The sequence below is a fragment of the Nicotiana tabacum genome, chromosome 23 (genome assembly GCF_000715075.1).
Source record: "Nicotiana tabacum cultivar K326 chromosome 23, ASM71507v2, whole genome shotgun sequence".
Lineage (NCBI taxonomy): Eukaryota > Viridiplantae > Streptophyta > Magnoliopsida > Solanales > Solanaceae > Nicotiana > Nicotiana tabacum.
Window position 1 is genome coordinate 5,822,559 of NC_134102.1, and position 72,089 is coordinate 5,894,647.

Genomic DNA, 72,089 nt, shown 5'->3' on the forward strand with positions numbered 1-72,089 from the left:
TTGTAAGAAAACTCGCCCAAGGGAAAGAACCGATCCCACTGCCCTCCGAAGTCAATCACACATGCTCTGAACATGTCTCCAATATCTGAACGGTCCGCTCCGACTGCCCATCAGTCTGTCGATGAAATATGGTGCTCAGCTCTACACGGGTCCCCAATTCACTCTGTACTGCTCTCGAGAAATATGAAGTAAACTGAAGACCTCTGTCTGAAATGATGGTAGCAGGCACACCATGCAGATGAACTATCTCTTGGATATAAATCTGAGCCAATCTCTCTGAAGTATACGTAGTTATCACATGAAGGAAGTGTGCCGACTTGGTCAATCTGTCTACAATGACCCAAACTACATCAAACTTCCGCAAAGTCCGCGACAACCCAACTACGAAGTCCATAGTGATGCGCTCCCACTTCCACTCAGGTATAGTCATCTACTGGAGTAGGCCTCCTAGCCTCTGGTGCTCATACTTAACCTATTGGCAATTTAGGCACCTAGCTACATACTCAACTATGTCTTTCTTCATCCGCCGCCACCAATAATGCTGCCTCAGGTCACGATACATCTTCGTAGTGCCTGAATAAATGGAATATCGAGAGTTATGCACCTTTTCTAGAATCCTCTCCCTAAGGCCATTAACATTAGGAACACACAGACGACCCTGAAGTCGCAGAACACCATCCTCACCAATAGAAACCTCCTTGGCACTACCCTGTAGTACCGTCTCCCTGAGAACCATCAAGTGTGGATCATCAAACTGTCGAGCCTTGATCTGCTCCAATAGTGAGGACTGGTCAACGACGCAAGCAAGAACTCGGCTGGACTCTGAAATATCCAACCTCAAAAATATGTTAGCCAAGGACTGAATGTCCAAGGCTAGTGGTCACTCCTCTGCTAAAATGAATGCCAAACTACCCATACTCTCTGCCTTCCCGTTCAAGGCATCCGCGACTACATTCGCCTTGCTAGGATGATAAAGAATGGTGATGTCATAATCCTTCAGTAACTCAAGCCACCTAAGCTGCCTAAAATTGAGATCCCTTTGCTTGAACAAATGCTGCAAACTGCGATGATCGGTGTAAACCTCACAACACACCCTGTATAGATAATGCCTCCAGATCTTAAGAACATGAACAATCACGGCCAACTCCAAATCGTGAACCGGATAATTCATCTCATGGGGCTTCAGCTAACGTTAAGCATATGCAATAAATCGCCCCTCCTGCATTAATACACAACCCATGACAACACGTGAAGCGTCGCAATACACAGTATACATCCTCAAACTGGAACGCAATACACAACACACCCCAGGACTGGTGTTGTGGTCAAAGCCGTCTTGAGCTTCTGGAAGCTCACCTCACAATCATCGGGCCAATGAAACTGAGCCCCCTTCTGGTTCAATCTAGTTAAAGGTGCTGCAATATATGAGAATCCCTCCACGAACTGACGGTAATAACTTGCTAACCCCAAGAAACTCCTAATCTCAGTCACTGAAGTAGGACGAGGCCAATTCTGAACTGTCTCAATCTTCTTGGGATCCACCTTAATGCCCTCTCCTGATACCACATGTCCCAAGAATTCCACAAAATCTAACCAAAACTCACACTTGCAGAAATTAGCATATAGCTTCTGTTCCCGCAAGGTCTGAAGCACCACTCTCAAATGTTGCTCGTCCTCCTCCTTGCTATGCGAGTAAATCAAAATGTCATCAATGAAGACAATGAAAAATAAATCGACATAAGGCCTGAATACCCTGTTTATCAAGTCCATAAATGCCGTCGGGGCATTAGTCAAACCGAAGGACATCACTAGAAACTCATAATGGCAATATCTAGCACGGAAAGCAGTATTCGGAACATGTGAGTCCCTAATCTTCAACTGATGGTACCCCGATCTCAAGTCGATCTTAGAGAACACTCTAGCACCCTGAAACTGGTCAAAAATATCATCAGTATGTGGCAACGGGTACTTGTTCTTAATGGTGACTTTGTTCAACTGGCGATAATCAATGCACATCCGTATAGTCCCATCTTTCTTCTTCACAAATAATACTGGTGCACCCCAAGGTGATACACTCGGCTTGATGAACCCCTTTGTAGAAACTCCTAAAGCTATTCCTTCAACTCCTTCAATTCTTTCGGAACCATACGATACAGTGGAATAGACATAGGCTGAGTACCTGGAGCTAAGTCAATACAGAAATTGATATCACGGTCTGGTGGTATTCCTGGAAGTTCAGCAGGAAATACATCGGAGAACTCCCGGACTACTAGCACTGAATTAATCATCGGAGACTCTGTGGTGGTATCCCGAACATAGGCTCGATAAGCCAAGCAACCCTTATCGACTATATGTCGAGCCTTCAGAAAAGGGATGACCCGACTAGATGTGCTAACAGATGAACCCCTCCACTCCAACCTCGGCAACACTGGCATCGCTAAGGTATAGTATTGGCATGGCAATCAAGGATGACGTGATATGGAGATAGCCAGTCCATGCCCAGGATGACCTCAAAGTTGGTCATGTCAAGCAACATAAGATCCGCTCTAGTCTCGTTACCACAGAATATGATCACACAGGACCGATAGATCCGGTCCACAACAACAGAATTGCCCACAAGAGTGGATACATAGACAGGAGTACCCAAGGACTCACGAGGAATATTCAGAAAGTGAGTAAACAGAGATGACACATACGAATAGGTAGATCCTGGATCAAATAAAACTGAAGCATCCCTACCGCAGACAGTGATGATACCTGTAATCACAGCATCTAAGGCCATTGAATCTGGTCTAGCCAAAAAAGCATAAAATCTGGCTAGAGCGCTACCTGACTGTCCTCCGCCCGCCTGACCTCCACCTCTAGGACGAACCCTACCCACAAGCCCTCCGCCTTTGGGCGGCCGGACGGACGGTACGGCTACTAGAGCTGAAATCATGGGTTGATGACCCTGCTTCACTGCTTTGCCCCGAAGCCTGGGGCAATGCCTCTTCATGTGACTGAGATCCCCGCACTCATAACAACCTCTTAGACTGGTGGACTACTGCCCTGAAGTCTGACCCTGATGGTCTAAATACCCACCAGAAGAACCCTAGATAGTTGGTGGGCGATATGAACTATCTGGCATGGCACTGAAGTAGGCACTAGAAGAACCTTGATGACCGGAATACCCACTAGAAGAACCCTAAATAGCCGGCGGCCGGTAAGAACTCTCCGGCATAACACTGAAATAGGGTCGCGCTGGAACACCTCGAGGAGGTGGTGGTGCTAAATATGGGGGCCTGCTGGGTTGACCCCTACCAAAATGACCTCTTCCCCTAGTTGGGGCACCTCTGAACTCTCCAGAAAAATGAGACCTCTTGCCCCGCTGCATATGCTCTCTCCCCCTCTGATGGTAACCCTCAATCCTGTATGTCATCTCCACTACTAACTGTTAGGGAGTCTCCATATCAACCTCCCAGGCCATGCTAGCCTGAATACTAGAGTGCAGCCTCGCAACGAACCACCGTACTTACTCCGCCTCAGTAGGAAGTATCATAAGTGCATGGCATGACAACTTAGAAAATCTCGCCTGATACTCGGTCACTGACATCTGAACCTGCTGGAGCCGCTCAAACTGACACCGCAACTCTTCCCTCTGGGAGGGTGGAATATACCTGTCCAAGAATAGGCGTGTGAACTGATCCAAAGTCGTAGGAGGAGAATCTGCTGGTATGCCAAGAAGATAAGCCTTCCACCACCTACGTGCGCTGCCCTCCAACTGAAAGGTAATGAAATCCACCCCGTGAGACTCCAATAAGCTCATGTTATGTAGTTTGTCCCTACATCTATCAATAAAGTTTTGGGATCCTTATGTCGCTCACCCCCAAAGACCGGAGGGTGAAGCCTAGTCCATCTGTCCAACAGCTTCTGCGGCTAGCCAGCCGCAGCTGGTCTAGGCTCAGGTACGGGCGCTGCAACTAGTTGGGCCCTGCCCACGGGTAGTGTACCCGGGGTCTGATATACGGAAGCTGCATGCCCAGGTGCTTGAGCAGTAGGGGTCTGTGCTCCCCCTCCTACCTGAGATGTGGATGGGTCTGCTAGAAATAAACCAGCCTGGGTCATAGAATCCATGAACCGCAACATATGGCCCATGACCTCCTGAAAGCCCGATACTGACGTGAAATCTACCGAGGCTGGCTCTATTGTGGGCACCTCGCCCTGCTCCTCCATAATGGGATCCTCCACTGTCTCCATTGGAGGTGCAACTGGGGCAACTCTGGGACATCCTCGCTCCCTACCTCGGGCCGGTGCCCTCCCCCGACCTCTCCTCGGCCTCTAGCCACAGGGGGAGCAGCCCCTCCCGGGTCTGGAATGTCTGTTGCGCGCGTTCTCACCATATGTAAGCGAATAAGAGGAAGAAACTTAGTACACCATCAACTGCACGATAGGAGATGAATATAGAGTAGTTTCCTAGCACCCTATAGCCCCTCGAAGATAAATACGGACGTCTCCGCACCGATTCGCAAAACTCTATTAGGCCTGCCCATAACTTGTGAGACCTACGTGAACCTAGTGCTCTAATACCATGCTGTCACGGCCCAATTTCATCATAGGCCGTGATGGCACCCAATACTGTTGTTAGGCAAGCCAACACTGATAAATCTAGTGGGTTCCACGTTTAATATGTTTGCAAAGTGAATAACTTTCCTCATTGATAAAATTTTTAGAAATTTACTGTTAGAAAGTAATTAAACAAAAGCAACTGAGAGAAAATCGAAGTCATGACAATAAATCTAAAATCATAAGTCTACTAGTGTGTGCCAAAATCTGGTGTCACAAGTGTGTGGGCTACTAGCAGAATATACAAAAGAATACTAGTCTACTGTCTCAAAGAAATAGATAGAAATATAAATCCAAAATAGAGACTCTCGCTGCTGCTGAACGGCTCGGAAGGGCATCTCACCGTGTAGTCTCGAGCTAGAAGTCAAGTGTGTTCGCCGGACTGGTAACCAGATGCACCTGCCTCAGATCCTACACATGAAGTGCAGAAGTGTAGCATGAGTACATAAACAACATGTCCCCAGTAAGTATCTAGCCTAACTTTGAAGAAGCAGTGATGAGGGGTCGACTTCGACACTTACTAAGGGCCAAAAATATAATAATGTGAAGTTCTAATTAAGCATGTAATATACAATGATAATAGCGCTCAAAACAAGAAGTAAGTAAGCAAATACTTCTTTCAAGTAAGAATCAAACCATTTTCTCATCTATTCCTTTCACTTTTCAAGTCCGTGAAACATTATTAAATATAAAAAGGGATTTCGGTATCACTACGCACGAGTTATGCCGAGGACGTACGATCCGATCCTAATATACTATGCACTGCCGAGGGACGAACGACCTGAACCATATAATATATCAATAAATCATGTCGAGGAGAACAACCCGCTCCCATGAGAGTAGTGGAAGTTCACCCCACTCGCGGAATATATTTGCGAAGCGGTTGAATATATAATTTCTCAATTCATCATAGTATTTCTCAATACCTTTCTAAAAATAAGAAATTCAACTTGGAGCTTTAAATATTGAAACCCTCAACTTCCACTTTAATCCAACAACTAGTAAGCATAAACAAGCAACGGTCTCAACAAAGCATGGTGTAAACCTAAATCTACCCGGACATAAGCATGAATAGTAGCTACGTACGAACTCTCGTCACATCATGCGTACATAGCCCCCACAACTCGAAGTACATATTGATTAAGTTCATATATGGGGTTAATTCCCTCTTAAAAGGTTAGAAAAGAGACTTACCTCATCTCAAAGCCTACTTCCTGGTTCAAGAATGCACTCACATCCTCAAGTCGGTGCCGAATCACTCCAAACTAATCAAAGAATATACAAACTAATCAATACGTGCTTAAGAGTTCGTATTCCAACTATTATAGATGTTACCCAACCCTAAATGCAAGATTCTAAAAATTCATCCCCGGGCACACGTGCCCGGATTCCTGAAATATTTGTAGAAGGGTGTTACCCACAACCTTAGAAATATAAATATATGATTTTCACCAAGTTCCATAACCATTTTCGTGGTAAAATCCCATTTTTATCAAAACCTGGGTTTTTCATCTAAACTCATGATTTCCACAATTTGTCATGTTAAAATCTACCCATAATCTATGTATTAGACTCACATTAGGTAGAAATTACTTACCTTCAAAAGCTAGGTAGAAATCCCCTCCTTAAAAGCTCTCAAATCGCCCAATAGTGAGAGAAAATGTGCTAGAAATGGTCTAAGTCCCATATTAAATGAACCCTTCTGCCGAACGAATTTTTCGCACATGCGGTGCCTTGGCCATATTTGCAGCCCCGCACCTGCGGAAAAATCCTCGAAGATGCGCATTTCCCTTACCTGGCCAAGCTCCGCTTCTGCAGACAAAAGGGGTCGCTTCAAACATCCAACTTGGTCCAAGCATCGTCCGATTGACACTCGGGGCCCCTGAGGTCCCGCCCGAACATACCCACGAGTTTGGAATCATAAAACAGACTCGCTCAAACTCTCTAAATGCCTGCAACAACATTAAAACTAAGAATCACACCCTAAAACCAATCGAATCAAACTTATGAACTTCAAGTTCTTCAATTTACTCCCTATGCGCCGAAACGTACTTAAACTACTCGGAATGACGCCAAATCTTTCGCACAAGTCTCAAATAACATTACGGAACTATTCCCGATCTCAAAATTCTATTTGGGCCTCGATATCACCAAAACCCGCTCCAAACCAATTTTAAAGAACTTCTAAACCTTCAAAGAACCTACCCTTATTATTAAGCGCCGAAACGGTCCCAGGTCATCCAAAACCCGGTCCAAGCATATGCCCAAGTCCAAAATCATCATACGAACCTATTGGGACCATCAAATCCCGATTCCAAGACCGTTTGCCCAAAATATTGACCGAAGTCAAACTTAGCCTTTTAAGGCTAACTTAAGGAACCAGTTGTCCCGATTTCAACCCGTACCCTTCCGAATCTCAAACTAACTACCCTCGTAAAACATAAAATAGTAAAAGCACATATGGGGAGTCTTATTTAGGGGAACAGGGTTCTAGAAAACAAAATGACTGGTCGGGTCATTACAGCCTCACCCTCAATTATGAAAACATATTCACACGTGGATTTAACTTCAGATGATCCGGTGATCCAATTTGAATCACTATATCCCTCAATCACGGAGGTATTTGTTATAATGCAAAGCATAATCTTGCGTATATTGCAGATATCCAAAAACTCGATTCATTGGCATCCAATGTATTTGATTGGGATTACTTGTAAACTGACTCAGTTTGCTAATAGCACATGCTATATCTGGTCGCGTACAATTCATGATATACATCAAACGCCCCAATACTCTTGCATAGTCCTGTTGTGAGTCACTTTCACCTACATTCTTTTGAAGTGCATAACACACGTCAATTGGAGTTTTGGAAATCTTGCAATCCAAATACTTGAACTTGTCAAGTACGTTTTCAATGTAGTGAGACTGTGATAATGCTAGACCTTGTGGAGTCTTGTGAATTCTAATTCTCAAGATCACATCAGCAACTCCTAAGTCTTTCATGTCGAATTTTCTAGCCAACATGCACTTAGTAGCATTTATATCTACCATATTTTTGCTCATTAACAACATGTCATCAATATATAAACAAACTATGACTTCATTTTCAATATGTTAGGGGTATTATTTTCCCTTATGTTATATATAGGGGTAAGTTTGAGCCCAAAAACAAACGTTAGGGGCATTTGCTGACCAAAAGGTTAACGGATGATATTTTTGAACTATTTTCAATATGTTAGGGGTATTATTGGCCCTTTCCATTAAAAACTATCTTTTGTTGATCTGCCACCACAAATGAGAAGCATAATTTTTTAAGAAATAAATCTTTTATTGATCCACATACCATTTTGATTCTTTTCATCATTTCTCTTGATTTATTAGCTAGATTTGAATTTATTAAATCATAGTGTGTAATGGAAACTTGGCGGTTTTATATTATTGTAGTTATTCCATTTTTTGGAGTATTTTGTTATTTTATCACCTCTCTACAAGTATAAATATAAGTATACATAATTACCAAATTCCATTCGTTATTCAATTTCTACACTACAAAACAAAGAACGAAATTTTAACTTGTCCCTCCCAACTATTTGTTAATCAATCTGTATTACTATAATAAATAATAAAAAACAGTAAACTTTCTGAAATAGAAACAGAAATAGAAGGTTAGTAGCAACAAAATATCGAAATAATATCTGAAAATAATTTCAGAATAAATCGAGACCACTGAATGCACAGTGTGTCCTCAAAATGGAATATTGTGAAGTGCTGGAATATTGTGATGACCCAAAATATCATCATTGAATTTATTACGTAATTCTGTATTCTAAGACCTCGAAAATTGTCATTTATTATTCCTCGACTTGTGTGCGCAGTCCGTACAATTTTCCAGAAAGTTATTATGTGAAAAATAGATTAAAATGTGAAATAGAGCTTTAAAACTCAATTGAGTTGACTTTGGTCAATATTTTGAGCAAACGGACCTGGATCGTATCGTGATTTGGGACTTGGGCGTATGCTCGAAATCGAATTCTGAGGTCCCTAGCCCGAGATATTGAATTTTGATGAAACATTAAAAGCTTGAAAGCTTAATGTATTTTAAGAAATTACTGATGTTGGATTTATTAACTTCGGGTCCGTATTTTGGTTTCGGAGCCCAGTATAGGTCCACTATAATATTTATGACTTGTCTACCAAATTTGGTGAAAATCGGAGTTGATTTGACGTGATTCGGACGTCCGTTGTAAAAATATAAGTTTTAAAGTTTTCTTGGAAATTACCTTTGATTTGGTGTTCGATTCATAGTTCTAGGTGTTATTTTGGCGATTTGATCGCGCGACCAAGTTTGTATGATGTTTTAGGACTTTTGTGCATGTTTGGTTTGGATCCCCAAGGGCTCGGGTGAGTTTCGGATAGGCTAGGGGATGATTTTGAACTTAGAAAATATGGTTTTTGAGCTTCTGCTATCATCTGGTGCATCGTGCTACGCGATCGCGAAGAGGAAATTTTAAGTAGTGAGTTTTACCCTTCGCGTTCATGAAGATAGGCACGCGATAGCGGAAGGTAAGCTCTCAGTGCACTGCGAACACAAGGGACCAGCTGCGATCGCGTATAAGGAAGGAAGGCAGAAGCTAGGCACGTCAATTGTGTTGCGCGATCGCACAAGTAAGTACGCGATCGCGTAAAGCTGGAAAAATGTACTCCGCGATCGCATAGAGTTAAAAGTCTGGGCGGCCAAAATGTGCTTTGTGATCGTGAAGCCATTCCCGCGATCACGAAGAGTAAAATGAACCTGGGCAAAAGTTGTTGTACGCGATCGCGAACGAATTTCTGCGATCGTGATGAGTAAAAATCTCAGAAACAATACTTAAGTTCTGGAATTGGGGTTTCGACCCATTTTCAACCATTTCCAATTTTTGAGCTCGGATAAGGCAATTCTTGGGCGATTTTCACGGGAAAACATTGGGTTAAGTGTTCCATATTCTATATTGATTATATTTCATGATTTCATACTCGTTTATATCATGAATCCATGAATTTAAGGAAGAAAAATCATATTTTTCTACAATCTTCCAAAAACAAAATTTTTAGATTTGAAGGTCCATTTGACATCGGAATTGGATAATTTATATATGGTTGAACTAGTAGCGGAATGGGTGTTCCGATTTCGTGAGTTTTTCCGGGATTTGAGGCGTGGTTCCCACTATCGAATATTTTAATGAATTTCGGATTTTATCCGAAAAATTCATAAATTCATATAGAATTAATTCCTATGATTCGTATTGAGTATATCGAATTGTTTGTGAATAGATTTGAAGCTTTTGGAGACAAATTTAAAAGAAAAAGTTTTGGTTGAGTAATTGATTGGAATTTTCAAAGCGAGGTAAGTGTCGTGGTTAACCTTGACTTGAGGGAATAGAACCCTTAAATTATTTGTTATGTGAATTGCATGTGAACGACGTATAGGCGAGGTGACGAGTGTCTATACATCGTCAAATCAATTGTTTGTCTGCTTACTTGAAAAATCATAAATTGTTTTAAATCATAAATTAATTATTATAATAATTGTTTCTCTCCTATTCTTTGTCAAATATTAATTCTTGAATTCATGCATTAATTGTTACATGCTATTTGAATTATGTGTCTTAATTGTTATTTGACATTTAGCATATTAAATATTAAACTGCATATTTTCTCTCTGATTTTCATAATAATTTGCTATTTGCCTTTGTTTGTTTCATAATTAAATCATAATTATTGTATGCTTGTTGTCTTATAATTTTATATTAATTATTGCATTTATTAGGGAAATTTCTTCTATCAGAATTGGTAAATGAATATGTTGGAGGAGCGGGTTGCACGCCGCAACATAATTGATTATAATGAATATATTGGAGGATTGGGTTGCACGCCGCAACAGAATTAATTAAAATATATATTTGAGGATCGGGTTGCACGCCGCAACAAACTTATTAAAAAGTCAATATTGGAGGATCGGGTTGCACGTCACAACAGACTTATTAAAAGTCCATATTGGAGGATCGGGTTGCATGCCGCAACAGACTTATTTAAAAGTCGACATACATATATATATATATATATATATATATATATATATATATATATATATATATATATATATATATATATATATATATATATATATATATATATATTGGGGGATCGGGTTGCACGCCGCAACAGACTTGATTAAAATGAATATATTGGAGGAGCGGTTTGCACGTCGCAACAGAACTGAATGTGAATATATTGTGAGAGTGGGTTGCACCCTGCAACAAAATTGAATGTGAATTTATTGTGAGAGCGGGTTGCACGCTGCAACAGAATTAATGGAAATGATAATTGGTTATGACTGCTGAGTTGGCTTCAATTATTATAAATAAGTTACCTAATTTATTTCTATTATTGTTGTTGTTACCATTATTGCGTACACGTAATGTAAGTGACCTGCCTTAGCCTCGTCACTACTTCGTGCTCAGCACTTACCAGTACATGGGGTCGGTTGTACTAATACGACACTCTGCACTTCTTGTGCAGATTTTGGAGTTAGTCCCAGCAGCGTACCATAGACTTGCTCGGATTTTAGCTACTCAGAGGAGACTTGAGGTATAACTGCGCGGAGTTCACAGTTCTGAAGTCCCCGTATACTTTACTTTAGCTGTGTGTTTGTTTCCAGACAGCTTTATTCTATTCAGACTTTTATTTGTATTATTCTAGAAGCTCGTGCACTTGTGACACCAAATTCTGGGATGGTATTTAGACACCGTTGTTTTTTGATAGATTATTCACAATATTTCAGACTTTACTTCCGCAATCGTTCTTTGATTATTAATAAATTTAAAAATTATTTTAAAAATGGATAATATTATTCTAACATTGGCTTGCCTAGCAAATGAAATGTTAGGCGCCATCATGGTCCGAAGGTGGGAATTTCGGGCCGTGACAGTTGGTATCCGAGCACTAGGTTACATAGGTCTCACGAGTCACGAGTAAGCTTAGTAGAATCTGAATGATCGGTATAGAGACGTCTATACTTATCTCAGAGGCTCTAAAATTTAGGAACAATATCACTTCTTTCTAATTCTGTCGTGCGATTTTATTCTATCATTGATGATTGAACCATTCTACTATTATTCTCTCGCAGATGGTGAGAACACATAATACCTCTACCGATAGACAAGGACTAGAACCCCTGGTGGCAACTATGGCCAGGGGTAGAGGTCGAGGCAGAGGTCGTGATAGAGGCCGAGGTAGAGCTTAGTCTAGAGCTCGAGCAGTTGCACCTGTTGTAGAACCACAGGTGGACCTTCAGGAGGAGGTTCCAGTTCAGAATGTACTAGCTAGACCAGTTCAGGTCCCGGAAGGATTCATAGCTACTCCAGTGCTTCAGGACGCTCTAGTCCGTTTGGTGAGTCTTATGGAGGGCGTGGCCCATAATGGTACCTTTCCAATGGCACTAGCCCTTTCACAGGCTAGGAGAGGAGAACAAACTCCCATTACTCCCGCTCCGGAGCAGATGGATCCCCGAAATCAGGCTCTAGCAGCCCCGCCAGTTAGGGTAGTTCAGCCAGTTGTTATAGCATAGACCGGTGATAGGCCCGCCATGTCTTTTGAGGCCTTATTAAGATTGGATAAGTTTACTAAGCTCTTTCCAATTCACTTCAGTGGTACACCTTCTGAGGACCCATAGGATTATCTTGAATGCTACCACGAGGTGTTGCGGAACATGGGTATAGTTGAGACCAATGGGGTTGATTTTGCTGTATTTCAGATGACGGGTTCCGCCAAGAGGTGGTGGAGAGATTATATATTGACCCGACCAGTCGAATCACCTGCACTTACCTGGGAGCAGTTCTCTCATCTATTTCTGGAGAAGTTCCTCCCTATCACACTAGGAAAGGAATTCTGCAAGCAATTTGAGCGTCTACAGCAGGGCAGTATGACTGTTACTCAGTATGAGTCCCGTTTTATGTATTTGTCCCGGCATGCTCTCCTTTTACTACCTACGGAGGGAGAGAGAGTGAGGAGGTTTATTGAGGGACTCACTCACCCTATCAGACTTCAGATAGCCAAGGAGACCGAAAGTGAGATTTCTTTTCAGGCAGTTGCTAATGTCGCAAGGAGGATCGAGATGGTTCTTGCACAGGAAATAAGGCTGAGGTCTGATAAGAGGACTCGTTAGTTTGGTGGTTTTAGTGGTTCCTCATCTGGAGGCAGGGGTAATTTTGGTAGGGGTCATCCTCCCAGACCATTTCATTCAGCACTTCATGCATCTCCCGGTGCTTTAGTGAGCCACGGACCTATTATGCCTTACTCTGGGCAGCTAGCATTTAGTGCACATTCAGCTCCTCTCAGTGCATCACTACTCCAGAGTTACCACAGCAGTTATCCGGCCCATTTGGGTCAGCTTCAGCTTCAGCGGCCACGACATCAGAATGGGTGTTATGAGTGTGGGAACATTGGTCACATCAGAAGATATTGCCCTAGATTGGAGAGTAACAGATCTCGGCAAGATTCTCGTTCCATCATACCCGCACCGGTTGCTTCATCGCCTACTCAGTCAGCTAGAGGTAGGGTCAGGTAGCTAGAGGTGGAGGTCAGGCCATTAGAGGTAGCAGTCAGACCGTTAGAGGTGGAGGCCAGCCAGTTAGAGGGCCTCTCGGGGACGCAGTTCAGAGTGGTGGGGCCCAGCCTTGATTTTATGCTTTTCCAGCTAGGCCTGAGGCCGAGTCATCTGATGTTGTGATCACAGGTATTATTACATTTTGCCATAGAGATGCTTCAGTTCTATTTGATCCAGGATCTACTTATTCCTATGTGTCCTCCTATTTTGCTTCATATTTGGTTGTGCCTTGTGATATTCTGATTGCTTCTATCTGTGTATCTACACCGGTGGGAGAATCTGTTGTAGTAGATCATGTCTATCGTTAGTGTGTGGTTACTATTGGTAATCTTCATACTAGTGTGGATCTTCTACTTCATGATATGGTAGATTTTGATGTCATCTTGGGTATGGATTGTCTGTCCCCTTATCATGCTATATTGGATTGTCATGCCAAGACAGTGACCCTAGCTAAGCCGGGGTTACCTCGGTTAGAGTGGAAAGGAACTTCTGGTCATTCTGCCAGGAGGGTTATTTCTTATATGAAAGCTCGGCGTATGGTAGAGAAAGGGTGTCTAGCCTATTTGGCTTATATTCGCGATTCCAGTGCGGATGTTCTTTCAATGGACTCAGAACCAGTTGTTCATGAATTTCCAGAAGTATTTCCTACAGATTTGCCGGGGATGCCACCCGACATAGATATTGACTTCTGTAGTGATTTGGTTCTGGGAACTCAGCCCATTTGTATTCCACCATACTGTATGGACCCGCCAGAGTTGAAAGAATTGAAAGAGCAGTTACAAGACTTGCTTGATCAAGGATTCATTAGACCCAGTGTCTCGCCCTGGGGTGCACCAGTATTATTTTTAAAGAAGAAAGATGGATCTATGCGGATGTATATAGATTATCGATAGTTGAACAAGTCCACTATCAAAAACAAATATATGTTTCCAAGAATTGATGACTTATTTGATCATCTTCAGGGTGCCAAGGTATTTGCAAAGATCGATTTGAGGTCTGGTTACCATCAGTTGAAGATTAGGGCATTTGATGTCCTTAAAACAGCTTTTCGAACTCGGTATGGGCATTACAAATTCCTAGTGATGTCATTTGGGTTGACAAATGCCCCAGCAGCATTTATGGATTTGATGAATTGGGTTTTAAGTACGCGATCACGTAAAACTGGAAAAATGTACCCCCCGCGATCGCATGACCATTTACGCGATCGCGTAGAGTTAAAAGTCTGGGCAACCAAAATGTGCTTCGCAATCGCGAAGCCATTCCCGCGATCGTGAAGAGTAAAATGAACTTGGGAAAAAGTTTTTCTACGCTATCGCGGACAAATTTCCGCGATCGCGATGAGTAAAAATCCCAGAAACAGAACTTAAGTTCTGGAAATGGGGTTTCGACCCATTTTCAACCATTTCCAATTTTTGAGCTCGGGTAAGGCGATTTACACGTGAAAACATTGGGGTAAGTGTTCCTTATCCTATATCGATTATATTTCATGATTTCATACTCGTTTATATCATGAATCCGTGAATTTATGGAAGAAAAATCAGATTTTTCTAAAATCTTCCAAAAACGAAAACATTTAGATTTGAAGGTCCATTTGACATCGGAATTGGATAATTTTTGTACGGTTGAACTCGTAGCGGAACGGGTGTTCGTATTTCATGAGTTTTTCTGGGATTTGAGATGTGGGTCTCACTGTCGAATATTTTAATGAATTTCTAATTTTATCCCAAAAATTTGTAAATCCATATGGAATTAATTGTGAGAGCGGGTTGCACGCTGTAACAGAATTGATGGAAATGATAATTGGTTATGACCGCTAAGTTGGCTTGAATTATTATAAATGAGTTACCTGATTTATTTCTATTATTGTTGTTGTTACTAATATTCCGTTTGAAACATTTCGAGAAAACAGATTTAAAATAATCCAAGAAAGAAAACAGATCGTATCGGGTCGCGTCGCGGGTCCTGGGTTATTCCGGGTTGGATAAAATGAAATATCTTCTAAGAAATTCAGGATCCATTCAGCCTCTGAATTCAGATTCCATTGTAGAACGGGAGATGCACGTTTGTTTGGATAATTTTCAAGACACTGCTCTATCACCATTTGTGAAAACACATCCACTCGTGGACTTAACTTCAGATGATCCCTTGATCCAATTTTCATCACTATATCCCTCGATCACAGAGGGATATTTGTTATAATGCATAGTATAATCTTGGATATGTTTCAGAAACTCCAAAACTCATTTCATTGCCATCCAATGTATTTGATTGGGATTACTTGTAAACCGACTCAGTTTGCTAATAGCACAAGCTATATTTGGTCGCGTACAATTCATGATATACATCAAACTTCCCAATACTCTTGCGTAGTCCAATTGTGAGTCACTTTCACCTCCATTCTTTTGAAGTGCATAACTCACGTGAATTGGAGTCTTGGAAATCTTGAAATCCAAATACATGAACTTGTCAAGAACTTTTTCAATGTAGTGAGACTGTGATAGTGCTAGACCTTCTAGAGTCTTGTGAATTCTGATTCCTAAGATCACATCAGCAACTCCTAAGTCTTTCATGTCGAATTTTCTAGCTAACATGCTCTTAGTAGCATTTATATCTGCCATACTTTTGCTCATTATCAACATGTCATCAACATATAAACAAACTATGACTTCGTTTTCAATACGTTAGGGATATTGTTGGCCCTTCTATTAGATATAGGGGTAAGTTTGAGTCCAAAAACAAACGTTAGGGGTATTTGCGGACCAAATGGTTAACAAAGGATATTTTTGAATAATTTTCAATACGTAAGGGGTATTGTTGACCCTTTTCCGTTAAAAATATATCTTTTGCTGATCCGCCACCATAAATGAGATGCATAATATTTTAAGAAATAAATCTTTTATTGATCCACATACAATTTTGATTCTTGTCATCATTTCTCTTGATTTATTACCTATATTTGAATTTATTAAATCATAGCGTGTAATAGAAACTTGGCAGTTTTATATTATTGTAGTTATTCCAATTTTTGGATTATTTCTTTCCTTTACCACCTCTCTACAAATATAAATATAAGTATACATAACTACCAAATTCCATTCGTTATTCAATTTCTACACTACAAAATAAAGGACAAAATTTTAACTTGTCCCTCCCAACTATTTGTTAGTCAATCTGTATTACTGTAATAAATAATAAAAAATAATAAACTTTTTGAAATAGAAACAGAAATAGAAACAAAAGGTTAGTAGCAACAGAATATCGAAATAATATCTTAAAATAATTTCGGAATAAATCGAGAACACTGAATGCACAGTGTGTCCTTAAGGAAATTATTCTCCTTAAGTACCCGAGGTGCTGAAATATTATCCTCCTAGGATAGAACAATTTTTACTCACCAGTGTATTAGTACCCAAAACTCTGAAAAATTTTGTGCAGAAGAAGAAGAAAAAAAAGAAAATCAGAAAATTTCGTAAAGAAAGATTCTGGGATTCAAAGCATATTTATAGACTTTCTGGCACTATTTTTGAAATTGTTTGCGACCTTTAACAAACAACCATGGCTGTTGGAACATGTGAAAATATTTCTGTTTGAAATATTGCGGGAAAACAGGTTTACAAAAATTCGGGAAAGAAAACGGACCAGACCGGGTTGCGTCGCGGGTCCTGTGTTATTCCGGGTTGGGCCAAAATGGAATATCTTTCAAGAAATTCTGGATCTATTCAACTTCTTCTCCGGCCTTGTCTAAAACTATGAATTCAAATTCCATTGTAGAACGGGTAATGCACATTTGTTTGGATGATTTCCAATACACTACTCCACCCCCAATTGTGAAAACATATCCACTCTTGGATTTAACTTCAGATGATCCGGTGATCCAATTTACATCACTATATCCCTCGATCACTGAGGGATATTTGTTATAATGCAAAGCATAATCTTGGGTATGTTTCAGATACTCCAAAACTCGTTTCATTGCCATCCAATGTATTTGATTGGGATTACTTGTAAACCGACTTAGTTTGCTAATAGCACATGCTATATCTGGTCGTGTACAATTCATGATATACATCAAACTTCTCAATATTCTTGCATAGTCCAGTTGTAAGTCACTTTCATCTCAATTCTTTTGAAGTGCATAACTCACGTGAATTGGAGTCTTGGCAATCTTGAAATCCAAATACATGAACTTGCCAAGTACTTTTTCAATGTAGTGAGACTCTAATAATGCTAGACCTTATTAAGACTTATGAATTATGATTCCTAAGATCACATCTGTAACAAACCGACCGGTCGCTTTGATTTCTAGAACCCCGTTCCTCTAAATATGACTTCTCGTACATGCTTTTACGGTTTTATGACTTGCGGAAATAGTTAGTTCGGAATTTGGAAGGGTTCGGGTTGAAATCGGAACACTTGGTTCCTTAAGGTTGGCTTAAAAGGCCAAGTTTGACTTTGGTCAACATTTTGAGTAAACAACCTCTGAATCGAGATTTGACGGTTCCAATAGGTTCGTGTGATGATATCGGACATGGACGTATGTTCGGATCGGATTTTGGATAACCCGAGAACATTTTGGCACCTAATAGTGAAAGTTGATTCTTTGAAGGATTTAGAAGTTCTTTAAATATGGTTTGGAGAGGGTTTTGGTGTTATCGAGGTCCTAATAGAATTTCGAGATCGGTAATTATTCTATAATGTCATTTAAGACTTGCACGCAAAATTTGGTATTATTCCGAGTAGTTTAAGTATGTTTCGCGCATTGGAAGTGAATTGAAGAACCTGAAGTTCTTAAGTTTGGTTCAATTGGTTTTGGGGTGCGATCAATGTTATTTCGGGCGTTCCGAGAGTTCGAGCCAGTGTATTTTATGATTTCAAACTCGTGGGTATGTTCGGGTGAGGACCCGGGGGCCCCGAGTGTCAACCGGACGAGGCTCAGACCAAGATTAGAATTTGGAGCAACAGTTGAAGCATCAGGTCTGTCATAATCACACCTGCATTTGGCCAGCCGCAGGTTCGAGCCATGCCTCGCAGAAGCGGCCAAGGAAGGGCAGCCCAGATTCCGCAGGTGTAGCCCATCCACCGCAAACCCGTCCGCAGAAGCGACTCCAGCCGACCCAGGGGAGTTTCGCAGAAGCAAACTCTTGTCCGCAGAAGCGAGGGCACATGTGTGGCCCTAGGCACCACAGGTGCGGAAATAGCTGGAGGCAGTGAACTTCATTTAATACGGCACTTAGGCATTTTTCTCCAATTCATCACACATTTGGGCGATTTTAGAGCTTCAAAAAGGGAGACTTCAACCTAGCTATTGAGGGTAAGTAATTCCTACCTTAATGTGAGTTTAATACATAGATTATGGGTAGATTTCAACATGAAAATTGGTAAAAATCATGGGTTTAGATTAAAAAAACCTAGGGTTTAATAAAAATGAGATTTTACCACGAAAATGATTATGAAACTTAGTGAAAACCATATGTTTATGTTCCTAAGGATATGGGTAACAACTTTCTTCAAAAATTCCGAAATCCGGGTATGTGGGCCCGGCGGTGAATTTTAGGAATCTTGCAATTTGAGTTGGGTAATCACTCTAATAGTGGAGATATGAACTTTTGAGCACAAATTGATTGATTTATGTAATGTTTGACTAGTTCCGGGTCGTTTGGCATCAAATTTGGAGGTTTGAGCGCATTCTTGAATTGGGAAGTAGGCTTTTAGACAAGGTAAGTCTCTTTTCTAACCTTATAAGAGGGAATTTACCCAATAGGTGAACTTAATTAATATGTTTTATTTTTTGTGGGGGAGGGGCTACGTACGCACGAAGTGACGAGAGTCCGTACGTATTTACCATTCCTGTTTCTGTCCGGGTAGTTTTAGGTTTACACCATGCTTTGTGGATACCGTTATTTAATTATATTTATTAATTATATCAAATGGAACTATGTCGAGGATTTTAAGGATTTAAAAGCTTCAAGTTGAATTGTCTTTATTTTGAAAAGCATCAAGAAAGAATTATGATTTATTGATAATTTATACTTGACTGTGTCGCAAGTATGATCCGTTCGACCCTCGGCAGTGCACAATTTACATTTATGTTGGATCAGGCCGAATGTCCTCGGTGGAATTTTGTGCGTGATAATAGAGCTGAAAGTCTTTTTTTTATAATTAGTATAAATTCATTATTTGAAAGATTATTTGTTTAAATGAAGGAAGTGATTTGGGTTCTTAAATATGGTAATGAAATGTTCGATTATTTCTTGTTCTGAGTTTTATTGTTATATATATCATGCTTAATTAGAATTTCATATTATCATATTGTTGGCCCTTAGTAAGTGTCGGAGTCGACCCCTTGTCAGTATTTCTTCGAGGTTAGACTAGATACTTACTGGGTACATATTGTTTATGTATTCACGCTACACTTCTGTACTTAATTGTGCAGGATTTGAGGCAGGTGCATCTGGTTACCAGTGTGGTGCGCATATTTGATCCCTATATCGAGACATCACGGTGAGCTGCCTTCCGAGCCGTTCTGCAGCAGCTAGTGTCTCCCTTATGTTTTATTTTTTTCTGTCTATTTCCTTTCAGACAATAGGCTAGTGTTCTTCTTTATATTCTACTAGATTTCCCACATACTTGTGACACCGGGTCTTGGAACACACACTAGTAGACTTGTGATTTTGGGTTGTATTTATACGTTTATGATTTCATTTTGCTCACTTTAAATTCCGTTATTTGTTAAATTCTCTAAATCTTAAAGAAAGTTAGTTGTTCGACTTATTAAAAATGGAAATCACTAGATTGTTCATGCTCGGCTTGCCTAGCAACGGTGCTGGGCGGCATCATGGCCCAAACCAGAATTGGTTTGTGACAACATGATATTAGAGCACTAGGTTTATGTAGGTCTCACAAGTTATGGGCAGACCTAGTAGATTATTGTGAATCGGTGCGGAGACGTCCTTACTTATCTTCGAGAGGCTACAGGGTGTTAGGAAAACTACTCTTTATTCATCTCCTATCGTGTAGTTGATGGTATACTAAAATCCTTTCTCTCATTCTCTCACAGATGGTGAGGACGCGTACGAAGGACGTTCCAGACCCGGGAGGAGCTGCTCCCCCCGTTGCTAGAGGCCGAGGAAGAGGCCAGGGAGGGCACCGGCACGAGGGAATCCCAGAGCTTCCATAGTAGCACCACCAACGTATCCAGTGGAGGATCCCATCATTGAGGAGCAGGGCGAGGTGCCCGCCGCAGAGCCAGCCCTGGAAGATTTCATGTCAGCATCGGGTTTTCAGGAGGTCATGGGTCGTATGCTGCGGTTCATGGACACTATAACTCAGGCTAGTTTATTTCCAGCAGACCCAGCCACATCTCAGGCGGGAGGGGGAGCATAGACCCCTACTGCCCAGGCTCAGGGGCTTACAAGTGCAGTATATCAGACTCCGGTTACACAGCCCGTGGGCGGAGCCTATCCTGTTGTAGTGGTTGCACCTGAGCCTAGATCAGCTGCGGACGGCGATCCATAGAAGCTATTGGACAGATGGACTACGCTACACCCTCCTATCTTCGGGGGTGAGCGGAATGAGGATCCCCAGGACTTCATTGATCGGTGCAGGGACATACTGTACAACATGAGGATATTAGTGTCCCATGGGGTGGATTTCACTATCTTCCAGCTGGAGGGTAGGGCCCGTAGATGGTGGCAGTCTTATCTTCTTAGTAGACCAGCGGGTTCTCCTCCCATGACTTGGGACCAGTTTACACAACCTTTCTTGGACAGGTATATTCCACCCTCTTAGAGGGAAGAGTTGCGATGTCAGTTTGTGCAGCTCGAGTAGGGTAAGATGTTAGTGACCGATTATGAGGCGAGATTCTCTTAGTTATCTCTCCACGCACTCATGATACTTCCTACCGACACAGAGAGAGTGCGGAGATTTGTTGCGGGGTTGCACCCCGCAAGAGGACCCGTTTATCTGGAGAGTTTAGAGGTGCCCTGGCTAGGGGAAGAGGTTAGTTTGGGAGTGGTCAGCCTAGCAGGCCAACATATCCAGCACCCCCACCTCCTCGGGGTGCTCCAGCGTGACCCTATTTTAGTGCTATGCCAGAGAGTTCTTATCGCCCACCAGCTCATCAGGGTTCTTCCAGTGCCTATTTCAGTGCCATGCCGGAGAGTTCATACCGCCCACCAGCCATCCAGGGTTCTTCTAGTGGGTATTCAGACAATCAGGGTCAAACGTCGGGGCATCAGTCTATGTACCGAGAGGTTGTTACGAGTGTGGAAATCCATGTCGCATAAAGAGATGTTGTCCCATAGTTCGGGGCAAGGTAGTACAACAGGGTCATCAGCCCATGATTGCAGCACCAGCCGTCCGACCGCCCATAGGTGGGGGAAAGATAGGTAGGGGCCGTCCTAGCGGTGGAGGCCAGGCAAGGGGAGGTCAGCTAGCTATTATTCTGTCCGGTGAAGGCCAGTCAGCCGGCGCTCCAGCTAGATTCTATACTTTTTCGGCCAGACCATATGTAGTCGCCTCAGATGCAGTGATCACAATTATTATTTCTATCTGCGGTAGGGATGATTCAGTGTTATTTCATCCAGGATCTACCTATTCATATGTATCATCCTTGTTTGCTCATTTCCTGGATATTCCTCGTGAGTCCTTGGGTACTCCTATTTCTGTGTCCACTCTTGTGGGCAATTTTGTGGTTGTGGATCAGATCTATCGGTCCTGTGCGGTCATATTCCGTGGTTACGAGACTAGAGCGGACCTTCGGTTACTCAATATGAGCGACTTTGAGTCCATACTGGGCATGGATTGGTTATCCCCATATCACGCCATCCTTGATTGCCATGCCAAGACTGTCACCTTAGCAATGCTAGAGTTGCCTAGATTGGAGTGGAAGGGTTCGTCTGTCAGTACATCTAGTCAGGTTATATCTTTTTTGAAGGCTCGACATATTGTCGAGAAGGGTTGTTTGGCTTATCTAGCCTATGTTCGGGATACCACCGCAGAGCCTCCGACAATTGATTCAGTGCCAGTAGTCCGAGAGTTCGCCGATGTGTTTCCTTCTGACATTCCAGGCATGCCACCAGATCGTGATATTGATTTCTGTATTGACTTGGCTTTAGGCACTCATCCTATATCTATCCCACCATACCGTATGGCTCCGAAAGAATTGAAGGAGTTGAAGGAACAACTTGATGAGTTTTTAGCAAAGAGGTTCATCAGGCCGAGTGTATCACCTTGGGGTGCACCAGTATTATTTGTGAAGAAGAATGTTGGGACCATGCGGATGTGCATTGATTACCGCCAGTTGAACAAAGTCACTATTAAGAACAAGTACCCGTTGCCGTGTATTGATGATTTGTTTAACCAGTTGCAGGGTGCTAGGGTGTTTTCTAAGATTGACTTAAGATCGGGGTACCATCAGTTGAAGATTCGGGACTCAGATGTTCCGAAGACTGCCTTCCGTACTAGATACGACCATTATGAGTTTCTAGTGATGTCCTTCGGCTTGACCAATGCCCCAACGACGTTTATGGATTTGATGAACAGGGTGTTCAGGCCTTATATAGATTCCTTTGTTATTGTCTTCATTGATAACATCTTGATTTACTCACGTAGCATGGAGGAGCACGAGCAACATTTGAGAGTAGTGCTTCAGATCTTGCGGGAACAGAAGCTATATGCTAAGTTCTCCAAGTGTGAGTGTTGGTTAGATTCCGTGGAATTCTTGGGGCATGTGGTATCAGGCGAGGGTAACAAGGTGGATCCCAAGAAGATTGAGGCAGTTCAGAGTTTTCTAGGGTTACCAGGTTATTATCGCCTGTTTGTGGAGGGTTTTTCATCCATTGCAGCACCTTTGACTAGATTGACCCAGAAGGGTGCTCCGTTCTGTTGGTCCGAGGATTGTGAGGCGAGCTTTCAGAAGCTCAAGATAGCTTTGACTACAACACCGGTTCTAGTGTTGTTTTCCGGTTCGAAGATGTATACAGTTTATTGCGACGCCTCACGCGTTAGTTTGGGTTGTGTACTCATGCAGGAGAGGCGAGTTATTGCATATGCTTCATGTCAGCTGAAGCCCCATGAGAAAAATTATCCTATGCACGATTTGGAGTTGGCCACGATTGTTCATGCTCTTAAGATCTGGAGGCATTATCTATATAGGGTGCCTTATGAAGTTTACATTGATCGCCGCAATTTGCAGTACTTGTTCAAGCAAACGGATCTCAATTTGAGGCTGCGCAAATGGCTTGAGTTGCTGAAGGACTATGACATCACCATTCTTTATCATCCCGGGTTGATTATTCGTTAATTAATTAAATAATTGAAAGAAATTTTGTCTAAAAAAATTAATCAATCAATCTTTGCCCGAAGCCGAGGCCGAAGCCGAGCGAGCGATGATGACGACGACGACAGCGTGAGACTTACTTTCTTTCCAACCCATTTAACACCAAGAGAAGTGATTTCTCAATATAAGAACATTTATTTTTCTTTCCACCACCACTAAGGGACACTTTGCTCTTTTTAAAGAAAAAGGGAGGTCACTTTCCTTCCACTTTCTTCCATCTATTTCCCATTCACCAATCTTTAATCACATCACTATTCTCACACAAACACATTTGTCTAATGAAGAACATCACAAAGATTTTCCTAGTGCTTTCTATAATTTATCTCCTCCTAACTTTAGCAGTTGCGGGCAGAGGTGGAGGAGGTGGCAGAGGAGGCGGCACAGGCGACAGTGTCAGAGGCGGTGGAGGAAGAGGTGGCGACGGTGGAGCCAGGTCTAGTGGAGGCGATGACTATGGTGGAAGAGATATTGGAGGAAATAATTTGTATTGGATTGGTTATTCGGCAAGCACCAGTGCATCTAGTTCATTAGGGGTGTATTGTATTACCATGTCTAATTTTTTATTATTTTTTTACTTTTCATTTTTTAACTTTTAAAAATTGAATAAATATTTACGTGTGAAAACAGAGTACATAGACGAAGTAAATGCCATTGTGTCCGTGATTATTAATTTGTATTAATTAGTATATTATTAATTGTGTGAAGATATTTTTACATTGTATATTTTACATCATCATTGTATATAAAAAATTAAACTGATATAATTGAACCGCAAGAACTGTCTTGAAGTTTGAAGCACTGTTTTAAAAGGCATTTTCGGGGCGAGCCCCAGGGCGAAGCGTACCAAAAACGCCCTGGGCGATGATGTGGGGCGAAAGTCTCAAGAGGCGTACGCCCGGGCGTTCGAGGCGCGCTTCTTTAGTGAGCAGTAAGCCCTAGAGACTTTTTCAAATTAAAACAAAATTTGTTGAATAAGTCCTTCATATAATACCCAAATTCTCAAAAGTGAGTTTGATAATTACTCAAAATGTTTAAAAAGGAACTCAAAAGTATTAAATTTAAAAGTCAAGACCTTTTTTATTGATTGAAGCCCTAATTCATGGTATTTCCCAAATTTTTTATCTTGTCCGCTAGTCTGCTAATATCTCCCAAATGCAACGAATATTTAGTTTTTTACAAATACAAAGAGAACTACATTCTCCTTCATAGCAGCAGGTTCAAAGTTTAAATTACAGGTTAATCATCCTTTTTGTTCCTCCATATAGAAAACTTTATTTTTTTAGACTCAAATTACTTGTTCTTGTAAGTAGCGTATAATAGATTGTTTTGATTAATTTTTTGTGGGGATATCTTTCACATATTTATAATTTTCTTCAATTTCTATGCAATTTTACCTGTTTATAAATATTTACCGTTATTATATTATTTTATAAAATATTAAAAATTAAATACCTATGGGGCTTACGCCCTATGCCTCGGGCTTACGCCTCGCTGAGGCATATGTAAAACGTCTCGCCTTACGCCCACGCCTTTTAAAACACTGGGTTTGAAGAACCGATCTTTTTCTCTTTTAAGGTTATGGTTATCTTTTAAATATATTGCAAATGCTGATTATATATTAAAGAGAAACCCTTAGGTGGCTATTGGTGCACTTTTGTTAAGCCTAACTGAAATATTTTTGGGCAAATATCACTTTTAGCCCGTGACCGAAACTATTTATATTTGGTAGTCGCGAGAGTGTATTATATATATATATAAGAAAAATCGTTCGTTGATCCACTATAGATCTTCCCTGCCAGCAAAGGGAAAACAAAAGTGTAAACATGAAATCTAGAGAGCCTACCAAGTGGACGGGAGAGAAAGCAACATGGATATTACTATCATTTAACGGAACAATCAAGATCAGAACGACAAAGACCACGTAGATTAATAAATAAAAGGTAGAAAAAGACAAGCTAATTTTATAAAAAAAATATTAAGTGTATTTTATAGAAGCATGCAGAAAAAGAATATGATCTAAATTTGGAACTAATTGAAATAACTTTGCAAATCATTAAGCAGCCTGTAACGACCCGACCGGTCGTTTTGAGGTCTAGCGCATCGTTCGGCAGTTTGAGGCCATGAGCAGCTTCACTTCAGGTATTATGACTTGTGCGTATGGTCGGAATTGAATTTTGGGAAGTTCAGAGTTGATTTGGAGAGACAATTCTAAGTTCGAAAGCCTTAAGTTGGAGGAATTGGCTAAGGTTGGATTTTTAAGTAAACGATGTCGGAATCGAAATTTGAAGGTTTCAACCGGTTCGTATGATGGATTCGGACTTGGGCGTATGTCCGGATCGGGTTTTGGATGACCCGGGAGAGTTTCGACGCCTATTGTGAAAGTTGTCATTTTGGAAATTTTTTATAAATTTGGGTTGAAGTGTATTTCAATGTTATCAATATCCGTTTGGGATCCCGAGTTTGGGAATAGCTCTGTATAGTGATTCTAGTATTAGGAGCGCGCCTGGAAGTGGATTCGGAGGTCCGTAGATCATTTTGGAACATTTGGCTAAAGCTAGAAATTTGAAGGTTTTTGAGCAGTTTGGCCGGAAGTGAACTTTTTGATATCGAGGTCGGGATCCGATTCCGGAAGTTGGAGTAGGTCTGTAATGTCAAATGTGACTTGTGTGCAAAATTTGAGGACAATCGGACGTGATTTGATAGGTTTCGGTATCGATTGTAGAAATTGAAGTTTCAAAGTTCATTAAGTTTCAATTGGGGTGCGATTCATGGTTTTGATATTGTTTAAAGCGATTTGAAGCCTTGAGCAAGTTAATATTGTGTTTTGGGACAGGTTGTTATGATTGGACGGGGTTCCGGGTGCCTCGGGTGTGTTTCGGGTTGGTTTCAGGTCAATTTTCCCATGTGTTTCTGCTGCTGATGCTGGTTCTAGTATCTTTCATTGTGAACGCGGGGAGGAGATCGCGTTCGCGAATAAGGATTTGTGGGTTGGAGGAAATTACTCATCACGAATGCGAAGGGGCAATCGCGAACACGTAGAAGAAATGATGAGCTGTGCCTAAGGCCATTTGGCCTACACGAATGCGTAGAGGGTAACGTGAACGCGAGGGGTCTGGGCAGCTGGCCTTCGCAAACGCGACCGGTATGACGTGAACGCGAAGAGGAAATTTGTGTCTAGAACCTTTGGCCTTCGCGAACGCGATCCTTTGGTCGCGAACGCGAAGAAGGGTGGACCTGGGCTGGGCAGAATGTTTATAAGCGGGGTTTGAGTTCATTTCACCCATTTTTCACACGGCTTGGGGAGATATTTGGAGCTTTTGAAGAGGGGATTTCATCATCAAGCATGAGGTAAGTAATTTCTACTAGTTGTGAGTTACATACAAGGATTTAGACATGAAAATTTGTAGAAATTGGAGATTTTGAAGAAAAACCTAAAATTTGGTATTTTGGATTTTGACCACGAATTTGAGCATGAAATTGGAAATAAATCATATAATTGAGTTTATAAGGTTATGAGTAATGATTATCTTCAAAAACATTTGGAATTCGGGCACGTGGGCCCGAGGGTGATTTTATCGACTTTTCGAACGGAGTTGGGAATGGTTGTAAATTGAATTGTTATGAGTATTAGAGTATATTTTCCTTAGTTTGCACATTGTTTGGCTAGTTTTGGAGCGTTGGCCATCAGTTTGAGTTGTTTGAAGGGCTCGAAAACCGGTTATGGAACTTCGGAGCAAGGTAAGTCTCTTTTCTAACCTTGTAAGAGGGAATTAAACCCATATGTGAATTAAATAAATTTTTGTACCTAATTGTGAGGGGCTACATACGTACAAGGTGACGAGAGTCCGTACGTAGCTACTATTATGCTATTTTTCGGGTAGTTTAGAACCTGTATCAAGTTATACTTGGAATGTTTGTGCCCTTACTTGCTAATATAATCACTTAGCCATGATAGAAATTGATAAAAGAATTGTATAAAGGTTAAATCCACTTATTTAAAGGTTTGTATGAGATATTTGACTGTTTATGAGAAACTGGTATTTTGTTGACAATAGTTGTTATTTGTGGATCGGGCTTCGGTAGTAAATAGATGCATCTATGGTTCGCGTCATTCGACCCTCTGGCAGTGAACAATTTAAATATTTGTTGGATCGGGCCGTACGACCTCGGCATGATTTGCGCATGCTTGTTTTTCTTGCCTTGAAATTTATAAATAACGATATTGCCTCCCTGGTTTGAGATAAATTGATAATTTGATATGGCCTCATTGGCCGGAGATATAGATTGTCAAAAGATGAAAATAAATTTGGAAATCCCCTATTGCCAAGAGAATTGTTTATCTATCTCATGTTATTGTGTTTACCGTTGCCTCATTAAATTTCATAATTTATCATATCATTGGTATATTGATTATAGCCCATAGTAAGTGTCCGAGTCGACCCCTCGTCACTACTTCTCTGAGGTTAGGTAGGATACTTACTGGATACGCGTTGATTTACGTACTCATGCTACACTTGCTGCACATTTTTGTGCAGGTACACATATATTTAGCGGCCTTGTGGGCGCAGAGGCACGATTATGGAAGGGACTTAGGTGAGCTGCATTCTTTATGACGATTCGCAGCCAACGGAGTCTCCCTCAAAGTATTGTATTTCCTTTTCCTGTCCGATTTTTATTCCGGACAGCGGTTGTATTTTATTTTACATTCTTAGTTAATGCTCATGTACTTGCGACACCTGGTTCTGGGATAAGTATGGGATGTTCAGTATTGAAATTGGAAAATAATGTATTTATTCTGTAAATTCATCTTTTACTAGATAAATTGAAGTAAATTTACGATTTTAAAAATATTAAAATGAGAATTTAATTAAATATTTATTGTTGGCTTGCCTGACAGTGGTGTCCGGTGCCATCACGACCTTTAGGAATTTTGGGTCGTGACAATATGGTATCAGAGCACTAGGTTCACTTTGGTCTCACGAGTCATGAGCGAGTCTAGTAGAGTCTTGCGGATCGGTACGGAGACGTCTCTCCTTATCTTCGAGAGGCTACAGGGCTGTTAGGAGCACTCCCCTTCTTGATTCATCATCGTGCAGTTCGATTCCTTTGAGGCTTATGCCTTCATTTCCTTCCTATTCAATCTTACCTGACGCGAAGTGCTTATTATAAATTTGAATCGAGGAATTTTAATGGCACTAATGATGTAGAGTAAGATGTTTCTCCCTGCGTATTCGATTGGGGGCTAACGCTGTCACCTTGTGGAAGGATGTTCTGTCATCTCAGCTTAGTAGCTGTATTTCTAATAGTTTTTGGGCTATGCGCCAATTGGTATGACGATTCGTGCGTTGCTATCGCACCGTGTTTGTGTAATGGAAAGATGCTTGTCTATGCGTTGAAGCAGTGAATGACTTGGAAGGAGGTTTAATCAGTGCATGATTCAGAGATCCAGTATTCTATTTCCAATGAAGGAAAGGCAATCGGACTAGGAATGTTTAGATTTGGGTTGATGGAATAATGAGGCTTGGTATTTTCAATCATAGTAGAGTTATCAAACCGTGATATGGTGTCATCGTCCTTGTTGAACGCGTTAAGGTTTGTCGATGTTATGGCCTTCTTCAATTTCCTTTGAGGTAGAGTACTGTGAAATGGTTCTTGAGATGCGGTTGTCAGAGATAACGGACTGTAGCGGTTTCGGAATCGAATTGGTACTTCTAGTATTGATGGCTCGAGAAACATGATTTTCGGACGAGTTTAAAGTTGGTAGCAATCTATCGGTTCAAGTGCTACAGAGGTATATTTTAATTTAAGGCAACAACTGGGCAGCGAAGGATGAGGAAGGACATGTGGGAGGTGTCTTACAGTGGTTAAGTTTCTACAAGGCCAAGTGTGAGAAACAAAAGTTGAGTAGTTACTTAAATGAGTGAGTTTGACCAAAGTGGGAGAGTGGCAGAGTAGCATGTGAGTTCTGTGATAGGATAGCTACATGCCTTGAGGAAAGTTTGGAGTGATTGGGATTCATGGTGGACAGTGACTAGGTCTACAGGCGTAATTTTGAATATCGGCTGCTATATTGAGGAAAATTAGGTGTGACAGGAGGAGGTAGCTTAATATGAAAAAAGATACAATATGACTTTAGATTGGAATGTATTGTCGCAAGTTTAGTTGATGCCAATGGGGAGTGAACAGGCTTGTATAGCTGGTGAATGGGCACGGGCTCAGGATGGTTTGTTGGCTTCGTAGTAATTGTACTCGGTGTAGCATTGTGGGAATATGTCGGCATGTAATTTCCACAGGTGGGTTATCTCTTGTGAGCAGGTTAGCAGTCGCGTGATGTTGGTGAAGCTTTTGCGCAGAATTCTACTGGCTACCCGGTAAGAGATTGAATGAGTAAATATGGCTAGTGGCTTAGAGTGTTCATTAAAGGTTAATAGAAGGATTTCGAGGATTTTGGCGGGTTGATTGTGCTAGATCATGTGGATGAAGGAAGAATCTTGGTAGGTTCCAGGTTTATGCAATAGTAGCTTCAATCTAAGTGGGAGAGTCACATCGCCTACAGTTGGATTGCATGGTCGTCTATTTGTAAGATTTCTGGTTATCGACATATTGATGGGTTATTACAACTGAGGAAAAGGGAACATCAGTGGTAATTGGAGCAAGCTATTTGAGGAATGTGTGCTATAGTTGGCCTTATCGGTTCATGCTCAGGCTTTAGGAAGACTCAGGATTTATGCTTTGTGTAGAGGCGAGTTACAAGGAAGATGATTCAACCATGTGCTTCTTCGAGAGGGTGCTCATATTCTAGAAGAACCTTGGAGTAGAATATATTCGGGACCAAGTAAGAGTGGGTGACTCTCAATAACGGTCCTACTGGATTCAAAAGTTATGGTGTGGTGCCTAAGGATTTCGAGTCCATAGTATGGTTGAATATCGAGCTTCTGTAGCGGATTATAATAAAGGATCTTGGAGTGTTCCGTGTTATCTTTGGTCTACGGGGTATCATGAGAGGAAGGGGAGCATGTAACTTTGGATTTATAGAAGAATCATCAGAATGGGTGTATCAGTTGAAGATGAGATTATCCGTTCAAGGAGGGTATGAAATAGTTTGTAGGATTCGAGACAGCATGGTCTCGTGATTCAAGTCCACTCAGGATAAGTGCGGATTAAGTTCGTTATATTGATAAAGGAGTTGCTGTTATTTCTAAGGAAGATCCATAGTAAATTGGGAGAAGTCAGGTTTGGTTAGCAATGGTTGAATTGGCATAATGATGGCAATTATCAGCTCCTTCAGTGTGTTGGGTTATTCATGTGATTTGTGATGGTACGTGTGAGGTTTGATGGTCGCCGTAACTGGTCGTATTTGGAGGTTTTCGAGTATTATAGCCTATTATGTGCAGATGGATCCCGGAGGGGTTATGGTGGTTTAGACCACTACTTAAGGATTTGTGTGTTCTATGGTTGTGAGAATTCAGTCATGTGTTGCAATGATTCTCCTGAAACGAGTAAAGTGAAAGGTTTCTACAAAGTGAAGTGTGTATCCTATTAGTGGTTTAGGAGCTAATATGCGATTCGTGATCCCTCGCGTATTGGTAAGATAGGTGCGGTGAACGGCATGAAATTTGAAAGATTAGGGATAGAGATTGCAGTTCGGTATTGTCAAAGATGTCACGAGCTCGGATGAGCAGGAAAAGAAATTTAGATATTTAGAATAAGCTGGTATTGTCTTCAGCGTCACCTGAGATCAGTGTCCTGTGTAAGAGGCTTTGCGTAGTGATTGCGAATTCTTGATATGCTTTACAACATTAGTGTGACCGGTGGTATGGATGTGCAGACTTGTTACCTGGTTCGTAATGTCGTGGGAGTGTGTCTCACGGAAAGATTGTGTAAGAGTGGCATGTATTCACTTGATTGGGTGAAGATTGAAACCAAGTATGAAGATTGTGGTAATATCGTTGATTCGAGAATTTATGCATGGAGGGCTCTCTGTTCATTTGGTTGTGGACTGTGGAAGTTTGTTCTGGTTATGATGGTTATTCTTGTGTGTCGTGGGAAAAAGTTTACCTCGGATCCTTGAAAGGTTATTAGCCCAGTGCGGTACGGTTAGAATCTGCTTGAGATCCGTCGATGGATCTAGATATGAATGTGGGCACTATATCGGGTCAGATGTGTTCATTTCAGCTTAGCGCTCCTTGTGGAGGAGCATTCGGACGTTGGATGTTATTTCATCGTCAGCTATTTCATGTAATACTATATTGTGCCATTGGAGTTATGAAACGGCTTGATAAATGTTCTACGTGTTGAGGTTCCGCGTAGCGATGGTGTTATATGAGCGGGATGGCTCTCGAGAATTTAGATCATATATCGCACCTTAGTTGTGCTTGAGTTTTGTAGCGTATGGCGCTGTTTGTCCTCCCAGGGATGGTATTATGCACTTAGCGTGCTTGTGGCCGATGTTCGGGTATTTTGTAATAGTGAGCATTCTAACTCGATAAGTATCTCCTTATATAGATTTTATGTTCGGATAGGGTTACACGCCGCAACAGTGGGGTGGGATGTTGATTACAGTCCCATATATCTATTCTTGTGTGTTTTGTTTCTCATTTTCTAAGGAAGGTTCATAACGCCTTTTAGGTTGTTTAATTAAGTTACGTGGGTTGAGTAGCTCTTTCCAGAGTTTGTTTTCCTAATGTATCACATTCAAGTTTGTAGTTTGTCGGCACATTGTGGCATCATATGAGATTTTTGGCAGAGTCAGAGGTGGCTTATTGCCTGGGCAGCTTATACTGGGAGAGACGGGATTATTGGACCTGGGGTCAATGTGATCAGATCGGTATGAGGCATAGTTAAAGAGTAAATATCGGTATTCAGTCCAGAGTGAGGTAATAGTTCTTGTCAAAGGGAGAAACTCAATGAATGGTTGACTCGGCAGTTGGTTGTAAATTTCTATGCATATTTTCCGTTGCGGCAGCATTTCAAGAGTTGGAGCAGGACATGTATGTGGTATGAGGTGTGTTGTGGACATCAGGTTCGTGGAATTTCGGCTATAGTTATCAGAGAATGTTATTATGGTCATGTAAATTATGCGGTGCATGGTGTGAATTTAGCAAAGGTATGCAGTCATGTTTTGGTACATCGTGTGGTGATTGATACAGTAATCGTATGTTGGAAACAGGCCTAGCAGGAGATTCCGGATGTTGGAATTTGGCTCTGAGGCTAGTTTGACTAAATAAAAAGGGGAATCTTCATATCTACTCGATCCAGTGTTCTCAACTGAGTTGTGGTAGCACGGGTAGGTGCACGAGGTGCTAAGTAGTGATTTCGGAAAACTCCAGCGTAGTTCTTAGCACGAACGTATGTTTAAGTGGGAGAGAATGTAACGACCCGACCGGTCATTTTAATCTCTAGCACGTCGTTCAGCAGTTTGCGTCCATGAGCAGCTTCACTTCAGGTATTATGACTTGTGTGTTTGGTCAGAATTGAATTTTGGGAAGTTCGGAGTTGATTTGGAGAGAAAATTCTAAGTTCGGAAGCCTTGAGTTGGAGGAATTGGCTAAGGTTAGATCTTTGAGTAAACGATCTAGGAATCGGGATTTGAAGGTTCCAACCGGTTTGTATGATGAATTCGGACTTGGGCGTATGTCCGCATCGGGTTTTGGATGACCCGGGAGCATTTCGACGCATATTGTGGAAATTGACATTTTGGAAGAATTTCATAAATTTGGGTTGAAGTGCATTTCAATGTTATCAATGTCTGTTTGGGATCCCGAGTCTGTGAATAGCTTTGTATGATGATTCTGGTATTGGGAGCGCATCCGGAAGTGGATTCGGAGGTCTGTAGGTTATTTTAGATTCATTTGGCTAAAGCTAGAAATTTGAAGATTTTTGAGAAGTTTGACTATAAGTGAATTTTTTGATATCGAGGTCGGGATCCGATTCCGGAAGTTGGAGCAGGTCTGTAATGTCAAATGTGACTTGTGTGTATAAATTTGAGGACAATCGGACGTGATTTGATAGGTTTCGGCATCGATAGTAGAAGTTGAAGTTTTCAAAGTTCATTAAGTTTGAATTGGGGTGCGATTCATGGTTTCGATGTTGTTTGATACGATTTGAGGCGAGCAAGTTTGTGTCGTGTTTTGGGACAAGTTGGTATGATTGGACGGGGTCCCGGGGGCCTCGGGTGTGTTTCAAGTTGGTTTCGGATCAATTTTTCCATGTTTTTCTACTGCTGATGCTGGTTCTGGTATCCTTCATCGCGAACGCGGAGAGGAGATCGCGTTCGCGAATAAGGATTTGTGGGCTGGAGGAAATTACTCATCGCGAACGCGAAGGGGAAATCGCGAACGCGTAGAAGAAAAGATGAGTTGGGCCTAAGGCCATTTGGCCTACGTGAACACGTAGAGGGTAACGCGAACGCGAGGGGTCTGGACAGCTAGCCTTCGCGAACGCGACCGGTATGACATGAGCGCGAAGAAGAAATTTGGGTCTAGAATCTTTGGCCTTCGCGTATACGATCCTTTGGTCACGAACACGAAGAAGGGCAGACCTTGGCTGGGCAGAATGTTTTTAAGCGGGGTTTGAGTTCATTTCACCCATCTTTCACACGGCTTGGGGCGACTTTTGGAGCTTTTGAAGAGGGGATTTAATCATCAAGCATGAGGTAAGTGATTTCTACTAGTTTTGAGTTACATACAAGGATTATACACGGATTTAGACATGAAAAGTTGTAGAAATTTGGAATTTTGAAGAAAAACCAAGAATTTGGTATTTTGGATTTTGACCCCGAATTTGGGCATGGAATTGGGAATAAATCATATAATTGGGTTTATAAGGTTATGGGTAATGATTATCTTCAAATAGTTTCTGAATCCATCATATAATTATATAAATGGTAATAAATCATATAATTGAGTTGTTTGAAGGGCTCGGAAGACGGTTATGGAACTTCGGAGCGACGTAAGTTTCCTTTCTAACCTTGTAAGAGGGAATTAATCCCATAGGTGAATTAAATAAATATGTGTACCTAATTATGGGGGGGCTACGTACGTACAAGATGACGAGAGTCTGTACGTAGCTACTATTATGCTATTGTACGGGTACTTTAGGACCTGTATCATGCTATACTTGGAATGTCTGTGCCCTTACTTCCTAATATAATCACTTAGCCAGGATAGAAATTGATAAATGAATTGTATAAAGGTTAAATCCACTTACTTGAAGGTTTGTATGAGATATTTGAATGTAAATGAGAAACTTGTGTTTTCTTGAAAATAGTTATTATTTGTGGATCGGGCCGAACGCCTCGGTAGTAAATAGATGCATCTATAGTTCGCGCCATTCGACCCTCTGGTAGTGCACGGTTTAAATATTTATTGCATCAGGCCGTACGACCTCGACATGAATTGTGCATGCTTGTATTGCTTGCCTTGAAATTTATAAATAACGACATTGTCTCCCTAGTCTGAGATAAATTGGTAATTTGATATGGCCTCATTGGCCGGAAATATAGATTGTTAAAAGATGAGAATAAATTTGGAAATCCCCTATTTCCAAGAGAATTGTTTATCTGTCTCATGTTATTGTATTTACTATTGCCTCATTAAAATCCATAATTTATCATATCATTGGTATATTGATTATAGCCCATAGTAAGTGTCCGAGTCGACCCATCGTCACTACTTCTCCGAGGTTAGGCGGGATACTTACTGGGTACGCGTTGATTTACGTACTCATGCAACACTTGCTGCACATTTTTATGCAGGTACACATATGATTAGCGGCCTTGTGGGCGCAGAGGCGCGATTATGACAAGGACTTAGGTGAGCTGCATTCTCCCTCAGAGTATTGTATTTCCTTTTACTGTCCGATTTGTATTCCAGACAGCGGTTGTATTTTATTTTACATTCCTAGTTAATGCTCATGCACTTGTGATACCGGATTTTGGGATAAGTATGGGATGTTCATTATTGAAATTGGAAAACATTGTATTTATTCTGTAAATTTATCTCTTACTAGATAAATTGAAGTAAATTTACGATTTCAAAAATATTAAAATGAGAATTTAATTAAGTATTTATTGTTGGCTTGCCTGACAGTGGTGTCCGGCGCCATCACGACCTTTATGGATTTTGGATCGTGACACCGCCACCTGTCATAGCATAATTATAATTATAGGATATTTCATTTTAATGATTTACAACACATCTGGATCGTGATTATTGGTTACTTTTGCGATTTGACAATAGTTGTAATGTTATTTTAGGGGATGAATATTTTCTTATCAAATATGTATAGACTTAAATTTTTTATATATATATATATATAGACTTAAATGTTTTATATATATATATATATATATATATATATATATATATATATATATATATATATATATATATATAGTTATAGTTATGGATCTTTAATATTCAAATGATAGAGAATAGAAAATGAAGAAAAAACTATTAGACATTTTCACACATCTCTACACTTCTCTTCACACTTTTACACATAAATTAGCAATACTCCTATTTCTGATTGTACAAAACTTATTTTAATTAAAAATAAGAAAAACAATATCTATTTTAAGTTAATCTTAATTAAACATGAATTAGATAAATTTACAAATACTAAATAATCCTATTCTGTCTCTTGGAGTAAGTTGTTTTTTCTTTTAGCACCTGTCTACAAATAAATATACATACTTAGAAAAATTCTTATTTCTTTTTCAATTAGCTTACAAATTCATTACTGTTATGAAAATAATTATATTGTGGATGTCCATTTATTACTTCGCTATAGATAATCTTCCTGAAGAAGATTATTCATTTAGTATTCTGTTGAAGTTTATCTACAAGCAGCTGATGCAGGCAGGTTGCAAGCAGCTCAATGAAATAATTTGCAGCATCTTCTTATTAAATAGGTAGGTTGCAAGCAGCTCATGCAGACAACTTACAAGCAGCTAAAGAAAAGCCTTGCAGCTGCTTCCTGAAAAGCTTCGTAGCTGCTTCATTTCTTCTATAAATAGAGGAGCTTTCAGTTCATTATGTACATAAGTTTGAAAGTTGAATAAAATATCAATCTCCTTCTATACTTGTCTTCAGTTTATTTCTTTTATAGTCTTTATTTTATAACAATTACTCCGCACGAGACTCTGCCATTTTGAACACTTACATCGAATTTAATTTCTATTTCAGTTTTCATCTCCGATGTAAGGCGACACTCTTATGTCCGTGGTCAGATCTTGTTCATTCCGAGCATCATAAGGCAGATTATATCCTTGAGGTGGTGAGTTTTTTTTCTTGGCAGTAGTGATGTAGATATCACTTACAAATGGAGTGGCCAAATTTGTGTAATTTAATTTGAGCCTTTTGCTTATATTTTATTATTTTTATCATCGCTTGCTTGGTTATATGTTACGTATACAGTACCTATTTTGGTATTTGTTTTCATCCTTATTATCTTAATAAAAGATTACAAAGTAGATAACATTGTTAGATCCACTTAAACTCCAGCAGAGTTTGCAATAAATATACAACCACCAGAAGTGGTTATATTTCGTATATCTCATTGTAACTAAATTTTGTTAACCACCAGAAGTGGTATATGCTTATGCCCACCATAAGTGATAATTTAAGCTTTCTATGGTTACAATTAAATATAAGCTAAAGAAATATTTTCTATATTTCATGCACGCCTCGATTTGCTCCTGAAGTAGTAAATATTTTAAAAGAGGTTGAAGCATCACAATTTGATATGATTAATGCGCGTTCAGATAATTATGTTCGATTTCCTGAAGGATGAGAATTTTTGATAAATATTAATCTATTCCCTGAAGTGAATGTGATAATATTAATAAAGTCGTAAATATGAACGCGCTCTTGTTGTAAATATATTACAATTCACCTCCAGAAGAGTTAATATGATTGAGAGAATATATACTCAATATTTCGTATTTTAAATTTGCTCCTGAAGAAGTAACACAATTCAAATTTCCTTCTGAAGTAGGAAAATATTTTGAAGCAGTGTCTTTCTGTGCTTAAACAAAATAATTAGCTATTCAAAGTTATTTTTGAAGCACATTTTCATTCCCTGGAGTGAATGAAGAAATACCACAACTCACCTCCTGGAGAGGTAGAATAATAGAGGATATAAATATTATTTTTGTGGCATAAAGATCATTGCCGCACGTACCTGTTGTACGTAAAACATCTTGGATAGTTTTATTAAGTATCATTCTAAGGCAAAAGCATTCTTGTAAAATGATTTCTACTATAACCACATTAATATATTATGGTTAGTTATTGAGTTCCCCGAAGGAAATAACAACTCGTGTATCTTTCCTTAAAAGATGCAATGTCTATGTGGTTGCCGTATTGATACAAAATATTCAGATGATAATGATATTTCTCCTTGAAGGAGATATTTGTCACAAAGTTAGTGGTAGAAATATTAAAATTCTTAATTTTCGTCATTTATAAATTTAAAATTATCTTTATATTGTTAATTTGATTATGCTTTTCTCTCATGACACCAGAAGTGTGTGAGCAATATTTGGTAGTACAACAAAAGCTCCTGAAGAGCTAACAGTTTGTCTATAAGACACATGACACAAGTAGTGTCTGAATAATATTTGATTATGGACAATAAATGGAAGGCTTCCGGAGAGCTTATTTATCATTATTGTGGTCAAAACATATGTTATGATAAACCGGAGTTTACTAATACAAATGACTATCATACTGAGACTACAAATGATTGAAAGATTGAAAATCTTCATGTTTTCACATTCATATGGGGTAAATATGTATGTGAGAAGTTACTCGCCTTATTCTTCAAATTTGTACTATATCATGTATCACAGTATACCAGAAGTTTATTAATGCAAAAGCAGTCACAGTAAATCAAAAATTTACTGATATAAAAGTAGCCCCAGTAAATCAGAAGTTTATTGATGTAAAAGTTTATGTCATAGTAAACCAGAAGTTTACTTAGAGACAGCACATGCCATGACAAACTTGAAGTTTTTATCTGCCATTTTTAAATGAGCTATTTGAGAATTCAGATAAGTATATACTGAAGAACTAGAAGATTCTTCAAGAATTCTCTTGTGTTGCTTGTTCTCATAATAACTTGGTTATACCAGCTAAAGTTGGGACTAAAATCCCCGAATTCTGGAATATATAAAAGGTGAATATGGGCCTATTCACCTATCATGTGAACCACTTATAGATGCATATATAAGATGGTTACATGTATGTTTATTGTCAACCTGCAGTTTGGAATTTGAAATTGTCTTTCTCAATTAAGAGCATAATTTTCAGATTATGAAATCAAGATAGTTCATCTTGATGATACTGGTTTATATCCAAGCTAGTTTAGCATTGAATACCTCCTATTAATGGCTAAACTATTTCTTATGAGAACAAAGCCTCATGTATTGGTCTAAGATTTTTTAAATTGCATACAACATCACTTGTATGCATCAGACCAACAAAATATGATAAGTCATCCCCTCACAATTGGTTTAGGATTATAAATCAAATATTTTTACTATCTAATAACTTTTGATGTGTGGTATATGATTAATTTCTCTACCACAATGCACAAAGATATGTTTTCCAAAGAAGATTGGGATATGAGTTAGTTTTCCTAACATTTGGGGGATGGAATAAAACAGCTGGAAAATATGCTATATGAATCGAATTATCATTAATATGATCCTCGCTTAGAAGATAATTCAAGTCAAATGTCAGAAGCATTTGCTGATCCAAAATTAAATATCATATTTCAACTGCAAATGCTCCTATTAAAATTAAAGTCCCTGAAGGATAAAGTTTACTGTACGCATGAAGCGTGGTAGACCAATCGGTTCCAAAGGTAACAATCCTTGAAAAGAATAGGAGCAAATGATCAAAATGATCATAATAAGGAGGAAATGAGCTCTGGAAGAGCGCACGACATAACATTTCATGAAACTCCAGAAGATGTTCAGGTACCTGAAAATAAAGAAAGTGATGAGATGTCAACAAGTTATGTCGCTTCCGAACCAATACAAAATGATCGTCGACGATATATTTGATATAATATAGTTCACAATATTGTAAAAGATTGTGAGGATCGGACTTGTAGTCCAGATACCTGAAGATTTCATGCCATCTAAATGTAAGTCATAACCTATATGACTCATTTGATTAAGTATATATGGAGATCCCTGAAGGATTTAAAATGTGTGAAGCATATAGTTCAAAGTATCGTGAATGGTTTAAAGCAATCTGGTGTATGTGGTATAATCACCTTAGTGAATATTTGTTGAAAGAGGGTTACATAAATGATGTTATTTGTCCATATATTTTTATAAAGAAAATGACATCAGAATTTGTTATACTTGTTGTTTATGTTAATGACATAAATCTTGTTGAAACTCTAGAAGAACTCCAAAAGGCAATTGAATATCTCAAGAAAGTATTTGAGAAGAAAGATCTTGGAAAGACAAAACTTTGTCTTGATCTGCAAATTGAACATTTAGCAGACGAGATCTTTATCCATCAATCTGCCTATACAGAAAGGGTCTTAAAACGCTTTTACATGGACAAAGCGCACCCATTAAGTACACCAATGATTGTTCGATCACTTGAAGTGAATAAGAACCCGTTCCGACCTCCAGAAGAGGATGAGGAACTCCTTGGTCCTGAAACACCCTATCTCAGTGCAATTAGTGCACTCGTGTATCTTGCTAATGCTACAAGGCCTGACATAATATTTTCTGTTAATTTACTAACAAGATATAGCTCTTCTCCTACACGGAGACATTAGAATGGGATTAAACATATATTGGGATATTTAAAGGGAACTCTTGATATGGGTTTGTTTTATGCTAACAAAGGTAGTGCAAATCTTGTTGGTTATGCAGATGCAGGTCATTTATCTGATCCTTATAAAGCTCGATCTCAAACCGAGTACGTGTTTACATGTGGAGGTACTATCATATCATGGCACTCCACAAAGCAATCTATTGTTGCTTCTTCTTCAAATCATGCTGAGATAATAGCTATTCATGAAGCAAGTAGGGAATGCGTATGGTTGAGATCAGTGATTCATTTCATTCGAGAAAAATGTGGTTTGGAATGTGATAAAAGATCCACAATTTTATACGAAGACAATGTTGCATGCATAGCCCAATGAAAGGGAGGATTTATAAAAGGAGATAGAACGAATCACATTTCACCAAAAGTATTCTACACACATGATCTTCAGAAAAATGGTGACATTGATGTGCAACAAATCCGTTCAAGTGACAATCCGGCAGATTTATTCACTAAGTTTTTGCCAACTTCAACTTTTGAGAAGATGGTATACAAGATTGAAATACGGGGACTCAAATATTTGAAACAAGGTTTTCATCAGGGGGAGTGAAATACGCACTGTACTCTTTTTTCCTTAATAAGTTTTTTTCCCATGGGGTTTTTCTTGTAAGGTTTTTAATGAGGCAGCTAGAAATGCGTATTACTAAATATGTGTACTCTTTTTCCTTCATTAGGATTTTTCCCACTGGATTTTTTCTAGTAAGGTTTTAACGAGGCACAATACCTTTTAATGAACATCTAAGGGGGAATGTTATGAAAATAATTATATTGTGGATGTTTATTTATTACTTCGCTATAGATAATCTTCCTGAAGAAGATTATCCATTTAGTACTCTGTTAAAGTTTATCTACAAGCAGCTGATGCAGGCAGGTTGCAAGCAGCTCAATGAAATAATTTGCAGCAGCTTCTTATTAAACAGGTAGGTTGCAAGCAGCTCATGCAGACAACTTACAAGCAGCTAAAGAAAAGCCTTGCAGCTGCTTCCTGAAAAGCTTCGTAGCTGCTTCATTTCTTCTATAAATAGAGGAGCTTTCAGTTCATTATGTACATAAGTTTGAAAGTTGAATAAAATATCAATCTCCTTCTATACTTGTCTTCAGTTTATTTCTTTTATAGTCTTTATTTTATAACAATTACTCCGTATTTGCCTAATGAAGAACCTCGTTAAAATTGTTCTACTCCTTTCTATCAATTTGTCTCCTCTTAACAACAGCAGTTGCTTCTTCAAGCGGAGGCGGAGCAAGAGGTGGCGATGGTATCCGTGGCGGTAGTGGAGCAAGAGGTGGCGGTGGTAACCTTGGCGGCAGGGGCGTACCTACGCTAAGAGTAGGGGGTCACTGGAACACATTGACTCGGCAAAATCGCCATATATATATATATATTCTGTGTATATAGGGATAAACATGCTGGAGCCTTAAATATTTTACTGGTAAAGTTAGTTGAGTGTATTGCTGAAGCCTTCTACCGTGTGCTTTTGCTGTCTTGGGATCAAATCCAAAGTCCAGCGTTTTAGATATTCCATGTACTTTATTGATTTCAATTATTGTTTTACGCAGTAGTATTCATTTGTTTTATTTTATCTTTTTAAATTCAATTATCATTTACTAATTCTTGATCATAAAATTAACCTAATTAATGTTAATCTTTTTCAAGTTTCTCCCTCAAAATTAAAAGCTCCAAACCGTAGCTTCTATCTCTGCAAATAGAAAATTACAAACCCTTCTTCCTCACTTCGATAAAATAGCAACGATTACAGCGCCGGTAATTGAGAATCTATTCTATTGATAAGTTATCATAATCATAAAGTTTTTAAAGGGTTGCTGTATAGGGTAAAATATGTTATGACAGGTGGTTGCTTAAAAGAATGACACGTGGAATCAAATGCAATTATCCTATTTGGTATCGGAAGGAATGACACTCATAAAGAAGCAATAAATATCCTCCGCACAGTGGCATTAATGAAGAATATTCCACATCATTAAGTGCACTGTCCGTTACAAAGAATTTATTATTTATGCTCACCATTACACCTCCATCAATTGACACGATCCTAGGACCTTGTTCCCTAGACATAGCTATAAATAGTGAACTCTGTTATCATTGTAAAAGGGGACGCATTCTCTCACAAACTAATATTATAATCTATTCAAAGCTCTATACAATTTTATCTTCTTACTTTGTGTTCTTATCATTGTTGCGCCCGTAATCATTATTTCTACTAAATCATCATCACATCAAGGCTAAGTGTTATATATTTTTTTAATTATTTCATTATTTCAAGATCAAATTAATTCACTTGTCTAGAAACTACGTATAAATTTAACTGTACCGTATTACGGGTAAATAATTTGGCGCCCACTGTGGGGCATAGAAAACCGTGTAATTAAGTTGATCCTTCCTTTTTTAATAAAGTATTTATATTATTTGTCTTAGAAAGAATCACAAGAAATGAAAGATAACGGTGTTAACAACACACACAATCCTCAGGTTCGAGTAGACTAGCCTCATTTCGAGGATTCAATCAGTGACACACAAAATCCTGAGGTTCGAGGAGACTAGCCTAATTTCGAGGATTCAATCAGTGACACCCACAATGAGGGGAACAATACCACGCCGGTCCACGACAGGCGATACCTGCGACATGTTCGGGAGGCAACTCCAGATGAAGCTGAAGAGGAACATGTTGTTGATGCGGTAAGGGTCCTACAAGAGAAACAAGCAATCATTTTAGGCCATCTCACACGGCAGGATAAGGTTATGATGTAGTTGAAGCAAGCGTTATCGGGGGCTTCCAATAACGTGAATAGACGAGATCCAGTTCCTCCCGGTGTTCCCGCAAATCAAACAACTCAAATGGATGACAATAACACCCCGAAGGGCGAGGTTGGCTTAGATGGAGCTAGGGGAAGCGGATACGACCCCAATAACGAAAATGATCCCTTCAAGAATGAACTTTTACGCTTTATGAGAGAAGTGAACGGCCGCATGGACCAAATCCTAGGCGTACCACCGGTGCTGAAAGGACCAGACTCGAAGAAGTATACTCAGTTTTCGTACAAACCGAGCACGGCACCGGAGTTAATCCCGAAGTGGTTTAAAACGACCGACGTGCCAAAGTATGATGGAACTTCAGACCCTGAGGATCATATTACCACATATACAATGACGGTAAAAGGGAATGATTTAGATCCTCACGAGATTGAATCTGTTTAGCTGAAGAAATTTGGAGAGACTCTCATGAGGGGAGCCTTGACATGGTATTCACTGTTACCCAGGCATTCCATAAATTCCTTTGAGATACTCGCAGACTCTTTTATTAAGGCTCATGCCAGGGCCAAAAATGTGCAGGCCCGAAAGGCCGACATTTTCAGATTGCACAAGGAGAATCTGAGTTGCTGCGAGAGTTCGTTACCCGGTTCCAAAATGAGAGGATGTTGCTCCCCGCTGTTTCGGATGAATGGGCGGCTGAAGCACTTACCAAGGGTCTGAATTCGAGAAGTTCAGACGCTTTCCAATAATTGAAGGAAAGTTTTCTTGAGAGCCAAGAAATGACTTGGGCGGATGTCCATAACCGATACGACTCAAAGATAAGGATCGAAGATGATCAGGTTGGTTTCCCGTCGTCGGCAAAGGGACAGGAGAAGAATAAAGAAAAATAAAAAAATGACGTCGACACAGACAGGCGGTCTTCGAGGGGCTGGTTTTTCACCCTAGGAACGGACCGAAGGCAACGATAGAGGTTTCTGGTCAGGAGATAGATTCAACACCGACAGAAGGTCTAATCGCGGACTGAACAATAGATCATTGCAAGACAAGAAAGCACCAGGTACGCGGGATCATTCCTCCCACAGGCTATCAGAATACAATTTCAATGTGAACGTAGTTGAGTTGGTATCAGCCATGAGAAACATCAAGGATGCACGGTTTCCGAGGCCAATAAGATCTGATCCTAGCCAGAGGGACCCCAACTTGTGGTGGGAATACCACGGGATGAATGGATACCGACATCTCCAAGAAGAAGTGGCGACACTGTTGAAGAATAGTCATCTCAGATAATTCTTGAGTGACCGGGCTAAAAACAACTATGGTCACAACCGGGACAATGCGGAACCCTCGAAAGTAGGGGAAGATCCCCCGCGCTAGACAATCAACATGATCTTCGGGGGGAACGAGATCAACGAGGTTACCTTCTCGGCAGCAAAAAAGATGAAAGTATCAATAACTCATAGCAAGAGACTCTGGGAAGTTGCCGAAGATGACATCACTTTCACGAAGGAGGACACAGATGGATTGCTGCTACCACACAACGACGCACTGGTAATTTCTTTAAATATGTTAGATTTTAAAATTAAATGTGTTCTAGTAAATCCAAGATGTTCGGCCAATATCATATAATAGAGAGTATTGGAGCAAGCTAAATTCACCGAAAACATCATTCCAGCCACAAAACTCCTCGCCGGATTCAACCTCGCGAGCGTGACAACCCGAGAAGAGATTTTGTTTCCCACGAACACTGAAGGAGTGATGAAAACAAATCATTTTGAAGTGGTAGATGGAGATATGTGATATAATAATATTCCGGGAAGACCATGGTTACACAAGATGAGAGTTGTGCCATCAGTTGCTGATATTCCCAACACCTTAAGGAATTAAACAGATAAGGGGCGAGCAACCGGCGACAAGGGAGATGAATGCGATTTCGGTCTCTAGTAGCAAAGGGAAAGAACACGTGGCATAGCAACTACAGGAACCGATGCCCTTTCTCGAATTAAATGAAGTTAGCCCAGAGGAAGAAGCGTCGGAATCCTATCAGGTGCCAAGGTATTTCCAGGTACCAGAAGAAACGGATTCAACAAAATTCATGGCGGAAGAACTCGAGCAAGTTGCATTGTTCGATGAATTCTTAGAAAGGAAATTCCACTTGGGGACATGAGTGCACCCCGAGCTCAGGTCTGGCTTTATTAAATTTCTTATATCTATTGCCAATTGGTTTGCCTGGTCGCATGCGGATATGACAGGTATCTCGACGGAGGTATCCGTACTCAGGTTAAGCTTGGATCCCAACATACCTCCAGTTAGACAAAATAAATGCCCTATTGCGGAGGCCAGAAATAAATTCGTCAAAGAGGAGGTAACTAGATTACTTGATATCGGTTCGATCCGAGATGTAAAGTATCCAGATTGGCTAGCTAATGTAGTCGTAGTTACTAAGAAGAACAATAAATTTTGCATGTGTGTAGATTATAAGGACTTGAATAAGACATCCCCGAAAGACTCGTTCCCACTGCCAAACATCGATCAAATGGTTGATGCGATGTTCGGGCATGAGTTAATGAGTTTCTCGATGATTATTCCGGGTACAAACAAATTAAGATAAATGTAGAGGATTAGGAAAAGAATATGTTCATAATGAATTTTGGCACACATTGCTATAATGTGATGCCCTTCGGGTTGAAGAACGTCGGAGTCACTTATCAGCAGCTCGTAAAATAAATACTTGAAAAACAAATAGGGAAAATTATGGAAGTTTATATAGGCGATATGCTCGTTAAGACTTTGAATGCAGGTGATCACCTTAAGTATCTGCAAGAGATATTTGATATCCTAAGAAAGCATAACATGAAGCTTAACCCCGAGAAATGCGCGTTCAGGGTCAGCTCGGGCAAGTTCCTAGGATATTTGGTATCACAAAGGGGGATTGAGGTAAACCCCAATAAGATCAAAGTTATAGAAGACATCATGGACCTGTTGTCTAGCATGAGAGAAGTCCAAAGGCTCACTTGGAGATTGATAGCTTTGAGCAAGCTTATTTTCCGGTCGTCGAAAAAATATCACCGTTTATTAGCACTGCTCAAAAAGAAAAATAACTTCGAATGGACTTCGGAGTGTCAGCAAACTTTAAGAGACTTGAAAATAAACTTGTCAAGCCCTCCGTTACTTTCAAAACCAAAGGAAAGTGAAATAGTGTTGGTCTACCTCACAGTCTCAGAAGTAGCAGCAAGTGCAGTTTTAGTCCGTGAGGACAAAGGTACTCAATCTCACATTTATTATGTTAGTAAAATTTTAACGGGAGAAGAAACTCGCTACCCACATTTGGACAAGTTGCCTGTAGCTCTCATATTCGCCGCTCGAAAGCTGAGGCCCTACTTCCAATGTCGCCCAATATCTATGGTGACCACATTTCCCCTGCGGAACATCCTTCATAAACTCAAACTCTCGGGTAGGTTGGCCAAATGGGCCGTCGAAATGAGTGAGTTCGACATAGAATATAAACCAAGGACTGTGATTAAGTAACAAGTCTTGACTAACTCTGTGGCTGATTTCAGTCTGGGATTGTTGCCTCTAGCAACTAAAGAGGTAGTAATGGTGTCAGAATCAACATAGGGAATTTGGACCTTATTTACGGACGGAGCCTCCAATGTAAAAGGGTCCGAGCTTGGCATAGTATTAACCACGCCTTCGGTAGAAACCCTAAGGAAAGCCATTAGAACGGTTCCTTTATCTAACATTAAAGTAGAGTATGAGGCTTTGATTGCAGGACTTGAACTGGCTCGAGGACTAGATTTCGAGGTCATAGAAATTAAATGCGACTCACAGATGGTGATAAATCATGTCTATGGGATATTTGAAACCAAAGAGGAGCACATTCAACAATATGTGATAAAAGTTCAGGCTCTACTAGCTCGATTTCGGGAGTGGTTTATTACTCATATACTGAGCGAGGAAAATATAGAAGCAGATGCACTAGCTAACCTCGGTTCATCAACGGAAATGAAGGGATCAAAGTCCGGGATGGTAGTACAACTGATGCACTAAATCCTAGATGCAGATAACAACTATGAGGTAAATACAACTAATTTGATCTGGGGCTTGAGGAACTAAATCATCGATTATCTCGAGCACGGGAAGTTGCCCGAAGACTCCAAGGCGTACTGGGCACTGCGCGCAAATGTAGCGTGATATAGCTTCAAATGAGGCCAACTGTAGAGAAAAGATTTCCAAGACCCGCTGGCCCAATGCTTGGGGGCATCCGAAGCTAATTATGTTATGCGAGAAGTCTACGAAGGGATATGCTGAAACTATTCAGGCGTAGACTCATTAATACTAAATATGGTAAGGGAAGGATATTATTTGCCCCGCATGGAACAAGACGCCAAAGCCTTAATGTGATAAGTCCCAATGCTATGCACCGCTAGTACATCAACCGGCATAACCATTACATTCGGTTCTATCTCCGTGGCCGTTCATGAAATTGGGGATGGACATCATCGGACCACTACCGCCGGCTCCCGGTAAGGAAAAATTTCTTTTGATTTTGACTGACTATTTGTCTAAGTGGGTGGAAACAGGTCCTTATCAGAAGATCGACGAACGCGAGATGGTGGATTGTTTGTGGGAAAACATAATTTGCAGGTTTGGAATACCCAGAGAGATATCATGTGATAATGGGCCACAATTTATCGGCGCAAAAATTAAAAAGTTCCTCGAAGAATTGAAATTAAAAAGGATCACATATTCACCCTACCATCAGAGTGAAAATGGTCAGGCGGAGTCAATGAACAAAGCAATTATACAAAACCTCAAGCAGTTGAAAGAAATTGCCCAAGGAACTACCCGGAGTTTTATAGGCATACCGAACAACGGCCAAATCAATCATAGGAGAAACTCCTTTTTCACTTGTGTACGGGGCAGAAGCCTTAATTCTAGTGGAAGTAGGGTAACACACCTTGAGATATTTCTAAGCAAATGAAGAGTCAAATAACAAAGCAATGTTTATCAACTTGGAGCTACTCGATGAGCGCAGGGACTTGGCGCATGTAAGAATGGCAGCCCAAAAATAGAGAATAGAATGATATTATAATTGAAGAGCCAACCTCCGTTATTTTAAAGTATGAGACTTGGTCCTAAGGAAAGTAACTCAAAACACCCGGGAGCTCAACGTAGGGAAGCTAGGTCCAACATGGGAAGCCCCCTACCGGATTTCAGCTGTCACCGGGAAAGGTTCGTATGAATTGGAGAATCAAGAAGGAGAAAAGTTGCACAGCAATTGGAACGTGGCACACCTCAAAAGATATTATTGCTGATGAAAATCACGTGTACTAAAAGTATATTTTGTACTTTTTTTCCCTTCGTTCAGTTTTTGTCCTAATTGGGTTTTTCTAGCAAGGTTTTTAACAAGGCAGCAGCAGAAAGAATACTACCAAGAAAGCTTCAACAACAGCAATAAGAACTTTATAATAAGGCACACACGCAAAAAGCCACTCTGGGACGGTTAGATAATCTTTGTCTCTATAGCAAAATTCCCACCGGGAAGTTAAGTTTGCTATCGAACAAAGGTTACCTGATCATTCACAAGTGCAAACCACTAGAGGGTTGTTAGATAGTACTTCACTCGATAGCATATATTCCTAAGGGGAAGCAAAGTGTGTTATCAAGTTAAGGATTATCTAGCAATTCATTAGTGGGATCCTCGAAGGTGCAAGACTTCCAGTATTCCAATTAGCATTCTTCGCATTCGAACACTAGGGGATAATATGAGGATATGACAACAATGACTACCACATCAACCGGGAAACAAAAACCAGAAACATAGTTGTATCATCGGGATCGGGGACTACGCAGCCAACCCCATAGAAACAAGTTGTATAAGTTAGTCATAAGTAATGCCAATTTATTTATTTAGCAAAATAAATGCTTATGTACTTTTTGAAAATGGAAGGAATAAAATGAAGTTCTTTTATTTCTTTCTTGTTTCTTGTCTGGACGATGAATTAACTTTGTCATTTGAAAGTTAAGCAAGTACTTCAAATGTAAGTGCCGTAATGAATAGGAGACGTTATATTCAAGAGCACCGTAAACATAAAAGGGCACTCTCTATAGAAATCCTCACGTTAAAGGGTTGATTTCAGAATAATTTATGCCCGAAATCAAAATGCCTTTGGGGAAAAAATACACTCGAAGCCTTGTACAAAAAGATGCAAAGACCAAACTTGCGCAAATACTTACAAAAACCCTCACGTTAAAGGGATGATTTCGGACGAATTTGTGCCCGAAATATAGATACTTTTGGGGGGAAAATACACCCAAGACCTTGCATAAGAAAAGAAGAATACAAATGTTAAAACTTGCATAAACGTTCAAACGAAAAAATGCATAAAGACTCATGCAAAAAAGATGTTTTATTTATAATGAAAAGCTCAACTGCTACCTCTCCGGAACCCGGAGGCAGAGAACTGTTCGTGCCCCTAGGGGGAGTAGGTAGATCCACTGATGGCTCAACATTTTGGCCTCATCATTTGGTCCCTTAGCGTCATCATTTTCTAGTTCTTCTTCAGCTCCCGAGAACTCACAACCGGAATCAGAAGAACCAGGAACATCAATCCCTCCCGAGAGACCATTTTTAGCATCTAAGTCCATCCCGAATATATAATCATCTACGCTCACTGGGGGTGTGTACAGAGTCCAGAGGGGCTCCTTCAGCCCAAGCGTGATATAAAGTTGATATGGCTTACTGCAGGCGGGCAATCCCGATCAGTATAATAATAAAGCCTATAAGGCCTGCTGCAAGCGGGCAGCCCCGATCCATATGATAGTAAAGCCTATAAGTCCTGCTGCAGGTGGGCAGCTCCGATCCATATAATAATAAAGCCTATAAGACCTGCTTCAGGCGTGCAACCCCGATCCATATAATAATAAAGCCTATAAGGTCTGCTGCAGGCGGGCAGCCCCGATCCATATGATAGTAAAGCCTATAAGGCCTGCTGCAGGCGGGAAACCCCGATCTATATAATAATAAAACCAATAAGGCCTGTTGCGGCGTGCAGCCTTGATCCAGAACAATAAAGCCTATAAGGCCTGATGTGGCATGCAACCCGATCCCATAATAATAAAGTCTATAAGGCCTGCTGCGGCGTGCAGCTCGATCCCATAATAATAATAATATATATAAAGCTGATATGGCCTGTTGCAGGCGGGCAACCCCGATCCCATAAATATCCTCACAATGGATGAGCATGACTGAGTATGAAATGTGTATTTTAAAATAATTAATTTGACAGCATCACGACCCTATGGGTCCCAAAATATCGGCAAGTAGCCTAAACATGGTCTTTAATACGAGCCTCAGCTCAATTTCTCTAACACGTGGAGGATACACGGATAATAACATGATTATTTAATTTTACAACTCCACGGCATTTATTTAAGTCACAATTTCTACAGTGCACGCCCACACGCTCATCACCTAGAATGTGCGTCACCTCCAATAATTGATATAAAACAATATTCAGGGATTCATACCCTCAGAACCAAATTTAGAAGTGTTACTTACCTCAATCCGAGTAATTCTTTATTCCAATAAGCCTTTTCCTCGCGATTCGGCCTCCGGACGCCTCGAATCTTAGTCAAAATAATTCAATACAATCAACACGAGGTATAGGAATAAATTCCATATGAAAATGCTAAATTTCACAATAAAATTCGAAATTAACTCAAAAATCAACAGCGGGGCCCACGTCTCGGAACCCGATAAAAGTTACAAAATATGAACGTCCATGTAACGACCTGGCTGGTCCTTTTGTGAGTAATAGCCCCGATCCCCTGTTTACTGCTTCTCCCATATCTATTTCTGCTATTGTGACTTGTCGGGAGGTTTCGTTTTGGTTTTTGGAATGTTTTGGGACACTTAGTCCCTAAATGGAGGTTTAAGCCTTATGATTTGGACCGTAGTCAGAACTATATGAAGACGACTCCAGAATGAAATTCCATCAGTTCCGTTATCTCGATTAGGTGATTTTGGACTTAGGGGCGTGTCCGTATTAGATTTTGGAGGTCCGTAGCTTATTTAGGCTTGAAATGGTGAAAGTAAAATTTTTGGAGATTTTGACCGGTAGTGGACTTTTTGATATCGGGGTCGGATTCCGATTCCGGAAGTTGTAGTAGGTCTGTAATGTTGAATATGACTTGTGTGCAAAATTTGGAGTCAATCGGACATGATTTGGTTTGTTTCGGCATCAGTTGTCGAATTTAAAAGTTTCAAGTTCTTTAAGTTTGAATCGGAGGATGATTTGTGATTTTAGCATTGTTTAATGTGGTTTGAGGGCTCGACTAAGTTCGTATGGTGTTTTGGGATTTGTTGGTATGTTTGGTTGAGGTTTCGGGTGCCTCGAGTGAGTTTCGGGTGGTTAACGGACTTGGAATGGAAGTTGAGAAATTTCTGAAGTTTGGTGTTTTGCTGGTATGATCGCACTTGCGAGAGTGTTAGACGCAGGTGCGAGGCCGCATGTGCGGAAGGTTGAGCGCAGGTACAGAAGGGGTGGAGATCAGTAGAGGTCGCAGGTGTGATGGTTTCTTCGCACTGAGATAGCGCAGATGCGGACCAGTGGTCGCAGAAGCGGAGGCAGCCAAGGTTAGTTGTTTTTGCAGGTGCGCCCACATTTTTGCACCAGCAGGCGTGCATGTGCGAGCCCAGGCTCCGCAGGTGCGGAAATGCCTGGGCAGTGTTTAAAACTGAAGGGCTTCGTGATTTTTGTTATTTTTTACTTTGCAAACTCGGTTTAGGGTGATTTTTTAGAGCATTGTTTAGGCATTTCTTGAGGTAAGTCCCTTGTGCTTATTTTTGATCAATAATCTTGTTTCCCCATTTATTTTTTTCACCTAGTTAGTGTGTATTTAAGGTGGAATTTGGGAGTTTGAGGCTAGGGATTTGGAAAGTTTGATTTGTGGATTTGAAGGACCTTTTGGTGTCGGATTTTACTAAATTTGATATGGTTAGACTCGTGAGTGAATGGGCTTTCGGATTTTGTGACTTTGACTTGATTCTGAGACGTGGGCCCGAGTCGACTTTTTAGGACGAATTTCGAATTTTTTGTTAAAGTATTGATTTCATTAATTAGATGAGTCTATTATGGATGTATTTATGATATGTAATTGCTTTTGGCTAGATTTGGGCCATTCGGAGCTGGATATTTGTGGGAAAGGAATTGTGACCGATTGATTGAGCTTGGTTCAAGGTAAGTGGCTTGCCTTAATTTGTGTGGGGGAAATTCCCATAAGATTTGGAACTATTGTGATATGTGAGCACCGTGTACGTGAAGTGACGAGTACGTACACGAGCTAGTTGTGGAAACAAAAACCCGATTTTCTTACTGAGCAGCAACCTATTTTCCTTTTATTTTGAGTTATACCATTTTAATGAGTATTGATCTATTTTCATTCTTAATTGAGTTATTCCAATATGTGTACCTATCTTGTTTAGTCTAATACAGCATGTCTGCGTGTCTTAACTGCTTATATGAACTCTGTGCAGCATGCTTAGTAAATTTCTTTCTTCTTCCTTGACTGGTACTTAGTCTAAATCGTAAGATTTCGTGATGTAGCTGTATTTCTATTGTTTGCGTTGTATATTTACTTTGGGACTATGAAACGGTATTCCAGGAGATCCCCCTATACTGCATATTTACTTTGGGATTACGGAACGGTATTCCGAAAGATTCTCTGGTACTGCATATTTATTTTGGACTACGAAATATTATTTCGGGAGATCCCCCTGTCTTGCATATTTACTTTGGGACTACGGAACGGTATTCTGGGAGATCTCCCTACATATTTACGTTTGGAACTACGAGACGGTATCTCGGGAGATCCCCTGTTATATTTTTGTGTATTGAGCTGTTACCTTCTATAAATGCTTTCTTGTTAAATTTTCGTCTTTATTTTACTGCGATATTTCATTTTTGCCTTGCTTTATTATCATATTCCAGTAGGGCCCGGACTTGACCTCGTCACTACTCTACCGAGGTTAGGCTTGGCACTTACTGGGTACCGATTATGGTGTACTCATGCTACTCTTCTGCACATGTTTTGTGTGCAGATCCAGGTACTTCTTATCAGCCGCGTTACTAGAAGAGAGTGTTTGCTGTTGTACGGAGACTTCAAGGTATATCTGTCGTGTCTGCAGACCTCGGAGTCCCCCTCTATTCCCTCATATGTCATTCACCTTCCTTACTTCTGTTATTAGACTCTGGTGTATAGAGATACTAGTTTTCTTCTATAGCTTGTGACTTACGATATTTCAGGTTTTGGGATTACTGTGTATTTTGAACAGTTAGTTGTTTAATTCATGTTTTCATTTCATTATTCCCAAATGTTAGGCTTACCTAGTCATAGAGACTAAGTGCTGTTACGACGTCATACGGAGGGAAAATTGGATGGTGACAAATTGGATTGTGAGTCACAAGCCGGTTTATTAGAGTCTCGCGGATCGGCATGGAAACGACTGTACTTATCTTCGGGAGGCTATGAAACTTTTAGGAAAATTTCACTACCTTGATTCTTTGTCGTGCGAAAATTGTTGACTTCAAAAATTCTAAACTTCTGTATTCTATTCTCTCACAGATGGTGAGGACACATACAAGCGGAGTGATGACCAGGCACCCGCGCCCTCTGCTTAAGCCATGAGAGACCGGGGCCGGGGTAGAGGCCGAGGACGTCCACGTGGTGCAGCCAGAGCACCCGCACGATATGCTACAGAGGAGCCCCAGTAGCTCCAGCTGGAGGGTAGACAACTGAGGCACCTGTTCCTGCACCAGCCCTCCAGGAGACTCTAGCCTAGTTTTTGAGCATGTTCAGCACCTTAGCTCAGGCTGGTTTGATTCCACTTGCTCCTGTCACATCTAAGGCCGGGTGAGGAGCACAGACTCCTATTGACGGTACTCCAGAGCAGCAGGTTCTGGTCGACCAGGTTCCAGAGATTGTACCAATGCAGCCTGTAGCTCCAGCTCAGCCCGAGGTTAGGGCAGCAGCTTCTGAGGTGGAGCAGCTCAGACTTGACAGGTACAAGAAGTACCACCCACCTACCTTCAGCGGATTGGCTACAAATGATGCTCAGGGTTTTCTAGAGGAGTGTTATCGTATTCTCCTTACTATGGGCATAGAGGAGACGAGCGGGGTTTCTTTTACTACATTCCAGCTTAGAGGAAGAGCCTATCAGTGGTGGCATGCTTATGAGTGGAGTAGTCCGGCTGAGGCAGCTTCACTTACATCGACTCAGTTCTCGGACATGTTTTTGAGAGAGTATGTCCCTTAGAGCCTCAAGGACTCATGGCACGCGGAGTTTGAGCAGCTGCGCCAGGGTGCTATGACTGTGTCAGAGTTGCTGTTCGCTTCAGTGATTTGGCCCGACATGCACCGGCCTTGATTGCCACAGTTCGAGAGAGGGTTCGATGGTTTATTGAGGGACTCTACTCTAGCATCTAGATTAGTATGGACAGGGAGTTGGAAATGGATATTTCCTATCAGCAGGTTGTGAGTATCGCCAGGAGCTTAGAGGGCATGCTTGCCCGGGATAGAGAGGAGAGGGAGGCCAAGAGGTCTCGAGAGACTGGTTCTTATTCTGGTGCTCGTGCCCCAGCAGCTCGCCATAGTAGGGGTTATGTGAGTCGCCCCGTCCATTCAGCTCTTCCAACCGCTAGTGGTATTCTGGTCCCTTATAGGCCCCAGGAGCCTTATTATGCACCGCCAGTATCTAGTGTGCATCCTGCACGGGGTGTTCCTAGCGGCCAATCCAGCAGATCTAGCCAGGGCCAATCACAACGGCCACGCCCTCCCAGAGCTTTTTTTGAGTGTGGCGACACTCAGCATATGGTGAGGGATTGCCCCAGATTTAGGAAGGGTGCACCTCCACAGACTTCTCAACTACAGCGTGCCCCACCGGGTCCTCAGGTCATGATTACAGCACCAGCTGCCACCCTACCTGCTCAGCCAGCTCGAGGTGGAGGCCGGGGAGATAGAGGTCGCCCTAGAGGGGGAGTCCAGGCCAGATATTATGCCCTCCTGCTCGTACAGAGGCAGTTGCTTCTGATTCTATCATTACAGGTATTATTCCAGTCTTTCATAGAGATGCGTCGGTATTATTTGACCCAGGCTCTACATATTCCTATGTGTCCTCTTATTTTGCCCCGTATTTGGGCGTATCACGGGATTCTTTGAGTTTCCTGTTTATGTGTCTACTCCTGTGGGAGATTCTCTTGTTGTGGACCGCATGTATCAGTTGTGTTTGATTGCTCTTAGTGGTTTTGAGACCAGAGCTGACTTATTATTGCTCAGCATGGTAGATTTTGATGTTATCTTGGGCATGGACTGGTTGTCGCCCCATTATGCTATTCTTGATTGTCACGCCAAAACAGTGACACTGGCTATGCTAGGATTACCATGGTTAGAGTGGAAAGGTACCTTAGAGTATACTCCCAGCATAGTTATTTCATTTCTTAAAGCTCAACGAATGGCTGAGAAAGGGTGTGACACTTATCTAGCTTATGTGAGAGATGTCAGTATTGATACCCCTATAGTTGAGTCAGTTCCAGTAGTGAGGGACTTTCCAGATGTGTTTCCAGCTGATCTTCTGGGCATGTCGCTCGACAGAGATATTGATTTTGGCATTGATTTGTTGCCGGGAACTCAGCCCATCTCCATTCCTCCATATCGTATGGCTCCTCCTGAATTAAAGGAGTTGAAGTAGCAGTTACATGAATTTCTTGATAAGGGCTTCATTTGGCCCAGTGTGTCACCTTGGGGTGCTCCTGTCTTACTTGTGAAGAAGAAGAAGGATGGTTCTATGCAGATGTGTATTGATTACCGCCAGTTGAACAAAGTCACAGTGAAGAACAAGTATCCATTGCCTCGTATTGATGACTTATTTGATTAGTTACAAGGTGCCAGAGTATTTTCCAAGATTGATTTACGTTCCGGCTATCATCAGTTGAAGATTCGGGAGCTAGATATCCCGAAGACTGCCTTCCAGACTCGGTATGGTCACTACGAGTTCCTTGTGATATCTTTTGGGCTGACCAATGCCCCGACAGCTTTTATGCACTTGATGCACAGTGTGTTCCGGCCTTATCTTGACTCATTCGTCATTGTGTTTATTGACGACATTCTAGTATACTCCCGGTGTTGGGAGGATCATGAGCGGCACCTGAGGACTGCGCTTCAGACCTTAAGAGAAAAGAAGTTATATGCAAAATTTTCAAAGTGTTAGTTTTGGCTAGACTCAGTGGCATTCTTGGGTCATATAGTATCTAGTGAGGGGATCCAGGTGGATCCGAAGAAGATTGAAGCAGTGCAGAGTTAGCCCAGACCGTCCTCAGCTACGGAGATCCGGAGTTTTCTTAGTTTGGCGGGGTATTACCATCGATTTGTAGATGGTTTCTCATCTATTGCAGCACCTATGACAAGGCTTCTTCGTTTAGGTGGACATAGGAATGTGAGGTGAGCTTTCAGAAGCTCAATACAGCTTTGACTACAACCCCAGTATTGGTATTACCTACATGTTCGGGGTCTTATATTGTATATTATGATGCCTCACGGATTGGTCTCGGTGCGGTGTTGATGTAGGATGGTAGGGTGATTACCTACGCATCCAGACAATTCAAGGTGCATGAAAAGAACTATCCTGTCCATGACCTTGAGTTAGCATCTATTGTATATGCCTTGAAGATATGGTGGCATTATTTGTATGGTGTTCCTTGTGAGATTTACACCGATCACTGGAGTTTACAGCATCTATTCAAGCAGAAGGATCTTAATTTGCGTTAGAGGAGGTGGTTGGAGCTGCTTAAGGATTATGATATCACCATTTTGTACCACCCTGGGAAAGCTAATGTGGTGGCCTATGCTTTGAGTCGCCGAGCAGAGAGTTTGGGGAGCTTATCATATCTACCAGCAGTAGAGAGGCCCAAGGCGTTGGATGTTCAGGCCTTAGCCAGCCAGTTTGTGAGATTGTATATTTCTGAGCCGAGTCGAATATTGGCTTGTGTGGTCTGTCGGTCTTCCCTTTATGATCGTATCAGGGAGCGTCAGTATGATGACCCTTATCTGCTTGTCCTTAAGGACACGGTCCAGCACGACGATGCTAAGGAGGTCACTATTGGAGATGATGGTACATTAAGGATGCGAGGCAGGCTATATGTGCCCAATGTAGATAGTTTGCGTGAGTTGATTCTTCGGGAGTCTCACAGTTCGTCGTACTCTATTCATCCGGGTGCCGCAAAGATTGACCAGGACTTGAAACAACAATTCTGGTGGAGGAGGATGAAGAAAGACAAACTAGAGTATGTGGCCCGATGTCTAAATTGCCAGCACGTGAAGTATGAGCATCAGCGGCCAGGTGGGTTGCTTCAGAAGTTGGAGATTCTGGAATGGAAATGGGAGCGGATCATTATGGATTTTGTTGTTGGACTCCCACGGACTCAGCGGAGGTTTGATGCAGTTTGGGTGATTGTGGATAGGCTAACCAAGTCGGCTCATTTCATTCCTGTGATGACTACCTATTCTTCCGAGCAGCTAGCTCGAATCTACATCCGTGAGATCGTCAGGCTTCATGGCGTACCAGTATCTATCATCTCTGACCGGGGTACGCAGTTTACATCACGGGTTTGGAGAGCTGTACAGCATGAGTTGGGTACTCGGGTTGAGTTGAGCAGAACATTTCACCCTCAGACGGACGGACAATCCGAGCGCACTATTCAGATACTAGAGGATGTGCTCCGCGCTTGTGTGATAGATTTTGGGGGTGCTTGGGACCAGTTCTTTCCACTTGCGGAGTTTTCTTACAACAACAGTTATCAGTCCAGCATTTAGATGGCACCATATGAGGCTCTGTATGGTAGGCGGTGTCGGTCCCTAGTGGGTTGGTTTGAGCCGGGCGAGGCCAGATTATTGGGTACGGACTTGGTTCAGGATGCCTTGGAAAAGGTTAAGGTGATTCAGGATAGACTTCGCACAGCCCAGTCCAGATAGAAGAGTTACGCGGACCGAAAGGTTCGCGACGTTGCATTCATGGTTGGAGAGCGGTTCTTGCTCCGGGTTTCGCCTATGAAGGGCGTTATGAGATTCGAAAAGAAGGGCAAGCTGAGCCCAAGGTTCATTGGTCCTTTTGAGGTGTTGCGACATGTTGGGTAGGTTGCTTATGAGCTTGCCTTACCTCCCAGCCTAGCAGGAGTTCATCTGGTATTTCATATTTTGATACTCCAAAAGTATCACGGTGATCCGGATCACGTATTAGATTTCAACTCAGTTCAATTGGATAAAGATCTATCTTATGTTGAAGAGCCAGTGGCTATTTTAGACAGGCAGGTCAGAAAGCTAAGGTGAAAGAACATTGCTTCCATGAAGGTTCAGTGGAGGGGACGGCCGGTCGAGGAGGCTACTTAGAAGACCGAGCAAGATATGTGAAGCCATTATCCTCATCTTTTCACCACTTCAGGTATGTCTCTATGCTCGTTCGAGGACGAATGATTATTTTAAAAGGGGGAGGATGTAACGACCTGGCCGGTCGTTTTGAGAGTAATAGCCCTGATCCCCTATTTACCACTTCTCCCATATCTATTTCTGCTATTGTGACTTGCTGGGAGGTTTCGTTTTGGTTTTTGGAGTGTTTTGGGACACTTAGTCCTTAAATGGAGGCTTAAGCCTTCTGATTTGGACCGTAACCGGAACTATGAGAAGACGACTCAAGAATGGAATCCCATCGGTTCTGTTAGCTCCATTAGGTGATTTTGAACTTAGGGGCGTGTCTGGATTGTGTTTTAGAGGTCCGTAGCTTATTTAGGCTTGAAATGGCGAAAGTTAAATTTTTGGCGATTTTGACTGGTAGTGGACTTTTTTATATCGGCATCAGATTCCGATTCCGGAAGTTGGAGTAGGTCTGTAATGTTGAATATGACTTGTGTACAAAATTTGGGGTCAATCAGACGTGGTTTGGTTGGTTTTGGCATCGGTTGTCGAATTTAGAAGTTTCAAGTTCTTTAAGTTTGAATCGGAGGATGATTTGTGATTTTAGCGTTGTTTGATGTGGTTTGAGGGATCGACTAAGTTCGTATAATATTTTAGGATTGGTTTGTATGTTTGGTTGAGGTCTCGGGGGCCTCGGGTGAGTTTCGGGTGGTTAATGGACTTGGAATGGAAGTTGAGAAATTTCTGAAGTTTGGTCTTTTGCTGGTATGATCGCACCTGCGAGGGTATTAGCTGCAGGTGCGAGGCCGCATGTGCGGAAGGTTGAGCGCAGGTGCGGAAGGGGTGGAGATCAGCAGAGGTTCCAAGTGCGATTGTTTTTCCGCACCTGCGATAGCGCAGATGCGGACCAGTGGTCGCAGAAGCGGAGGCAGACAAGGTTAGTCCTTTTCGCAGGTGCGCCCACATTTTTGCACCAGCGGGCGCGCAGGTGCGAGCCCAGGCTACGCAGGTGCGGAAATGCCTGGGCAGTGTTTAAAACCAAAGGGCTTCTTGATTTTTGTCATTTTTGATTTTGCAAACTCGGTTTAGGGCGATTTTTGAGAGCATTTTCGAGGCATATCTCGAGGTCAGCCCCTTGTGCTTATTTTTTTATCAATAATCTTGCTTACCCATTTGTTTTTCCACCTAGTTAGTGTATTTAAGGTGGAATTTGGGAGTTTGAGGCTAGGGATATGGAAAGTTTGATTTGTGAATTTGAAGGACCATTTGGTATGGTTAGACTCGTGAGTAAATGGGCTTTTGAATTTTGTGACTTTTACCCGATTTCGAGATGTGGGCCCGGGTCAACTGTTTAGAACGAATTTCAGAATTTTCATTAAAGTATTGATTTCATTAATTAGATGAGTCTATTATGGTTGTATTTATTATATGTAATTACTTTTGGCTAGATTTGGGCCATTCAGAGTCGGATATTCGTGGGAAAGGCATTGTGACCGATTGATTGAGCTTGGTTCGAGGTAAGTGGCTTGCCTAACCTTGTGTGGGGGAAATTCCCTTAAGATTTGGAACTATTGTGATATGTGAGCGCCGTGTACGTGAGGTGACGAGTGTGTACACGAGCTAGTTGTGGGAAACAAACCCGATTTTCTTACTGAGCAGCAACCTGTTTTCCTTTTATTTTGAGTTATACCATTTTAATGTGTATTGATCTATTTTCATTCTTAATTGAGTTATTCCAATATGTGTACCTATCCTGTTTAGTCTAATACACCATGTCTACGTGTCTTAACTGCTTATGTGAACTTTGTGTAGCATGCTTAGTGAATTTTCTGCTTCTTCCTTGACTAGTACTTAGTCTAAATCGTAAGATTTTGTGATGTAGTTGTATTTCTATTGTTTGCGCTGTATATTTACTTTGGGACTATGTAACGGTATTCCGGGAGATCCCCATGTACTGCATATTTACTTTGGGGCCACGGAACGGTATTCCGGGAGATCCCCTGTACTGCATATTTACTTTTGGACTATGGAACGGTATTCTGGGAGATCCTCTTGTACTACATATTTACTTTGGGACTACCGAACGGTAATCCGGGAGATCCCCCTTTCTTGCATATTTATTTTGGGACTACGGATTGGTATTCCGGGAGATCCCCGGCACATTTACGTTTGGGACTACGAGACGGTATCTCGGGAGATCCCCTGTTGTATTTCTGTGTATTGAGCTATTACCTTCTATAAATTCTTTCTTGTTAAATTTCAGTCTTTATTTTACTGCGATATTTCATTTTTGCCTTGCTTTATTATCAGATTCCAGTAGGGCCCGGACCTGACCTCGTCACTACTCTACCGAGGTTAGGCTTGGCACTTACTGGGTACCGATTGTGATGTACTCATGCTACTCTTCTGCACATATTTTGTGTGCAGATCCAGGTACTTCTTATGAGCCCCGCTACTAGCTGAGAGTGCTTGCTGCTATACAGAGACTTCAATGTATATATGTCGTGTCCGCAGACCTCGGAGTCCCCCTCTATTCCCTCCTATGTCATTTACCTTCCTTACTTCTGTTATTAGACTCTGGTGTATAGAGATACTAGTTTTCTTTTGTAGCTTGTGACTTACGATGTTCCGGTTTTTGGGATTACTATGTATTTTGAACAGTTAGTTATTTAATTCATGTTTTCATTTCATTATTCCGCAAATGTTAGGCTTACCTAGTCATAGAGACTAGGTTCCGTCACGACGTCATACGGAGGGGACATTGGGTCGTGACAGTCCATTCAACCACGAGTCCAACCATATAAAAATTACTAAATTCCGACTCTGATTCGGCCTTCAAACCCTTAAATTAATTTTTGGAAAATTTCTATTCTAATCCCCCAAATCATGAAATAAGTGCTTGAAATAATGTTAGATTCATGAATAGAAGACCAAATCAAGTTAAGATCACTTACCCCAGTCCAATTTGTGAAGTTTGCCTTTGAAAATCGCCCAAACCGAGCTCCCCAACTATGTTTATGTCAAAAATGGCGAAAACTCCCGTTTATAGAGCCTCTGGTATTTTCGAGTGCCACAGGTAACATGGGGAGCTGCCTGTGGTACAGTTTCCAGAATCCCAACAATTTCCAACGCCAAGGCTAGCGCCCCACGCTACCCTGGGCGCTGGCGGCGATGGAAAATCTTTCCCGACATAAAAATGGACATAACTCTCTCATACGTTCTCCGAATTCGATGATTCATTTTGCTTTGGCTCCGAAATTTCAATACGGATCTAATGCTTCAATAAAAACTTAATTTGAAGCTCATTTTCTTATTATGATACCGCTTATTCTCGAAGAAACGACGTTCGGACATTCTACATTCGATGCTGAAACCTAGCAAATCAAGTCCGATTGACCTCACATTTTGCACACAAATCATAAATGACATAACAAATATATTCAAATTTCCAGAATCGGATTCAGACCCCGATATCAAAAAGTCAAACTTCGGTCAACCCTTTTCATTTAAGCTTCCAGCATGAAATTCATTCTTCCGAACTAATCCTGAAACACCTGAAAAATCAAAACTGACAATTTACACACGTCATAATACATCATATGAAGCTATTCAAGACTTCAAATAGTAGAAAGGAGAGTAATTACTCAAAACGATAAGTCGGGTCATTACGTTCCCCCGCTTAAATATATGTTCGTCCTTGAACGTGCTAAGAGTTATTTTCCAAGCCATCAAATCACTAATCCATCTTACCACGCACATACCCTGGGGTGATCCCACGTCACCCTATACCGTATAGGCCTGACAACACCACCTAGCTAAAAATCACTAATTTAGCCTTAGCCCATTAACCTTGGAATCCAATTTCCAACATCCAAAAATTTCTTTTCAAGGCCCGAATCTCACATCCACACACTGTATGAGTCTTAATAAACTGTATTAGGCCTTAGCCATAGCTCCAGATGTAATCACATGATATACCACACAACTCGCATACTCGCAATAATTTCTAATCATAGTAACTACTCAAAACCAATCCGGTACTAGTATTAAACCTCATATCAAACAAAACCTCACTCCAAAAATCTTCGTACACTGATGATAATGAAAGAAACATGTGGAATCTCATAACCACTTATCAGATCAACTAGTCATGGAGCTCTCTCGCCCCAACCAGAACCATAATCACCTCCTAAGCCGACTTTCGATTTCATCCTCCTAAATATACCATTATCAAATCTGATAGTACACATTCTAGGTCTGATGACCTTATATTATCAAACACAACTATTCCACATACACGCCACACTAATATATCTCAAGCCAAAAACTGTGCATTCTGTGCAACCAAAAATGGAAAATATCTCAAAGAAGAGAACCATTTCGCAAGTTCAGCTAGCAACACCACAACCTAATATTTACAACCAACTCCTCAGTTTCGTAAAGAGGATAACCGTAGGTGCATGTACACAATTCATTGCTCATGTAATTTTTATCGTAGAGGAAGAAAAATAATGAAATTTGATAAATTATCAAAGAAATAAAATTCTCATACACTGCACGGACAACTCACGTGTCAATGATACCAATATGTAGATCCGCACGGACAACCCACGTGCCAATAATATAAATCGCCTAGCATGGTCACATACCCCCAGTCCCAGCATATCATACATGAGCAATCAATTAAGTACACATGTATATGATGTCACACCCCTTTTCTATCCCAAAAAGATGTGTGTCGTGGATTGTGTTGGGGTTAAAGATTTGTTTCAATTAAAGTGACAAACTTGAGTAGGGATTATTTTATTTACAGAGTCGCCACTTGGAATTGAGTTTTTGGGTGTTCCAAGTCACTTTTTATTTGAATCTCTAGTCAAAGGAAGGTTTGATTCTATTATTAATTAGTCTGCGAAAATAAAGTTCGGGTAAGGAATTCTATTGATCGGGGAGAAGGTGTAAGGCATTCCCCAAGTCCCGTTGTTTTAGCATGGTCGCTTTATTGACTTAAATTTGGCTTGAATTAATTTTGGACGAACTGTAATTTATTAATTTTCATGCTTTGCCTATATCCACTTTTAATTATTAAAATTATTAAAAAAAAGATTTGAATATTATTAAATTGTCCTAACTGCACCACGCAGGCGAATGTGCGACCGAGACGAATTTTATTAATTTTGTCATAACCGCGCTACACAAGCGAATCCGCAGTCATGGCAAGGGTTATTAATACGTTATTAATTTTGAAAAAATTACTACATTCGAAGAAATTAATTTTAAAATTTATTAAAGGTCAATATCGCGCTACGCAAGCGAATCCGCAATTATGGGGATTAATTAAATTAAAAATTAACTAAAAGAACTATTGGATATGGGATGAGATTATTGAATTAATTAATTTTTTTTTAAAATAATATCACGCTCCGCAAGCGAGTCCGTGAAGTTAAAGCGTTCCTACTAATTGCCTAGCGTTTAAATTAATTTATTAAATTATAAAAAGAAAAAGAACTAATTGTTATTGAAAATATTTTACAATAAAATTGGGCCAGCACATTCTTTCATTACCTACGGCCCATTTTTCTCTCCTCTTAAAGTTCAAACAAACCACTAGTCCAACATTTAAACAAGAGTCACTTTTTGTCTTATCCTTACTTCATTCGTGACTACAATTGTACTAAATTAATTAATTTTTACCCATGAAACATTATGACATGCTCGTAACAACAAACCAATACCCACACTTCAATATCTCATAGCACTGAACATATAGCCTCAATGTATACGAACATGAACCAGGAAGCAAAAATCATTTACATAAAAATTAATTAAGAAGCTATTTGCACATGAACATAATAGTCCTTTTTAAAACTTGACATCAAATTGGACTCGTGGTAGTCAAATCTTTAAGCCTTAATAATCGTGAACCAATCAATTTGGTTCTTGCCTAATTCTGCTGAAGCAATCAAACAGCCTTAATCATCTTTAACGTGATCCTTATCAAGGAGCTTAATATGAACAATGTAAGATCTGTTCTCCTTTCAATGATTAAACGACAGTAAACAGAAAACTAAACACACAACATACTATCCAAACAGATACACATTCTTAATGTAACTAATATACGTATGGCTTTATTCTTTCTTTCAATACTCATTTTTCCCTCAGTTAAAGACAATGTAACACACAAACGAATGATGTTTTATCTACAGTCTTAAAGCATGTTTAGAACGGTCCAAGCAAAATATTTTCGTGGCAGCAGAATAAACTGAGGAACTCAAATTGCTTCACTTGCATTCTGAAATTACAGCAGCTCTTAAGAGGAATACCTGGTAGCAGAAAGGTAAGTATCAGCAATGGACCAAGTAACAGAAACCAACAGCAACAACAGCAAAAACCAAGCAGCTCTTAACCCAAAGAAAAGTGAACCAGAGATGACCAACAGAGTAATTGCAGCCAGCAATTAGTCACTCTAGAAATTTCTTACAAGATCCCTCTACTTTCTTAAAGGTTTTGCACTTAAGAGTCGACTCACAAAGCTCACGAGTTTCAGCTTTCTTTTCAGCTTACTATAGATGTTAGTTAAGTTGATCTTTTTTGCTCTCAAGTGGTGTTTCTTTTTCAGTAAGTATCCCCATTCTAAGTGTAGGAGAGTCCACTTTATAGGAGAAGAGCAGCCCTTTAAATAAGCAAATAAAGTCAGATTTTTAGAAAGATTTTGATTCACCAAAAGTCTGTCCAAAAGACTGATTTTATGTGCTAAACACTGTTCAAAATCTGTCCAAAAGGTGAAAGGACAGCCTGAAAATCTGGTGTGTCAGAAACAAGGAGAAAAATAATGTCATTTCAGCCACCCTACTAGTAAAAGGTAGGCTACTAGTATACTATTTTATGATAAAATAACTTAAATTTCAGATTTTAACCATCAACACCAAACTACTTGATTTTGAACCAAATCAAACTCAAACGACTAACAATTGACAAAACAGAAACAAGATTTTAAATAGAACTAAAACTCAAACTAACTAGATTAAAACAAATTGATTTGTGCAAACTAAACATAGAACAAACAACCGGATTTACAAACTAATGCTCAAAACAGAACGAGCATCGTTAACAATCGGACGACGACGTTTAACAACTAAACAATCGATTAACTAAGCAAACGATTAAACTAATGCACTAAAGATTATGTTTAATTAATAATAGTCTAACAAACAACTAAACTTTATAGAGATAACTAATTAAATAAATCTAACCTGAAACTCTAATTAACAACAAACCCAAAACAAAAAAATTAAAATCAGGAACTAAAATTAAATCAAGAGCTTACCTATTACTACTAAAAAAAATCAGAAATTAAGTAAAGAGATGACGATTATACCTAACAAGCGTGCTTGAAGCTGTTCAAGCCATGAGAAGACGTCGGAAATGCCAAGAAGTAGTTGCACGACCATGGAATGCTTATTTTATTTTGGTAGACTCCAAATTCAATGAACTTGGTGTCATACCAAAAGGAAATGAGTGTTCTTGGGTCGGAATTAGGCTAAAATAGAGGAGGACGAGTGCGGCAGTAGTGGCGGGTCGACGGTGAGGGAGGCTGGCCGGCGGCGACGGGGATTTTGGGGGTGAAATGGGTAGGAAAAGATAGATCTCGCGGAGCTCTATCCATTCATGTATGTGTTGTAGGGTGGTGTTGGCCAGAGCTTCAAGAATTTGGGCCAAAAAATAGCGGCTAAAGTTTCCTAGATCTAAAATTCAAGGAGTTTGAGGGGTTTTTGAAGGGAATGGTTTGGAGATATGGGAAGAGGAGGTTGTGGAGATTACATGGTGTGAAGTTGGAGGTGTTTGGAGGTGGTCCTCTGCCGGTGGGTGATTTCCGGCGGCGGCAGTGGAGAGAAGATAGAGAAGAGAGAGAGAGAGAGATAAGAGAAAGAGGAGAGAAGAAGGTAAGGCAAAAATGGGGGCCAAAATCTAAAAATTTGGGTTTTAAATATTAGAAGAGAGATAGAATGGTGGCCATTGGATCAAGAGGGTCATGGATGGATGAGATTGGATCTTTGATTCATTAAACAAAACGATGTAGTTTTATTATGAAACTATGTCGTTTTGATCCGGGTCTTGGCAAGCCAACAATTGGACTGCATCGGCCGAATTGGGCTAAACAAATTGGGCCTGATTTGTGCATAACTCAACTGAAAATGGCATTAATCCAAACCTTTAAACCCCTTAATAAATTAATTAATAATCTAATGCTAAATTATATAAACACACACAATAAACCTAAAAACAATGTAATATAGGAGAAATGAAAAGAACAAAAATTAGATATTTACATATGATACATGAAATAAGATTCACATGCTCCTGGACTAGTATAATTAACACGCCATAGAGTAGGCATGTGCAAAGTCTGCTATCACAACTCAAATCGGCAAGTTAACGCACAAATAGTAACTACCAAGTTTACTCAGGGAATTAGCCTCTTTGTAACATCAAATATAGCCCAAATAGTTCTCCACAAAGGTACGAATACGAGAAACGTTAAAACTTTAGGCTTAACAGACAACTCTAGGCATATCATAGCCTAAGCATTCTTCCGAGTATGAATACTTGCCCCGATTCTCGCACATGGATCAAACCTCACATATGTACGCACTCGTAACACGCGGCTATTACAAATAATTAACGCACTTAGTGCCTCCACTGAGTTTAAATAAAATACTCACCTCAAACAGGCCACAACCCTGAAACAATTTGCTTCTGCGAACTCCCAGTCCCCCAAATTCATAAAACACATAAACCACCGTAACTGATCACAACTCCAGCACTCGAATGACTATCACATCTTTCATGCACGATCATCCCACTAGGAATACTTCCATAATTCTTCCGTGCCATATAGCAATAATTTGAATATCATCAGTCTATCAACTAGGTGAGTACCGCAATACCGATGAACATCCGTAAGTCAAAACACAATATGCCTTATGAAATACACACTCTTCTTAGAAATTACCGAGCAGTTATAACATTCATCTAAATATCTGAAACTGACCATGTTGTCTATGATACATGACCTTCCCTTCAAAACTAAACTGCCACCTTGTACATTCAATTCTCAATCCCACGAGACACACCGCCTCAATTAGACCACCATACAAAAAGTACGAGAATATCAACTCTGAGTCACCGGAAGAATACATACCCGATTAGTTAGAAATCTCCCATCTGCTCCCTTCCAGGAGGAAATCACAATACACAATATGTTCCTCACACCGGTAGAAAATGTCCGTATTAAACCATGATAGAAACCATCAAGAACACTTTGAAATCTGTTTGCACATAACCAATCTATCAAAACTGAATTCCTCTAGCTCGACCAAGACACGTAGATTACCAAACTCAAGAATATTGCCACCAAAATATCTGTAGAGCCTCACCACATCATAATTACCCCAAAAGAACCGAACATAATCATACTGGTCCAACTTGTTACCCATTTGTCTTATTTTCTCCGAATTTCTTCTGAATTACCCTCAAGTTGATATTTCTTCTTGTCAGAACACTACTATCCTTACCCAAAGCTCACTACAAGACATTCTAACATAAAACCACATCGCCCTAAGGCCCATAAGTCACTGTATTCTTATTAAGCACCTTCATAAATACCACAACCGAGACACCCACTCTTAAGGACCTTATGTAAATTTAAAATTGTTCCACTTTTCTTTCTTATACTGAAATATAGAATCCATAGTCAAACAGAATTATTGCATGTCCCGATACCATCCAATATAAGTAACTGATTCTAGTGATATACAAATTCAAAAAAATTTTACTTGCCACATATAAATTTTGAATCCATTAGAACCCTCTCGAGAGTTATCCACTCTGCTCATATCTAATTTGCTCATCCCAAACGGCCCGAAAGACACGTGCTTCTTTAGCACAATCAACACTCAAAGAAGTAACCCTGCCTTAATACGACCAATAAAATTCATACTTCGTACGTACTACATCCTTCAAAATAACAACTTAATTATTCCATAATTTTTTCATATTTTCATAAAGTGCAATGTAACCCGTATGCAGAAATTTCCTTACCCGAGTTATCCTCGATCTCCAACTCTGCAAGTGATAACTAACCCACAAGTATGCCTCAGACCAAAACTAAAATTTAACATATATCCATGAAATTTAATTGTCAATAGCAGGCTCCCCCACTTGGCTCAAAGACATAGAACAAAATACTCGATAACTCACAATACCCATACTTTATTATTGCCATAATACTGCAGTCACTTCAACGAAAATTCTTCTTAAACTTATGCAACACCCACCATAAAATACCTCAATCATCCGCTAAGTTCGCATTTATTCTCGTGTCAGCCAACTTAACTTTCTCAACCAGATTCAAATTCAAATCTCAACACATACGTCCTAATGGCAGAAAAGAAAATCTTCACTCAACATTATAAGGAACACGCTTATGTAGATTACTCCGTATGGGATAACCCTCCTGCTTAGCCTTAAATTGGCATCTTATTATACCCTTTCACAATCACAATTATTATGCAATCACTAAATCTTTCTCAGTCTAAACTCATTAACAAGACATGAGAATTTTAATTTGTCCCACAATTTAACAACATGAAAGATCCTTCAAAACATTCATACTTATCACAAAGCCATTTAACCGCTCATCGAGCCATAAATTCTTCTCGTAGGGACATTACCAGATGTATGAGTCCAAATGTACAAGTTCTCACAATCGAAACTGCCGAGTCTAAGCTGCAGCCTAAACCTAGACTCAAGTTCTCTAGACTGGTCCATCACCAAAACACAGAATACACATCTCGAACCTCGTTCATGGAATCACAAGCCAGCGATGCATAGCTGATACTGAGCGCTCACATGCGCACACGAATGTGTGGAAGGAATTCAAAGAGTTATGTTTCAAGCTGAATCAATTCCGCACGATAGAATACAAGAAAGTGAAATTTTTCCTAAGGGTTCGGCAGCCTCTCGAAAATAAGTATAGACGTCTCCGGACCGATCTACAAGACTCTACTAAACACCCTCATGACTCGTGAGACCTATGTAACCTAGAGCTCTGATACCAACTTGTCACGACCCAAAATCCTAAATTGTCGTGATGGCGCCTATATCAATACTAGGCAAGCCGACAACCTCAATAAACCACCATATATTTGAAGTTTAAAACCATACTATTTAAATTCAGTGGAAGAAAACTCACAAATACAGATATAAATACTCCCAAAACCCGATGTCACTGAGTACATGAGCATCTAATATGAATACAAAGTCTGACTGATAAAACACTGTCTGAAAGTATAGAACAATGCAATAACTGAAAAAAAAAAGAGTCAAGGTCAGCGGCCTCCAAGCAGCTACCTTGATAGTCTCTAACTAGTAACACACTGAGGTCTAACAGCCTCTGTGTCCGAAAGCACCTGGATCTGCACACGAGGTGCAGAGTGTAGTATGAGTACAACCAACTCAATAAGTAACAAGACTAACCTCTAGGCTGAAAGTAGTGACGAGCTCCGCAGGTACAGTCCAGTATATAAATAATGGTACAGAAATGTAGGCATACCTTCAAGTTTAATAGTTAATCTCATACAGGAAAAATAGATCCATACTGCATGATATGAGGAATATGACATCTCAGTGGAAAACCTCGTCTACTCACGATCACAAATCATTCGGTCGCTCACTCGGTACTGTTTACGGCCAATCCAGCCTAGGGATATTCCATCTCGTATATATATATATATACACATCGACTGACAATTAGTCACTCAGTACTGTATAAGGCCAATCCAGCCTTGGGATAATTTATCCCAAATGTAAATGATATGGACAAGATCCATGTCCGGGGAAAATTCATCGCAATACAAAAAAAAGTAAGGCAAGTCCATGCCCTGGGAAATCCATCCCGAATATATAATCATCTACACTCACTGGGGGTGTGTACAGACTCTAGAGGGACTCCTTCAGCCCAAGCGTGATATAAAGCCTATATGGCCTACTACAGGTGGGCAGTCCCGATCCGTATAATAATAAGCCTATAAGTCCTGTTGCAGGTGGGCAGCCCCGATCCATATGATAGTAAAGCCTATATGGCCTACTGCAGGCGGTAAACCTCGATCCATATAATAATAAAGTCTATAAGGCCTGCTGCTGGCGAGCAACCCCGGTCCATATAATAATAAATCCTATAAGGCTTGCTGCAGGCGGGCAGTCTCGATCCATATGATAGTAAAGCCTATAAGTCCTGTTACAGGCGGGCAGCCCCCGATCCATATAATAATAAAGCCAATAAGGCCTGTTGGGGCGTGCGGCCCCGATCCAGAACAATAAAGCCTATAAGGCCTACTGCGGCGTGCAACCCGATCCCATAATAATATATATAAAGCCCGATCCCATAAATATGCTCACAATGGATGAGCATGACTGAGTATGAAATGTATATTTTAAAATAATTAATTCGACAACATCACGACCCTATGAGTCCCAAAATATTGGCACGTAGCCTAAACATAGTCTTTAATATGAGCCTCAGCTCAATTTCTCTAACACGTGGAGGATACGCGAATAATAACATGATTCTTTAATTTTATAACTCCACGGCATTTATTTAAGTCACAATTTCTATTGTGCACGCCCACACGCTCGTCACCTAGAATGTGCGTCACCTCCAACTATTGATATAAAATAATATTCGGGGATTCATACCCTCAGAACCAAGTTTAGAAGTTTTACTTAACTCAATCCGAGCAATTCTTTATTCCAATAAGCCTTTTCCTCGCGATTCGGCCTCTGAACGCCTTGAATCTTAGTCAAAATAATTCGATACAATCAACACGAGGTATAGGAATCAATTCCATATAAAAATGCTAAATTTCACAATAAAATCCGAAATTAACTCAAAAATAACAATGGGACCCATGTTTTGAAACCCGACAAAAGTTATAAAATATGAATGCCCATTCAACCACGAGTCCAACCATACAAAACTTACTAAATTCTGACTCCGATTCGGCTTTCAAACCCTCAAATCAATTTTTGGAAAATTTCTATTCTAATCCCCCAAATCATGAAATAAGTGCTTGAAATAATATTAGATTCATGAATAACAGACCAAATCAAGTTAAGATCATTTTCCCCAGTCCAATTTGTGAATTTTTCCTGTGAAAATCGCCCAAACCGAGCTCCCCAACTATATTTATGTCAAAAATGGCCAAAAATTCCGTTTATAGAGCCTCTGGTGTTTTTAAGCACCACAGGTAGCGTGGGGCACTGCCTGTGGCGCAGTTTCTAGAACCCCAACAATTCCCAGCGCCAGAGCTAGCTCCCCACGCTACCTTGGGCGCTGGCGGCGATGAAAATTCTTTC